Here is a 68237-nt window from a genome sequence, read left to right on the forward strand (position 1 = left end):
TTCCTTGACAAAAAACCTTGCAGTTTTTCGAAGTTGTGTTCTAAAATGATATCTTGGTGCTATTTCAGCTTGTTTGAGCTGTGGATGTTTTTTGTTTGTGTTCCCTTTGCCATTCTTTTTCATTTTCTCTCTTTCGGTTGCCACTAGGGGTGAGTTGGTATCAAAATCTTTGTTTCATTTTGTTGGTGATAGTGGAATCTGGAGCATATGATTTTTTTGAAAACTAAAATGTTAATTTTAATGATTATACAGAGGACATATTGGTTTGATTTTGATATATTACATAACACATTAACATAAAACCTAAGAAGTTCTAGAACTCTAAACATGATTTTTTTAAATCCTTAATAGGTGAAATTTTACTTTTTAAATCCTTAATAGGTGGTGTTCATATGTTTTGTTTAAAAGTTTTTGACAATACATGTTTTCCTGGTAATTACCACAAATAGTTTGGTGCACGTTTCTTGTGTTACTGTTATTTACATTTAACCATCTACACTTTATGTTTTTACTATCAAAGATAAGAGGTAATATATCGTTGTAAGTATTGTAAGGATACAACAAAGACAAGATGCATAATTCATCCTCATAGCGTGTAGACCGTGTGTTTGAGTTATATATATATATTTTTTTTTTGGACCACTAGACACTTGTATAAGATGGCATATAGGACAACTTGTTCCCAAGTTAATTACTGGATGCACCCACACCGCTACAAAGATTGAAGCTATCTATATTATTGCTCTGCATTTGTTAGATTAGCGAAACATGTCAATTGTATTACTCAATAATCTAAAATATCTAAACTATAATATTCTTTCAACCAAATATCTGAAAAAGAAGAAGTTTCCCATGATTTATCCACTATGCATAGACTGTTCGCTAGAAACATCCATTTGGCACCCTACCGAGAGCAAATGTTTTCCATTGCTGTCATTCATGTCTTCAGGAATTCCAACTCCGGGTGATATCAACATTATTTTTTCCCTGAGTTGATTCCACTCAGTGGCGAAGGACGGAAAAAAATTGAGGTCAGGCGAAATTTTAAACTTAAAAAAATATCTCGACACATTAATAATTTATATGATGGTAAACATAGTTACTCGGTACTATGATAATAGCAACATATTCAAATATAAGTATAACCTACAAAAGTACCGATAATGAAGCTTTAATGTTGTCTAGAAATTCCAGGTAATGGTCAAGCTTTATCTTCCTTTTGAAAATATTTTTTAATTTCACGAAGATCAAGACTTTTGAATTTTCCCTCGTTCGATGTTGCACACTATTAAATCATTAAGCCAACTATCAAACATCTTGTCGCGCAACTCCATCTTGATAATGAAAAGCATTAGTACTTTGTTCATGTTACCGAGCTCACAATTCATAAATTTAAACTTCAGCAAATTGACAAAAAATTCTACAATTGTACCTCCCCCTTAGGCGTGTGATTTACAAGAGGGGTGTGCGGCTGGGCTGCCTGGCGGGGGGGGGGGGGGGAGTCAGAGGGATCTCGTCGGGAGGAAGCAGCCAGGGCACGAACAGCCGGCAGCGCAAACGATCAAAGACGAGTCCTGGTCTTCCGGGCGAAAGTCACATCTGGCGTGACTCGCCTCGAAGACGAAGAGATGAAACTGACTCACGATCACTTCTTTTTCCTTTTTTGGATCTGGAATCACGATCGAGGTTGGTCCTTATCACGAGCGAACGAATCGCATGGCATAGATAGTTCATTTTCGTTCACCAACTCATCTTTTTCTTTTGTTTTCTCTTCAAAAACTGTATAAAACTGATAGTGTATCCACATGTATATATATACTCGATTTTTTGCCAAAAATCAAGGTAGGGCAAGTGTCATACCTTGCCCAAAGGGAAGCTCCGCCCCTGATTCCACTGACACTGAGAATGACTCCGGTCGAACTCGAATACGTGCCAAAGCCGGCAGCGACCAACCTCACAACACGCTTTCTCCTTTTTCTTCGCACATTCAAATGCTTGCTCTGCCGAACGTTGCCGCCGCAAGCAAGCCTAGCATACAGAGCTGCCAGAGATGTTTCCTCTCCAGGCTCTCCTCCTCTGCCTTGCCGCCTCCGCCACGCCGCGCCACGCGTCGGCCGCCGACGTGCCGCCCTCCAACAAGCTCATCTTCATCCTGGCGGGGCAGTCAAACATGGCGGGCCGGGGCGGCATGACGGGCACGCACTGGGACGGCATCGTCCCGTCCCCGGACTGCTCGCCGTCCCCCTCCGTCCTTCGCCTCTCCCCCTCGCTGCGCTGGGAGCAGGCGCGGGAGCCGCTGCACCAGGGCATCGACGGCAACCGCACCTGTGGTGTCGGGCCCGGGATGGCCTTCGCCAACGCCGTGCTCCACTCCAGTTCTAGCTCCGTCGTCATCGGCTTCGTGCCCTGCGCTGCCGGCGGGACGCGGATCGCGGAGTGGGCCAAGCGGTCGGAGCTGTACGCGGCCATGGTACGGCGCGCCCGGGCGGCCTTGGCCACCGGCGGCCGGATCGGAGCCGTGCTATGGTACCAGGGGGAGAGCGACACTGTGAGGTGGGCGGACGCTAACGCGTATGGGCAACGGATGGGCTCGCTCGTCCGCGACCTCCGCGCCGACCTCGCCATGCCGGATCTCCTCGTCATCCAGGTTGGACTCGCGTCAGGGCTTGGGGAGTACACCCAAGTCGTGAGGGATGCTCAGAAAGGATTCGCACTTCCGAACGTGAGGTTTGTCGACGCCATGGGGTTGCCGCTCCAGTACTACGACCACCTGCATCTCACCACCCAGGCTCAGGTCCAGCTCGGGCATATGCTGGCTCAGTCCTATTTGGATCATGGTACTACCAAGCCGTTAGATACTGCATCCACACACTAGTTCTTGATGTACTACTGATCAGTTCATACATTTGGCATCATATTTACTTATCTGAGTTCTCTCTCATTCCAGGGGTGCTAGGGCTTGCACATTGTGAACACCAACGACATGGTGGCTGCAAATCATGCTGGCTTGTTGCTTCATTTTCCTTTGAAGTGAAGCATACGTACAGGATTGGGATGGGGTTTTCTAACAGATCAAACAGATCGAGGAGGTGAAGAAGAAGAAATCCACCAAGCTTTGTGCACATATTACCACACTGACGTACCGCAACGTGATGCCGATAGAAAATTCGTTACTATGTCAGGTCTATAGATCCAAATTCTTTCCCGGCAATACCATAGAAGGTTTTATGCATTATACATAGAATTTGCACGTTGCATAAGTTAATCAGCTGACTGGTTATAGTCTGACGTAAAGAAGTGTAGAGAGTACTCAACAGTCTTCAACGTTGCTGCTACCTGTCGACATCTGGAATTTTTGTCCGATGTTCCTTATGCTGCAACGGTTCGTGATACAGGTTTGTCGTGGTGTCCTTGGAATGCACGAGTTCTCTGCGCCTTTGCACCCGTGTTACTGATTAAGCTTTTTTTTAGAAGTGTTACTGATTAAGCTGGTTATGACTTATGATATTTGCTCCTGTGTACAAGCCTCTTCATCACTCGATTATAGATCTAGGTTTTCATCCTGGAAAAACCCCGCTCTCTGAAAACAATGCCTATAAGGGCGAGTACAACGCGGGCGCTAAGCCCTGAGCGCTAGGATTGTTTTCCTGGGAAATCGGCAGTTGAGGATTCTATTCCTAGCGTCTGTCCGGCATCGACGCAAGATAGAGCGGCGGCAGCTTAAGGCAAAGCGCCGAAGCAACTTGATTAGGGGCCTGCCAGTTTAGCACCCGCGCTTAGCGTCCGCCGTTGGGAACTAGGGCGCTAGCAGATAAATCTGATTTCTTTCTATTTTTCTTTTTGCCTTAAGCGCGCATAAAAGCGTCGAGCAGTGTACATGCCCTAACAAGGCTATTGCCAATCATAACCAATTAAGGTTAGACTTTAGATTTTCACCCTGAAATATAAGGCATCGTACTCCTCATATGCTACAACCCCCCTTGCCGATGCGGATTCGATTGCTACAAGTTAAGAAACACCAAGCAAAGTCCTCATCGCCTCGAAGACTCGGTCCGCCCTTACCAGAACTCAGTTGCCCTGACATTCTTCTCCACTATCATCACCATAGGAATCGAAACACCGACATGTCTAATGGTGACAACAGACCAACACGCTTTCCTGAAGCCGCACAGTCAAAAATATGGTGCACACAACCGAATCCCAACTGACCCATCAATCATCTACATGCATCAACGTCCAATGAAGATCTCCAACGGATCCTTCGGAACTCATCACTTGGCAGATCAATGAGGGAAGTCATCAAGCGAAACACCATCTTGGCACACATAGAAGCATCCACGAAATCCATCCATGGCAGTTGGCCAACCCAGATCAGGCCCTAAGGCTCAAATCCTTGACCCGCCACTAAGGCTGGCATTGGGTCGGGTTTGGTCAGGTCATCCTTCACCAGACCCATGCCCAAACCCTCTATCGGACGAGCCTCTAACCCATGACCACACTACTTCATGTATCAACCAAGAAAAGATTCATGGCCACAAAAAGAGTAAGCAAAGATGTTTGCATCATTATGCAATATGATGGCGTATATGTTAGGAAAGGATCCACATCTCATGTAATATTTAGTATATATTTAATTAAAAATATTAATCGGGTGACCCGTGGGTAGCCCATGGCACACTCTCATGCCCATACCCTACCCATGAATAATCGGGTCGCCTATGGTACCACCCATGGGTGAAAAAGACAACCCATACCCTGTCCATTTGGGTCGGGTACCCATGGGTGACGAAACCCATGGGTCAAATTGCCGGCCTAACCTTCCACCGGAGGATCTTGATGGAGCTTCGCGCCATCCGCCGCCAACTCACCGCCCTGGTTTCAGGCCCCGGCCATCAAGGCCGTGCCGCCTAGTACTGCAGCAGCCATCCCACTAGCTCCCATGGAGCCTCCACCACGATACCCTCTCCTCCCCTCCGTCCTTTGCTGAGAGAGGGGGCCGCCACTCTCTTTTATATTTGCTATCTTACATTCTAGTCACCACTCTGTTTTACCAACCATGATATTCATAAGCCTAATTAGTAACTACCCGTGTTGTAGTCTAATGATATAAACGGATGTTTGCATTTGGTAAGCAACCAAACACTTACCAAATATTTCAATGTTTTGCTGGCCATATTTCTTCAAATCAAATGGAACCAAATGATTTTGCCAAAACTTTGTAGCTGGCGCTTTTCCCAGTTCATTCACGTTCATGGTGATGCTGACGTTAAGGTAATATACCTGTTTACCAATAATGGCCACAACTAAATAATAATATTAATTTTCCTTTTCAAGCAAGTACTAGGAATAAACTATATAAACTATAATACATTAATACTAGAGGTCAAGGAAATAATTGAGCAGCAAATATTTCCCTGTTGAGTTTCTTTTATTTCTACCAAGGAGCGCTCATGAATAGTAAGAAAAATATCAAGAAACTATAGTGCTAAGCAATGAAATCAATTTTCCAGTGGTCCAATCACAGGTCAGTTAGATTTGCTCTTCTATGTTAATCATCACTTCAACTCTTCTTCACGTTCACTTGTGCTCTGCTCATGCTCCATGCCCTGAGCTGTGGCACCCTGACCGTGGTACTGCCATTGTTGAAGGCGTACATGTGGGCCCCTCCATCATCGACAAGAACCATCGGATAAACTCTGGCCATGATGCAGACCCTGCCGCCGCCTCCAAAGCTCTCCACCGCCGACCGATCAATCTGCACGGCAGCGTCCATTTTCAATTCTGGCATGAAGAGCATAAAGTGAATGACAGAAGAAATGACAAAGCCTCCCAACTCACCAGAGTTCTCAGAGATATCTTTCTTTCCTTCTGAAGGTCAAATTCAAAGAAGCCTCCATAGGCTGGTGTGTACAGGCCTGATCTCAGGGAAGACCTGTGCAAAGAAAGGAAGTGTTTCTTTTTTGTTTTCAGACATCTATATATATTTGGACATTTTTGAGATAAAAAGATCAAAACAAAAACCATATGAACTGACCTTCTTAGATCAGAACACATGAGGATCATGTAGCTTTGCTGCGATTTGTAGACTCTGAAGTGTACAGCAGTGTGCTCCTCCATGTTGTCAGAGGCCAAGACAACAAGTCCAAATGGCCCTATGCCACCTTGAACCGATGCACCTGCTTCTCGGCAATGCTTCTCGACATCCAAAAGCCAGGAGGGATCAAAAGGGTCGGCATTATCAATGGATGTCAGCTCAAAATCTACCTCCACATCAGCCTGTTTGAAGAAAATGATGTGACAGATAAGCTACAGTTTCCCTAAAAAAACATGGACCACCTAAGATGAAGAATAAGTACATACAAGTCTGCCAAATATATACAATTTATATTATATATAGCTAACAGAAGATCTTGCAGCATTTACTGACTTGAAACTTCTTGAAGAAAACTATTTCTTTGGATGACCAAAGCAAAGCATGTTTGCGTAAAGGGAACTACCTGCGAAGTGTCGGTTCCTTTAATCTCAAATAGGTCTCCTTTCTTCAGCTCTAGTCCCTGATGGCTGATTTCATTTCTTCGAAGGGACTCGATCTCTTCAACTGGCCATTGCAGCAACTGCTTGCCATAACTGTCTAACCATATTGTCCTGGGAATTGCCTAAATGTAATAACAGAAAATGTTAGAGGTGTTACACTGAATTTTTAAATATGTTAAATGGTAACTCCAGTATTCTAATGTGAAGCAATTGCATCCAGTTAGGGGCAGATTTTCTTACATGGATTCCAGCCCAACCTTTTGCAACATCATCTGAAGAGCTATCTGTCTCATTAGTCCAACCCCATATGATCCTCCTTCCCTTTTTCGAGTCGAAGAATGACTTTGAAGCATAGAAATTGCCATGATCGATCCTCGACCACAGTCGACGGTCATCTAACACACTATCTGGCATAAAGGTATCACGTTTCAGATCATAAACTCCGATCATGTACTTGTCACAGGAATCTAGGCTCATTTTGAGGACATGCTTGGCGCCATTTGGGATTTCTGCAGATAGGTCCAGTCTGTTAGAGTATATATCTGTATATTGTAGTTTCCCCATATGTTAGGGGGCTTCCTGCATATTTGCACCTGTACATGTACTATATATTGTGGCCTTTGGCCCTCTGGTAATACAACACGCATATTCTTCTAACATGGTATCAGAGCAAAACTTGATCCTAGTTCGTACGTTGTTCCGGCCGTAGTTGCCGCTCTTCGTCCGCCGCCGGCCGCCGCTCTCCGTCCGGCCATCCTCGCCGGCCGATTCGCTCCGCGCTGGCCTTCTCTTCTTTCCGGGCGTGCGCGCGTTCTCTTCCCTGGCCGCCCGCCCCGCCCGATCTCTGCTTCGCCGGCCGATCCGCTCCGCTCCGTGCTCCGCTCCGTGCTTCGCCTGCTGTTCTCCCCGATCCGCCGGCTGGCTGCTGATCGATTTGGCCGACCCGCTCGGCCGATCTCCTCCCGGCTGCTGATTTCGCGTCGCCAGGCACCAAAACCCATCTCCCCTGGTTGATCTCCTCCCGGCTGCTGATTTCCCGTCGCCAGGCACCACATCACATCTCCCCTGGTCGTTCTTTCTAAGTTGACTTGGATCTAAAAAAAAAAAAAAAAAAAAAAAAAGCAAAAAAAAAAAAGAGCTATGTCTTCCGCTGATCCCGTCCCTTCTTTGGGCCCACCTTCGGTACTTGGTATTTGTCCGCTGCCTCCATGCATGACTGCTAGCTATTCTTCGTCGCCTTTTGCAGCCTCTTCACGCGGTTCTGTCCGCGCTTCGCCGACTTCGTCTATGTCGGCCTGCCGCTCTACATCGACTTTTGCGGTCTCTTCACGCGGCTCTGCCCGCGCTTCACCGACTCCGTCTACGTCGGCTCGCCGCTCTTCACCGACTTTCGCGGCCTCTTCACGCGGCTCTGCCCGCGCTTCACCGACTCCGTCTACATCGGCTCGCCGCTCTTCACCGACTTTTGCGGCCTCTTCACGTGGCTCTGCCCGCGCTTCGCCGACTTCCTCTATATCGGCCTGCCGCTCTACATCGACTTTCGCGGCCTCTTCCCGCGGTTATGGCCGCGCTTCGTCGACTCCGTCTGCGTCGGCATGCCGCTCTACATCGACTTTCGCGGCCTCTTCACGTGGTTATGACCGCGCTTTGCCGACTCTGTCTTCATCGGCGTGTTGCTCTCCGTCACCCCCTTTGGTGGCCTCTGTGCGTGTGGATGATAGCTCCTCGTCGGCACTCGACTATACTTCGACCTCTCCGGCCGCGCCCCTCTCGCGCATGAGATAGCGCAGCTTCACCGCTCTGCTTGATGCTTGGGATTCCAGCTTACGTCGGCAGCCTCGCGGTCCGAGTCTCCGCCCTCGTCCTCATTGCACCTACCGTGGCAAAGTTGGCCACACTTCCTCCACTCGCTCGGACGCGGGATCCCGGTTTACGTCGGCCAGTTCCGGGATCGTCGCCGGGCTAGCTCTTCAGGATCTTCTGCAGTTGCACTCTCCGATCGGGACATTCTCGGGGTCTTCGTGGTCCGCTCGCTACTCCAGATTGTTCCTCGCCGGGCGCCGCTGGTTCCGTGATCGGCTCTTACGGCACTCGCGCGACCACCACTTTCTACACGGTCGAGTACGTCCCCGTGGTATCTGGATTCCGGAGCTTCCTTTCATATGACCTCTCGGTCTTCTATCCCGTCCGCTCTTCGGTCTCTTATTTCTCCTGTCCGTGTTGTCACGGCCGATGGTACCTCTATTCCCGTTTCTAGTACAGGCACCCTTTCTACTCCCTCTTTCTCTCGTCCCCGATGTTTCTTATGTTCCTCGCCTTCGCATGAACCTTTTCTCCGCTAGCCAGCTCACCGATTCCGGTTGTCGCGTCATTCTTGACGCCGAGTCTTGTGTGGTTCGGGATCGTCGCACACGAGGCCCCGGTTGGAGCTGGCCCTCGTAGCCGTCGGCCTCCGGGGCTTTGGGAGTTAGACGGCTTCGTGTTTCTTCCACTGCCACTTCATCTGCGCGGTTCTCCTCCGGTTGTTGCCTCTCGTCACCGGCTCTTTTCAGCAGTGGCATCATCGTCTTGGTCACCTTTGTGACTCTCGCCTGTCGTCTTTGGTTCATCGTGGCCTTCGGGGTCTGTCTCTCGGAGATGGGTCGTTACATTCGTCGGGGTTGTAGGTTAGGCAAACGGATTCAGCTTCCCTATCCTACTAGTGTGTCTATCTCTCGGCGACCGTTTGATTTAGTCCATTCGGATGTTTGGGGTCCGGCTCCTTCGCTTCGAAAGGGGGCCATCGATACTATATCTTATTCATTGATGATTTTTCACGGTACACCTGGGTGTTTTTCATGCACTCTCGCAGGTGAGGTGCTATCTATTTATAAGCGTTTTGCGGCCATGGTCCGCACTCGCGTATTCCTCACCCATTCGCGTGTTCCGTGGCCGGATTCCGCTCGGTGAGTATATCTCTCGAGCACCTTCGTGGTGTCCTTGCCGAGGAGGGCACCCTCGCTCGCTTTTCTTGTCCGGCGCGCATGCTCAAAATGGCGTCGCCGAGCGTAAGCATCGTCATCTTCTTGAGACCACCCGTGCTATGATGATTGCCTCTTCTCTTCCGCCACATTTACGGGCTGAGGTCTGTCGCTACATCGGCCCACCTTATTAACATTCAGCCTTCCGCTGCTCTACGGGGTGGCATTCCTCTCGAGCGTCTCTCCGGTGTTTCTCCGGACTACTCGACTCTTCGTTCATTTGGTTGCGTCTCGCTATGTCCTTCCGCCTCCTCGCGAACGCACCAAACCGACCGCTCGATCCGTTGAGTGTGTTTTTCTCGGATACGATGATGAGCATAAGGGCTATCGCTGTTGGGACCCCGTTGGTCGTCGGATGCGCATCTCTCGTGATGTCACATTTGATGAGACGCGTCCCTTCTATCCTCGCCCCACCTCGGGTACTTACCCGGTGGATGATATCTCTTTTCTTCTTTTTCCGGATGCACCCCCTGCTGTCCCTCCTCCCCTCCCTCCTACTTCTGATGCGCCCCCTTCGACACCATCCTCTCGTTCGTCTAGTCCACCTAGTACTCCTCGTTCTCCGGCTTCGGCTCCTTCCGATTCTGTCCCTTCTTCCTCTTCTTCCGATGACTTGTCTTCTGCAGATGACCTTCCCCCTTCTCGGCCTGTTCGTCGGCGTCGTGCTCCGGTTCGTTACTCTCCTAGTCGGTATGGTCTCTCCGTCGTTTCCGAGCCGACTTCTTATCGGGATGCCGAGCGTCATCCTGAATGGCAGCTTGCCATGGCCGAGGAGATCGCTGCGCTTGAGCGCACCGGCACTTGGGATCTTGTTTCTCCCCCTTCGGTGTTCGTCCCATCACGTGTAAGTGGGTCTATAAAATTAAGACTCGCTCGATGGATCTCTTGAGCGCTATAAAGCGCGTCTTGTGGCTCGTGGTTTTCAGCAGGAGCACGGCCGTGACTATGATGAGACTTTTGCCCCTGTGGCTCATATGACTACCGTGCGTACCCTTCTTGCTCGTTGCCTCCGTTCGCCGCCGGTCCGTCTCCCGGCCTTGATGTTCAAAATGCTTTTCTTAATGGCGAGTTGAGTGAGGAGGTTTACATGCAGCCTCCTCCTCGGGTATTCCGTTCCCGATGGGATGGTTTGTCGTCTTCGACGTTCTCTCTATGGTCTCAAACAGGCCCCTCGTGCCCGGTTTGAGCGCTTTGCCTCTCGTGGTGACTCGCTGCTGGTTTCTCTCCTAGTCTTCATGATCCGAGCACTTTTCGTTCACACTTCTCCTCGTGGACGCACCCTTCTCCTTCTCTATGTTGATGATATGATCATTACCGGTGATGATCCCGAGTATATTGCCTTTGTAAAGGCTCGTCTTCGTGATCAGTTTCTCATGACCGATCTTGGTCCTCTTCGCTATTTTCTTGGGATTGAGGTTTCCTCCACTTCGATGGCTTTTCTATCTCTCGGGAGAAGTACATTCAGGATCTTCTTGCTCGTGCCTGCTCTTGGGGATGAGCGCACGGTTGATACTCCTATGGAGCTTAATGTTAAGCTTCGTCCTACCGATGGTGATCCCTTCCCGATCCCACACGTTATCGTCATCTTGTTGGGAGTCTTGTTTATCTTGCTCGTCACTCGTCCCGATATTTCTTATCCTGTTCATATTCTCGAGTCGGTTTGTCTCGGCTCCTACCACCGTTCACTACGGTCATCTCCTCCGTGTTCTTCGTTACCTTCGTGGCACGATCACTCGTCGCCTTTTCTTTCCTCGTTCTAGCTCTCTCCGGCTCCAGTGCTACTCGGATGCTACGTGGGCGAGTGATCCTACGGATCGTCGTTCACTTTCTCGCTTACTCGTGTGTTTCTTGGTGGTTCGCTTGTTGCTTGGAAGACGAAGAAACAGGTAGCGGTTTCTCGTTCGAGTGTTGAGGCCGAGCCGCGGGCTATGGCTTTGTTGATTGCTGAGGTGACCTGGTTACGGTGGTTGCTTGCGGATTTTGGGGTCTCCGTTACGACACCCACTCCACTTTTGTCCGACAGTACGAGTGCTATCAGTATTGCACGTGATCCGGTCAAGCATGAGCTGACCAAGCATATTGGTGTTGATGCTTTTTATACACGTGCTCAGGTGCAGGATGAGGTTGTTGCGGTTCATTATGTGCCTTCAGATTTGCGGTTGGCGGATTTCTTTACAAAGGCACAAACTCGAGCGCAGCATGTCTTTTTACTCTCCAAACTCGGTGTTGTGGATCCACCATGAGTTTGCGGGGGGTGTTAGAGTATATATCTGTATATTGTAGTTTCCCCATATGTTAGGGGGCTTCCTGCATATTTGCACCTGTACATGTACTATATATTGTGGCCTTTGGCCCTCTGGTAATACAACACGCATATTCTTCTAACACAGTCCACCACTATTTCCTGGCAATACCGCGAAAAAATCTGGGCACTCCCACATTGAGGAGACATTGGATGAATACAACGGGTGATCAACTCTAGTCCAATTCAGAAAGTCTTGACTCTTGTACAAAAGTGCAGCACCGTAGCCATTAAGCTCAGCACCAACTGCTATCCTCCACAGTCCATCCGGTCCAATCCAACCGGTTGTCGGATCCCTGAACTGGCTCGCGTTCAAGCCTGGCCCGACTGGTTGGATCACCGGGTTATTACCTGCTTTTGTCCACTCCCTCAGATACGGGTCAGACTTGTTTTTGGGAAGCACAATGTTCTGGAGCTGACGGTTCTCCTTGTCGGCTCCGGTGTATATGATAATTGGTTGATCACCAGAAATAATTGTGGCTGAGCCGGTCCAGCAACCGTTTATGTCACTTGGGATATCCCGTTCGATCGCGGGTTCTACTGGGATCCAGTTGATGAGGTCTGTCGATACTGAATGGCCCCAAATTATGTTACCCCAGAGGGATCCATTGGGGTTGTACTGGTAGAACTCATGGTAGATACCATTGTAGTACATCGGTCCTGAATTGTTTTATAAAGGCCGTATAAGTTGTAGGATGCGTCTTCTAATTTTGTTTGTAAAAGTGAGATATGCATACCATTTGGATCTTTTGTGTTGCCGTAGAATTCCAAGGGTCACCAATCCATCGGATATTTGAAAAAGTGAGAGAATGTCAGTGACTTGAGAACAGAAAAACATGTCAATCACTTATAACAGATGTACACTTGATAGGATTTTACAATCGGTAAACAAGGGCAACGATTCTAGATCTCAAAAACAGGTTAGTGCATTATTACTTTTGGATCTGTCGAATCACTTTTTACAGACATGATTTGTGGTGTTGTAATTAAGCCTGTCATGGAAGATGAATAAAAAAAATCAATGTTTTGCGTAACAAAAGTAATACTAACAGTGGAGCAAATTGCACATTTCCGGAGAACACAGGGAATTGGCATGCACCTTGTTGACAAGATGCATACTACTACATAAGTCGATTTTTAGGAAATTAATTCACTGAACGAGTATACTTCAGATTTGCGCAAGCATCTACAAAACAGAACTGAAAATAGTAGTATATCAGTGCTACTGAAATCTAACTGCAGTGCCTCACAGTGAGCATCTATCGTGTGCAGAGCTGCACGATTAATGAGTTGGCCACCTACCTCCCCTCACCTCTAATTACTACTTCAAGAAAGCACAAACAGTATGCAGCGATACTTGTACTGATATAAGTACTATGGATATTTTAACAAATAAGTATATTATTCAGTATTAGCAGAAAATTTTAAGCCAGCTATACTTTGTTTAACTTAGCTCCTCCAATTGGACAAAACACTAACGAACCAATCAGATCACATGCTTTTTCTTGGAGCAAGAACAAGAAAAGCATACCGAATCACCGAGTTCTCATTGGCCACAACTAAAAGTCAACAGGAAAAGCAAGAAAGCAGAGAGGAAGAGAGAGACGTGAACATACCATTGATCCAGTTCTTGGGGGGCTGGAAGTGGTAGGCAGTCCTATACCTCTTGCTGACAATGGAGGAGACCTTGTGAGACTGGGGGAATAGGAAGACCCTCTCTCCATTGACGAGGTGGTTGGATACACAGGAGGAGGAGAAGAGGACAAGGAGGAAGAAGGGCCAACCTTGGGCCATGGGGACAGAAGGAGGGAGGAACCGGGGATTAGTTCAGATGGGGATGTGATGTGGATGAGAAGACTTTGCTAACTTGTTGTTTACGACCGGAGGTAGCCCAGTCATGACACTTGCTTAGGATGGTCCAGAGAGCGTTTCAAAAGTCACTTTCGGAGATTTTTTGCTGGAAGAAATGTGTTTCAGAGGGATGAACTTTTTTTATTACAACTTGGTGTTCATTTTTCACTCTGAACCTTGCTCTGTGGTAGTATCATGGAGAACACAGCCACTGCCAGTCCAAAGTGAAGAAGGGGTTAAAAATGGTGGTGTTCCCTAGGCTATAAGACAAACTAGAGAGAACTGCAGAAGAGGATTGTACTTAACGTGATTAGTTTATTTATTGAAAATGTGATTTTTTATGAGATGGTAGAATGTAAAAGAAGTTGGCACAAATGCCAGGTTATTAATCGAAGAATTTCCTTGATCCAATCTGAGAGTGGTTGCGTGGATTTATGAGAGACTGCTGCATCGACTTACAGTAGAGAAAAAAAATCATGAACTAACAAAACAAGAGTTAATTAAAGGAAACCAATTCAGCATCCCTTATATCAATTTATCATTTTTTCGATAAAATAAATATATTAATATCGTGAAGATACCAATTACATCTTAGCATTTGCACCAACTAGATGTTCAAATACTTAAAGGATGCATACATCCAAGAAAAAATGGGAGAAAAACAAAAACAAAGACCCCGTCGTGATGATGATACACTCGCCACAACAGCACTCTAACCACCGCCAAAGACACCACCCGAATTGTCAAAGAGATTCTCCAAAAACAACGCCTCTAAGAATGAAACAATACACCAATGTTGCTATCGCCTGATCGAAAATCTTGGGTTTCACACTAAGATTCGTCCAAACTTACATAGATTCGAACGAAATTTGACTAAATTTAAACTAAACGTAATCTAGAACCACTTGCGGCGGCCGGAGGCGTCGTAGTACTGCTGGAAGTTGTACATCTCGTCTGTGACGACCTCCTGCTTGACGCGCTCGTCGACGGGCTCGTCAACGGGCTCGTCCTTCACCAAGCCGCTTGGTCCTGGCTCGCCGTCGTCGGTGAGGTCCACCAGCGGCTTGCCGGAGTCGCGGATGGACAAGGCGATCGCCGCGTCGAGGTCGCCCCTCCAGGCGTCCTTGTCCTTCATGGACGCCAAGAACGCCGCCCGCAGACTCGGGCGGTCCTCGGGGTCGTCGCCGCTGGCGATGAGCCGCTGCTGCCGCTCATACTCCGCCCGACGGCGCCGCCTGCGACGCTTCCTCCGGCTCCTCCTTCACCTCCGGCTTCGGGATGAGGGGGGCGCCGCCGCCCCTCCCTTGCTGCCGCTGCCGCCACGCCTCGTGTTGGCGGGCGTCGCCGGCTCCTCCTTCACCTCCCGTTTGGGGACGGTGTACGTCGTCCTCCTCGGCTGCCATTGAGGAGACGGCGGCGGCGACGACGGCATCTCCAGCCTTGGAGCGCCGTTGCGGATGCCGCGGATGACGTTCTCGAGGATGCGCCCCGGAACACCCCAGAATAGGGCGCAGCCGTCCTTGTTCCAGCTATTGGGGCCGCCGACGAGCCCCTCGTTGCTGTCCATCTCGATGTCGTACTTCGCCTTGAAGTACGGCGTCCACCGACGTCGTTGTTGTCGACCGCCCACGTCGGATCCAACCGCTCCCGGGCGGTGAGTTGAGGCCGACGGGCCTTGACGGCGTCCCGCCATTGGTCCGTGCGCGGCTGCGGCGCGGCGGAACGCCAATGCCGTTCACGGCCATCTTCCGACCACCGGCCGCTAGCGGCCGCATGTCCGGCGGGGCTGGATACCGGCGTGGTGCAGCGCCCACGCCTCCCGGCACGGTGAGGCTACCGCGGCCAAAGCCGTTCGCCGCGGCGATCTTGCGGGAGGACGAGCTCGATATTTTTGGAGCGACGAGGAGAAGATCCGAGAGGGAGGCGGCGGCGACGAGAAGGTTTGTGAGCGGTGAGAACTGCGAGGCGTCTTTAAACAGCGGCGGCAGCGGGTGGTTGCACGCAATAACGCCGGCGCGGACGGCCACGCGGCCATGCACGACGAGACGCGTCCCTGCGTCGCCTTGGAAAATAGGGACGCCATTAACGTCGCTTGACCAAAGGTAGGCGACGGGGTTTTAGGCTTCCGAGCCGCTCACGCGTCAGGCCCGCGTCGGTTCGCCTCGCTTTTCGTTGTGTCCGGCGTGCCCGGAGCGTCCCCTATGGGACGGGGACGGGCTCGGGGCGCCGGACAAAAATGGGCTTTGGGGAACGCGGCTAGAACGGTTTTTTTGTCCGGCGCGTCCCAAATCCCTTTGGGGGACGCGGCTGGAGACGCTCTAATACTCGTCCATGGAGTCTACAAGTGAATGCGGCCGGGGTGGTAGCTGAAGAGGTTGCCGTGGTCGCCGCGGCCACCCCGCCCGGCGTTAGATCCCGCGGGGGCATGGACGTTCATCATGGCTGCGTACTCGTCCATGGCGTCGGACTTGGTTGCGCGGCAGAAGCCGGTCCTACTCCTAGCGGCTTCTATATATATCTCGTCCCCACGCGAGTGTTCGACGTGAACTCGGAAGTATCTTGGAGCGAATCTCGGCAGCAAGAAAAAAACTTCGCACTACGAGTCGGGAGAAGAAAAATAACGTGAAACAAAAAAAGAAATGACAGCTGTGGGATTTGAACCCACGCCCTTTCGGACCAGAGCCTAAATCTGGCGCCTTAGACCACTCGGCCAAACTGTCTTAGTGTTCGTTCTTGTGTCTTGTCGTTTATTAACATGAACCAAAGGTCTAGCTCTGTCTTACTGCTCTTCCTTCTACTGTCTACGTACTTGTCATGCCAATCAGTAAATCCTCAACTATCGCAACGATCTGATCAGTGGATCTATGGATGATCCGGAGATGTAATCCAGTCAGTGACCTGTAGTCTTCTGTAAGAAAATAAATGGAAACAAAACAAGCCTCTGAATCTAGAGAAGTATTTTATCTTCGGAAGACCTCAACCTTGAGGGATGGTGGTCCAAGTTGTTGAATGAGGCTTCGGACAATCGCAAGGTCTTGTCCTCCATTATCATGCTTGTTAGTTTGACCATTTGGAAGGAGCGGAATGCTAGAATTTTCAACCATAAGTCCACACCAACCGTCGCCCTCCTCAACATCATCAAAACCGAAGTGAAGCTTTAGGTTGCCGCGGGTGCGAAGTGTTTGAGTTTTGTAACAACGGGAGAGTAATCCCTTAGTTTTCCCATCGAGTTTTCTTTGTTTTCTTTGGTGAACCTTTGGTCTTGTCTAAACTCTTCCCCTTAATTAATGAATAGTGGCAAATCTTTTGCCACTCGTTTCAAAAAAAAAAACAGGGTTTACCATTCATAAATTAAAGAGATGCATGAGCAACGACAAACTCCTCAAGTAATGACAACGGGGGTGCCAAGCAAAATAGTTTTGAATGATCCAAGCACGCAACATACTAAAAGTGGCCACGCGACAAAAAGAAATATATTCAAATTTGACATAGTACGCCCAAGAAACATAAGATAGTTGTGCGCACGTGGGTTCTGATCGACAAGACATGTGTGTTTTCTAAACAAACGATCTGATGCACAATACTTGATTAGTTGGGTTGTTTCGATCATCATAATTTCCAAAACCGAGTTGCTTAGTTATATGCAGATTTAAAATCATAGAAAAAATTAAATCCACAATCATATGTTGCTTTCGGCTCCCCATGGTGTGTGCTTTGATGTAGCTGAATCATGTGAATTGCAAATAACACTTGTGTTGCATGTTGATTATTGAACACATGAAAATATTGACAATATATGCCGAACAAAGTGCAAAACCGACAATTTGAAGATAAACACCTCATACTCTATAGAGTTTCATACTTTACCTACACCTAAAATAGACATACACTCTAGAAACATCGATCCATGTATTTGTTAGGTTAGATCTCTGCCTATAAATTTAAGGATACTAACTGAACATGAACACATACTCCATTAGTCCAAATAAGTGGCACGAATTAACGTAAGTAAGGCGTGATTTTTTTTTTGTCATCTAGTTCACTCCGACCTAGGGGTATTTATAGAGCCATGTCTAAAGTACAAATTAAAAATAAGTTTCGTTGCAAAATACAAATTTGATTAGATTTTTTTATAGCAATAGACATAATGTTTTTCTAAGAATGTTTCCTAGAAATTAGCATGATATTTTTTTTATTTTATGTAATTAATATGTATATGTATTTATATGTTAATTGGATGAGTGATAAAGTAAAAAAAGTTAATATAAATAATTGAGTGTCAGTTACCCTCGTTGAGAAGACGAGCTTGGGATTGGTAAAAAATCTAGATGATTTCGCTGGACAAGTTTTAATGATGGGATGGTTGAAGACACGATCAAAAATGTTATGTTTAATCCCTACAACGCTTAAAGGCTAATCTGGAAAACTTAGGTGCCTCCATGCGTCAAGTTCTTTCATTGGCTCACATTCAAGGACATGTGCTGGACTGTCGAATGTCTGCAACGGCGCGGCCTGCAACATCACCCTAGGTGACTTCTTTGTGACTTAATCCATGAAGCACTTGATCATGTCATGTCCCTTCTCGAAGCAAGTCTGATTTGACACCATGTCTTTGCTTTGGCTCACATGTATACCTCTCGACGGTGAACCCTCCCTCAATAACTGGTGGCTCGCCACGAGGCAGAAGATGCCAAAGCTAATACGCAAAGGCCTGGCTACTACGACGCTCCTTGTCCCCTAGCTGATCTGGAAACACCGCAACTCCTACGTCTTCGATGGAGAACGACATTCGGTCCAGCTAGTGAATGATCAAATCAGGGTACGGAGGATGCTTTGGGCCAGAGCTGGGGCACTTGGCCTTCGTGCCACCTTGCCCACTGGGATGTCCATTGATCTCTTGTACTGATAAGTTGTAGCCCTCATCGGTGGCTTGTATATGTAACAAACTCTTCTTTGCAATGAAAAAAATGCAATGTCATTGTGTTTTCTTGGAAAAAAATGCTATGATTAACGCAGGGACAGATTAATAGGCCATGGTTGTTTGATTGTTACCAAATAAGAGATTTGTGCATTATTAATTAACTCAAAATATGTGGTTTTGGAACAATTTGTTCTAAAGTTGAGGAAAGATGTTATAAGTTCCCCTAAAAGTGGAGGTTTGCAAAATTCTCTCTAAATTATTATTTATGTGGAGTTTGTGAAAATAAGCTGAAACTATAATTTAAAATGTCTTTTATATGCAGCATAACAATGGCAAAACAAATGTATATGATCCATTGTTCCCAAAAACTATTTAACACAAAAATATGTCGATAAAACTAGAGCTCCACCTGGTTGCGGCCACTGCACATCAACCACATGAAGGGTCTTTTGCCATCGCTAAACACAAGAGTGGCAGAACAACAACAATAAAAATAAAAATAAGCATATCGATTTTATTTATTTTTGTGCAGATAATAGTAATTATAGTATATGAATAACTGAGATCAAGGAAACAATCAATTACGCTTGCCTGCTAAATTTCAGTTTATTTCTACGAACGAGTGCTCATGAATAAGAGAAAGAATCAATAAAACGAATTTGCACTTCTGTGTTAATCATCACTTAAGCCTTCTTTAAATTCACTTGTGCTGTCATCATGCTCCATGCCCTGAGATGTGGCACCCTGACCGTGGTACTTCCATTGTTGAAGGCATACATTTGGGCCTTCCCGTCATCGACAATCGCCACTGGATAAACTCTAGCTATGATACAGACCCTGCCACCGCCGCCAAAGCTCTCCACCGCCGACCGATCAATCTACACGGCAGCATCCAACCATCCCTTTTCAGTTCTGAATGAAGTGCATGGCATGAATATCAGGAGAAATGTCAAAGTATCCCGACTTACTAGAGTTCTCAGAGATATCTTCCTTTCCTTTTCAAGATCAAATTCAAAGAAGCCTCCATAGGCTGGTGTGTACAGTCCTTGTCTTAGGGAAGACCTGGGCAACGAAATACATATTAGCTTTCATGGACATATTATGGAGAGGACTAACCAAAATTAAGGCAAAAAAAGTTCTAACCTTCTTATATCAGAGCACATGAGTATCATGTACTCTTTCTGTGATTTGTAGACTCTGAAGTGCACAACAGTGTGCTCCTCCATGTCGCTGGAGGCCAGAATAACAAGTCCAAATGGCCCTATACCACCATGAAGCGATGCACCCGCTTCCCGGCAATGCTTTTCGGGGTCCAAAAGCCAAGAAGGATCAAAAGAGTCGGCATCATCAATGGAGGTGAGCTCAAAATCTATCTCCACATCAGCCTGTTTCAAGATTATTTTTTGCCTCATTAAGTACTGTTGCTCTATAAAAATACATGAAACACCTAAGCGTACTATATATACACCTATTTTTTGTTCCAAAAACTATTCAGTACTATATAATTAGCAATTCTCAGAACACCCAACCACTTTTATTGGCACAACATTCTGAAGAAAAAAAAGATATCTTTTGAAGACCAAGTAAGCACGCTTGTGAAAAGGAAAGTACCTGCAAAGTGTCAACTCCCTTAATCTCATAAAGATCTCCCTCCTCCAGATCTAGTCCTTGATAGCTGATTTCATTTCTTCGAAGGGACTCAATCTCTTCAACTGGCCATTGCAGCAACTGCTTGCCATCACGGTCTAGCCAAATTGTCCTGGGAATTGCCTATGTGTGATGAAACGTCAAGTTAAAGATGATACGCTGTTCAATTTAAGCACAGCCAATTAGGGGCTGATTTCCTTACATAGATACCTGCCCAGCCTTTTGCGACGTCATCTGAAGAACTATCTGACTCGTTAGTCCAACCCCATATGATCCTCCTCCTATTTTTCGAGTCGAAGAACGATTTTGAAGCATAGTAATTGCCGTAATCGATCCTCGGCAGCAACCGACGGTCATCGAGGACAGTATCAGGCACAAAAGTATCAGATTCGAGATCATAAACCCCGATCATGTACTTATCACATTGATCCACACTGACTTTGAGGACATGTTTGGCACCTTTCGGAATGGCTGCGGAAAGGTCCAGTCCACCGTTACTGCCCGGTAATACCGCGAAGAAGTCCAGGCACTCCCACATAGTGGAGGCACTGGATGAATACAATGGGTGATCAACTCTACTCCAATTCAGAAAGTCTTCACTCTTGTACAAAAGTGCTGCACTGTAACCATTCACCTCAGCTCCAATTCCTATTCTCCATAGTCCATCCGGTCCGATCCAACCCGTCGTCGGATCCCTGAACTCGCCCGGGTTCATTCCTGGTCCAACCGGTTGGAGCACGGGGTTATTGCCTGCCTTGGACCATTCTCTAAGGTACGGGTCAGACCGGTTATTAGGAAGCGCAATGTTTTGGACCTGATGATTTTCTGCGTCGCCACCAGTGTACATGATGACCGGTTGACCACCGGAAAGAATTGTGGCTGAGCCGGACCAGCAACCTTTTATGTCACCTGGCGTATCCGGTTCTATTGCGGGTTCAAGTATGATCCAGTTGACAAGGTCAGTCGAAACCGAATGGCCCCAGACAATGTCACCCCATTGGGGTCCATTGGGGTTATGCTGGAAGAATAAATGGTAGATGCCATTGTAGTACATCGGTCCTGAAATTTTTATAAAGGCAGAATAAGTTCTAGAATCCTGCAATTTCTTTTCCTTCTTACTTGAAAGTGTTTTGTGCCTGAAATAATCATACCATTTGGATCTTTTGTGTTGCCGTAGATTTCCATGTATCGCCAATCCATCAAATATGTGAAAAAGGTGAGAGAATGTCAGTGACTTGCAACAGATGTACAATTAATAGGATATAGCTGGTAAACAGAACCAAAGATATTCTAGATCTAAAAACTGTCCAGTACATCTTTACTTTCTTGTTTCTTCTTACTATAACAGATCTCTCCAACATTTTTCAGACACATGATTTCTGGTGTTGCAATTAGGCCTGTAAATGGAAGGATAGACGCCATGCTTCCTTAACTGAATGTTTCCTGACCAAAAGTAACAGTAGCAGTGGAGCAAATAATGGACATCTTCAGAAAACACTATGGAAGTACATAGCACTTTCTATGTAATTTTTTTTGAGGGAGCACTTTCTATGTAATTAATTCACCATTTCTGCAATGAATATTGTTTTTTGTGTCAGCAACCAAAGAATATTGCGATCATCTAAATCTAACCGCGGCGCCTTAAACTGAGTGTCTAATGTGTGCAGCATTCAGCAAGAAATATGCACAAGCAATGAGTTGGCTACCAACCTTTCCCCCTCCTATAGTTTACTTTTATACAAAAACAGTTTTCAATGAGAAAAGTACAGGGTATCTTTCAACAAGTATATTATCCAACATTAGCACACAAAGTTAAGATCTGCTACTAGATTCAACTTAGCTACTCCTGTTGGGCAAGGCAGCCAATCAGACCAGTTTTTCCCCCTTGGACCAAATCAGACAGTACACTCTGAGGCTCTCTGATTGGTCACAACCAGAAGCCAAAGCTAGAAAGCAGAGAGGAATCTTAAAAAAAAGAATCAGAGAGCAAACATACCATTCATCCAGTTCTTGGGCGGCTGGAAGTGGTAGGCGGTCCGGTACTTGTCGCTGACAATGGAGGGGACCTCTGGTGCCCGTGCACAGAGGAATAATCCCTCGCCATTCCTGCTGCAGAGGAAGATCCTGGATACATAGGAGGAGAAGGAGAAGAGGGCAAGGAGGAAGAAGGCCCAAGCTTGGGCCATGGCGACAGAAGGGGCTAGCACGAGGAGGGAGATAGGATGTGTGCGGATGCTCTGTGGCCTGTGGGATTAGAAGCTCTGCTTGCTGGCTAACTTATTGTTTAGTTAGGTGAACAGGGGTACAACAATCATGGTATTGGTAGTACCGTATTTGGCTTGTTCCAAAAATGATTCCAAATTGAAGTCCTTCTCACAGATATTTTCTGGAAGGTTGAAGATTTGACAGTGATGTTTTTTGCTTCTTTTCAGCTTGTGTCTATTTACCATACAAATGATTGCTTTGTGGCAATATCATGGAACACAACTAATTTGCCGTTTTACAAGAAAACAGTCGCGATTCTAGGTGAGCACGTGAATTATGGTTATACGTGTTCCAATTTTTAGGAAATTGGCAACAGACACACGCAAAAGCAAATGACCAAACGTAATGAGGGCAGACATGCCCGAGCAACTCTGACGTTCCATCAGTTTGGCGCCATGCTTCAAGTGCAGATTCTGAACGCACAAGTGGCAGCGGCACAAGTCCAGTTAACCACGATAGTTCCCAAAGAAGTTTTTTTTTTTCTGCCAACATTGCACTTTCGCCCAAAAAAAGAGAGAGATGGCGGTATAGACCAATAATATATACCAAATTATATAGTTGAGAATGTATAAATCATGCAGTTCTCCTTAATTTAGTTCCTTCTCCTTAATTTAACACATGCAGTTCTCCTGCATGGTTCGGAAAAGAGAATGCATAAATCATACTAGAGGAACATGGAAACAATCAGCTACTTTTTGGAATTTCCTTTTATTTGTACCAAGGAGAGTTCTTGAATGAGAGTACAAAAATGAAGAAAAAGAAATTGCTCTTCTCTGTTAATCATCACTTCAACCCTGAATTACATTCACTTGTGCTGTCATCATGCTCCATGCCCTGAGTTGTGGCACCCTGACCGTGGTACTTCCATTGTTAAAGGCATACATGTGGATCGTGTCGTTGTCGGCAAGTGCCACTGGATAAACTCTGGACGTTATGCAGACCCTGCCACCCCCGCCAAAGCTCTCCACCGCCGACCGGTCAATCTACACAGAAACATCGAGCCATCCATTTTCACTTTTGACATGAAGCGCATGAAATTAATAGAATGAGAAATGGCAAAACCTGCAACCTACCAGAGTTCTGAGAGATATCTTGCTTTCCCTTTCAAGGTCAACTTCAAAGAAGCCTCCATAGGCTGGTGTGTACAGTTCTGATCTTAGAGAAGACCTGTGCAAATTATTATTTTTAGTTTCAGACAAAAAAAGAAGATGGAGAATAATAAGAGAAATTGAGGCAAATACCATAAGCACTAACCTTCTTAGGTCAGAGCACATAAGAACCATGTAGCTTTGATGTGATTTGTAAACTCTGAAGTGCACAACAGTGTGCTCCTCCATGTTGTCAGAGGCAAGAACAACAAGTCCAAATGGCCCTATGCCGCCTTGAACCGATGCACCGGATTCACGACAATGCTTCTCGACATCCAAAAGCCAGGAAGGATCAAAAGGATCGGCACTGTCAATCGACGTCAGCTCAAAATCTACCTCAACATCAGCCTGTTTCAAGAAAATGACGTGCCAGATTAACTACAGTGGCCAATATTTTTGTTGCCAAATATGTACGGTTTTTACAATTAAAATTTATTATAAGACTCTGCAGCTACCACTCGCATGACACTTTTTTGTACTGAAACTTTTATCATTTGGATGATCAAGTAAGCATGTTGGTGTAAGGAAACTACCTGCAAAGTGTCAATTCCCTTAATCTCAAATAAATCACCCTTCTTCAGCTCTAGTTCTTGATGGTTGATTTCATTTCTTCGGAGGGACTCAATCTCATCAATTGGCCATTGCAGCAATTGTTTGCCATCGCTGTCCAACCAAATTGTCCTGGGGATTGCCTAAATGTAATAAAACTGGAGGTTAAACATGTTACACTGATTTGCTAAATACGTTAAATCATTATTTAAATACGAAGCAAAGCAATTAAGGTTAGGTTTTCTTACATGGATACCGGCCCAACCTTTGACAACATCATCTGCAGGACTATCTGTCTCGTTAGACCAACCCCATATGATCCTCCTTCCTTTTTTCGAGTCAAAGAATGATTTTGAAGCATAGAAAGAGCCGTAATCGATCCTCAACCACAGCCGACGGTCATCTAGGACAATATCCGGAACAAAAGCGTCACGTTTGAGGTCATAAACCCCAATCATGTACTTGTCAGACGAATCCAGGCTCATTTTGAGGACATGCTTGGCGCCTTTCGGGATGGCTGCGGACAGGTCCAGTCCACCATTATTGCCTGGCAATACCGGGAAGAAATCCGGGCACTCCCACATAGCAGAGGCATTGGATGTATACAGGGGGTGATCAACTCTAGTCCAACTTAGAAAGTCTTCACTCTTGTATAAAAGTGCAGCACCGTAGCCATACAGCTCAGCACCAACTGCTATTCTCCATAGTCCGTCAGGTCCAATCCAACCGGTTGTCGGATCCCTGAACTGGATCAAGTTCATCCCTGGTCCGTCCGGTAGAAGCACTGGGTTATTTCCTCCTTTGATCCATTCCCTCAGGTATGGGTCAGACCGATTTTTGGGAAGCGCAATGTTTTGGACCTGACGACCCTGCGAGTCGCCACCGGTGTATATGATCACTGGCTGATCACCATTTATAATTGTGGTTGAGCCTGTCCAGCAACCTTTTATGTCATTCGGGGTATCCCGTACCATTGCAGGTTCAAGCCGGAGCCAGTTGACGAGGTCGGTTGAAACTGAATGGCCCCAAACTATGTCAGTCCCAATGGTGCCACCCGGGTTATGCTGGTAGAATTCATGGTAGATGCCATTGTAGTACACTGGTCCTGAATATTAAATAATTTATAAAGACAGTATAAGTTGTAGGATGCTGCAATTTCTATCCATTTTATTTAGAAGTATTTGTGCTTGAGATATTCATACCACTTGGATCTTTTGTGTTGTCGTAGATGTCCAAGGATCGTCAATCCATCGGATATTTGAAAAAATACGAGAGAATGTCAATAACTTGCAACAGATGTACAATAAATAGGATAAGATTATAGCTAGAGCATGAAAAAATCTAGATTTTAAAACAGGCAGTACTTCATTGCTTGTGTCTGGGTATAACATATCTGTCATGTGTCTAACTAGTATATTTCAGGCACGTGATTTCTGATGTTCTAATTAGGCCTGCTGTAATGGAAGAGACAAAACGTCATGCTTTCCTTAACTGAATGTTTTCTGACCAAAAGTAACACTAACAGTGAAGCAAATATGGACATTTTCAGAGTACACTATGGAAGTGGCATATACACGATTTGGGAGGAGGTACACAACACTTTGTTTTGCGCAAGCATCTAAAGAATATGGCTAGTTGGCTACCATTGAGAATTCCTCAAGATCTAACTGCTGCGCCTTACAGGGAGTACCTACTGTGTGCAACATTCAGAAACAGAATCACAAAGTAATGAGTAGGCTACCAACCATTCCCATGCCTAAGATTACTTTTGACACGAAAGCAGTTTGCAATGATTACTATTGCACATTCTGTGTCCACAAACTATACCGAGAAATATGCACAGATAAAAATGATCCTACTGCAAAAATATAATGTATATTTTAACCAGTATGTGACTGAAAATTGGCACAAAAATATCTGCTACTAGGTTTAACTTAGCTCTCCAGCTGGGCAGAGCAAGAAAAGAACATCAGATCAGAGAGACTGTGACTGGCCACAAACACTAGCGAAAGCAGAGAGGAAACGTACCGTTCATCCAGTTCTTGAGAGGCTGGAAGTGGTAGGAGGTCCGGTACCTCTCGCTGGCAATGGATGGGAGCTCTGGCTCCGGAGACCGCGCACAAAGGAAGGATCCTCCCTCGCCATTCCTGCCGCAGATGAAGAGCCTGGACACATACGAGGAGAAGGAGAAGAGGGCGAGGAGGGCGAAGGCCCAAGCTTGGGCCATGGGGACTGGGGAGTGAAGGTAGAATGTCTTGTGAGATGAGAAGGCTTTGTATAGACTTTAAGCAGGCGACATAGGTCACGACACTGCTTAGGACGGCCCAAAGATGTTCACAAGTCCTTGTCACACACATTTTCTGGGAGAGGAAGATTCGATAGGGATGTCTAATCATTTATTTATTTCCACTTGGTGTCCATTTCCCGCTCAGATCCTTGCTTTGTTGTAGTATCATGGTAAACACAACCATTCTTCAGTTTTTCAGTTGAGAAATAACACCGTCGCAATTCAAGGTGAAGATGCTATAAAAAAGAATTATGTGTTCTTAGATTACACATTACATGATCCCATGGAACTTGCCTGAACTTTGTCAAAATTTGAACCTATCTAGGTGCTAAATAGTGTTTAGATACATCTAAATTTTAGTAAAGTTCAGACAAGTTTCATAAAATACTTCTTAAAAAATGTACTTCCTAATAAGCAAATTTTATGAGTGAATTTGCTGAAAGTAAAGTACTCCCTCCCTCCCAACAAAAATGTCAAAGATTTGTCTAAATTCAGACGCATCTAGACACGAAATAGTAGCTAAATACATCTAAAATTATATAAATCTTTGATACTTTTGATCGGACGAAGGGAGTAAGAACCAGTCGGGCGAAACCATGTGGTTCGTCATTGCCTGTATTGTTATTATTATTATTTAATAATGACAGATGTCAGAATTGGAGTAACTAGATGCGCCGAAACACCAGCTGTACCCTTTGTATACTACATCAAGAGAAAAAAATAGTTTTGTTTCTAGTGTCGACTAGAGATCAGGAAACAGATCACGCACATGATAAACAACCAAATGGAAGGGGGGCACACATGACTGGGCCACATGGAATTAAGTGCAGAATGTAAACAAACCTTCTCGCCTGGCTCCCAGTGCGCCACGCAAGTGGCGGAGCCAACCAAAGAGAAACAGTACATGTCAACAGCAGCAGATCTCATGTATGTTCCACACGGTCGGGTCGGCACGGATACATCCACAAGAAAAAAGCTAATTAAGACAGCATCGCCGCCACTAGATTACAGATCTCGAGAACGTGCACAATAATACACAAATAGAGTAGTCATGCACTTTGAACATGCTTCTTTGTACACAGATCCACGTTAGATCCCACAGAGGGAATTCTTTCTTCTTCTGGGGTTGGTACTCCTTGCAGTATCGGGCTTTACCATTCTTCCTCCAGGGTGGCCCTGTGGAAGCACAGCACCGTGCACACGAGGATGAAGAAGGACGTGAACTCGATGAACATGGCCCCGGTCTCGATCAGGCCAGCGTGCCTCAGGATCGCGGGGATGGCGAGGCTTCCCATGGCAGACGCGCCAGTCAGAAACTTTGCAGCGTTGATCCACCTGAAATATGAGACGTCCAGCCTGATTAACGCTGTTTTGATAGTAAATGCATGGATGGGTATCTGAAGTGATGGCTTGCCTATTATGCATATCTTTGTCAATACACATGATTTCACAGTTCACAGCCTTTGTGATAGCAAATGCATGGATGGGTATCCTAAGTGATGGCTTGCCTATTATGTGTATCTGTGACAACATGTTACAGTTTACTACTTTGAACGAAAGAACATCATCAAAATTACAACACTTACGCTCCACCCTCTCCGCTACTCAAGAACCGTGTGGATCCATCACCGAAGAACAGGCATGGCATGGGCACAATGATGTACATGAGTGCTACAGCAAATGTGTAAGAACGTCAGCAGAAAGGCCAGAGACCTGTCACGGTGATTGAGGATGACATAAAACTAAACAGTCACCTGCTAACATAGGCCACCAGTTGTTGTACAGAGCACATGCCTGCACCACGAAGATAAGAATCAGGGAATCCAGAAATAGTAACAACCTGGTCAGATAACAAGAGTGTGGCAATGCAATGCTGCTCTTTTATCTTAATGTAGAAATACTGTAGTAGGATTGCAGTTGTCAGAACAATATTTGTGTGCATCAACTAAGCCTAAACAGCATATGTAGCACCTAACTGAATATGATGCTTCTACTGTAAGTTTGATCCAGAAATAGTAATAACTTGGTCAGATAACAAGAGCATGGAAATCCTAAGCTGCTCTTTAATCTTCATACGAAAATACTATAGAAGGATCGCAGGTCATTACAATAAGTGATTGATCGTTCTTGAAAAATAGTAGGATCGAAGGTCAATACAATCAGAACAAACTTTTCATGCATCGACTATTCCTGACAAGCATGTGCAGCTCGTAACTGAATATTATGCTTCTACTGCAACCCTGACCAGTAACTATAGCACACTATTACTCTGCTTTTTACTAACGGGCATGATGAGTTGTAGAAACGAGATGTGAAATAAAACTGCCAGGTTCCCACTCCTCAAAATTACGGAAACAAGCATTGAGTACAACAATGTTAGCGATTGCTACTGTATAAGTTTCATAAACCTAACTCAGTTATAAGTGAGTGCAAGATAAAGCTATAGACAAGTGAACATAGCTTACCAGGATTTGCAAAAGAATGCTGGTGGAGAACATACACGCAAGTCCAGCGAGCCTGTAACAGCAGAAATTAATCAGGTGACACTTCTCCAAATGCCAAACAAATAGTTAGAAACATTTTAATCATGAACTTACACTGTAAAGACACGCGTCCAAGAGCAAGTTGACAACATCATCCAGCACAGTGGACGAAAGCAAAAGAAAGCGAGGAACATACACGTTAGTCAAGTACTTGAAGCAATTTGAATGAGCACAAAGATACATATTTCAAGCTACTCAGAGTGCAAGAGTGTAACAAATGCAAACGATGAAACTGGATTTTATCAGCAGATGGTTGGTCAATCATTACACAACATCAAGTCATTCAATGGATTAGGTTTGATATTTAATGGAACCCTCTCTTGCTATTTTCGGTAGAACCCCTCCTAAGCAATAATAGTTGCTTATTACACATGAGGTACAGAGGTAGACAGAAAACAAATATATAATTTTACTCATAATTTCCCGGGCCAGGAATCATCTATCCTTGGTTAATAGAATTTTGACTTTTCCCGCTAAGCAAAGTCATGTGTCCGCAGTATGGACTCAACATCAATTTCCAAGAAAGTGCGTACACCTATCAAATTTATTCATAAACATATCTCAAACTGTTTCATAAGCCGAGCATTGCATACTACCACAGAAAGATCTGTCCTCAACTAATTGCACGTGCGAAAGTACATATCCTAGAACTCCAAAATAAATTTCTAGAACCAGCATTTAGAGCTTACAAACAGCCTACTTACATTCTCAAGGTCAGAACTATTTATGTTATCTTAGGAGGAGCTCAGTAATGAGCGTACTGGCTAAAGAACAATCCATATGGCAAAGGTGAAAATTCCAGGTACGGCGTTGCTCTGTTGCCAAGCCGCAACCGAGCTGGAAGCAACCAATACTGAAGGATGCATATGCAGTATAGCCCTTGTTCTAGACATGTGGAAGTTTTTGGCAACACCCAAGACACAACAGCAGGACACAAGCACCATCCACATAACCCACTCTGTACTTCCACGAACGCGCCTGAGAAGAACACAGTTTCTCGGAGCAAATTATTCTCCCCGAGACTAGCTCCCAACACTTTCCCCTAACTATTTTCCCCATTGTCAGTCTCTCCCACACTATTATCTACCCAGCCATGGGCAGCGCAGCGGTACAGCACCAGAGCTCCAGACCATACAGCGCGCAATTCACAGCCAATCGGCGCTCCGCGCACCCTAATCCGCGAAACCCACCCGTCACTTCGTCACCCGCGGGAACCCTAGCGCGCTCGATCCCCTCACCGCAGCAACCCCCGAATTGGAGCTCAAACGAACGCTCGCGGAGATCACCCCAACAGCTGGGTCGAGCGGAGCGGAAGAGATCGCTCACCTTCCACGGTCATCGCCATCTCCGGCGAGGGGTGCGGCGGCGGCGCGAAATCTTCCCGGCGAACACCTCTCGTCGTCTCCTCTCGGGACCTTTCCGCACTCTCTGACTCCACTTTCCGACCGACGAAGTCACGAAGCCGAGTCGTGTTATCGATGCGACGCTGGCTCGTGGGCCCTGTCATGTTGGTGGGCCGGGCCCACCTGTAAGCGAGCAAGCAAAGGCCTCCTTCGATTTGGACTTTGGCTTGAAAGCCCTGTCGGCTCTGTTGTGGCGCTAGGGCATCTCAAGGCGGGCAGAGAGGGGTTTGGGCTTTGGAGCTCGGCGGCGGCGGCGGCGGCGGCGGCGGAGGAGGAGGGAGCCATGACGCGGCTGACGCTGGAGCAGACGGCGAGGGAGGCGGCGCCTGCCGGCTGCCTGGCCACGTTCCTAGACCTCTCCCACCGCTCCTTCTCCGACGTCAGTAGAGCGGGAGCTCAGCTCCTCCCTTTCTTCTCCCCTCCCGCATCCTCGGTTTAGCTTCCAGCTTTTCTCCCGGCCGCTTGCTCATCTAATCTTGTTGCTGTGCTGTGTCGTGGGCGTGCAGGTGTCGTGCCTAGGAAACTTCAAGAACCTGGAGCGCCTCGACCTCGGCCACAACTGCCTCGTCACGCTCGAGGTAGAGATTACATGTACTGGAGTATTATTATTATTGCTGCCACGCTGCTCAATGGACAGCAACACCATGTTCGTGAGAAATACCGCATCCTCGATGTAGATTGCTGACATGCCACCCCTTTGGATAGATGCAAGCTTCTTTTCTATTTATAGAAAAAATGGATATGTGCTAACACTGTTATTGTCCGAAAGTATATTCGCAACCAACAGTAGTCTAACAGCCAAGGTGCTGTAAAACGGTGCTGAAGTAAGCTAATTCCATCACGCGTTCGAATTAGGATTTAGCTAGTGACTCTGGCTTGTGGAAGATAGATATACTTGGTTAAGCTTGTTTTCTGCGACGGTACCTCCAGCGGTTGTTATCATTTGAGCCTCTCTGTGTCTTCCAATTGTCACTTACAACCATATCCTACATGTTGAAGGGCCTGTCCTCGTGCACCAACCTGAAGTGGCTTTCGGTTATCGAGAACAAGCTCGTGAGCTTGGAAGGCGTGGAAGCCCTCTCAAAGCTGCAGGCAAGATGCTTTCCTGAACCTTCGTTTTCATTAATCGTGAATCCAGCACCGAACCTTAGCTCACCGCTTGGCTTCTAATACTGAGGAGTTTTTCTTATCCCTTTATGTGCAGGTACTGAATGCTGGCAAAAATAAATTGACCAAAATCGACGAGGTCAGATCTTTGACAAGCCTCGGAGCGTTGATTCTGAACGGTACGGTAGTTCATGACTGCTATACACTCGCACCCACTCTTCTTCCCTGTGGGTAGTAGCTTGCTTCATTTGATCATGTTGGATCTTTGTAATCATTCATGCAGATAACAACATTTCTTCCATCTGCAAGCTTGATCCCCATCATCAGTTGAATACTCTTGGTACGCATTTTGATATAGTACTCCTTTATTAGAATAGGCCTCAGGTATGTTGTTGCGTACTTTCAGTTTTTTTTTTCAGAGTTGCTGATGAGATCGAACGATTCAGTGGCTGTTAAAGAAGAGTAACTTTTTTTTGTCAAATGCAATATATAACTCCATTTAACGTTCATGCTAGAACTAGAAGAAATTTTGCATTGGTAAAAATACACTAACTAATTTTTCTATAAGAAATTCATAATGCCCTAGTAAATTTCAAATCGGTTGAATACTAATTTATCTGTATATTACGATCCTGCTTTTCTGTCTTCCCTCAACTTAAATAATACTGAACGCTTGCTCTGCCACAGTTCTCTCGAAGAATCCAATCGTTACTATTGGTGATGCTTTGGTCAATGCAAAGTCTATCAAAAAGGTGCCCATTTTTTGTGTTGCAGCAGAAATCTGAACTATGTTCTGATGGCTTTATTATGTAGCATTTCTAATCGTACATGACTATTGTATTATTGTTTCAGATATCCATGTCTCACTGTCAGATAGAGAGTATTGGATCTTCTCTTGCTGCATGTGTGGAATTGAAGGAACTTAGGCTTGCTCACAATCAGATCACTGTATGTACATGGAGGGAAATTTTATTTCTTCGTCTTCTGTACAAATACTAGTTAACATGGTCTTGTTCCATTTCTGACTTGCAGACAATTCCAATGGACTTGGCCAAAAATACCAAACTCTTGAACCTTGACTTGGGAAATAACTTAATTGAGAGGGTGACAGATTTGAAGGTTTGCATCTGATTAGTTTCTTCCCAGATGTTTAACACCATGATTTTCTTAGATTGCTTCAATCGTTTGTTTGTTCGCTAGGTCCTTTCGGAACTACGCTACTTGAGGAACCTAAATCTGCAGGGAAATCCTATTGCAGAGAAAGATGGTCTAGCTAAAAAGGTGATTTCTCTGGCTTCTCTTCATTCCAGTTTGTATTGTCATTCTTGAGTAACTTTGGGTGTTTCTCTCAGGTCATGAAAATTGTGCCGACCGTACGCATATTCAACGCAAAGCCCATAGAAGCCAGCTCCCAGAATGATAACTCTAAGAAAGTGGGTATGCTGAACAAGGATGAAGATATGCTTGCTCATGATCCCAAAGATGTGAAAAAGAACGATAAAAGAAAACGGTCAAAACAACAAGTGCAGAGCCCTGAAAAACCTGCAGCCAAAGATACTCCTCCAGATGTCACCATTGCCACCCCAGTTAAATCTGGACTACTGGATAGTAAGAAAAAGAAAAAGGAGAAGGTAGTCCTAGAGCATGACAAGAACATTAAACCAAAAGGCAAGGATGATAAAGCTCCTTCCGATGATACTGACAGGAAGGCCAAGAAGGAATCCAAGAAGAAGAAACTTGTCAACAAAGATAAAGATGTGGACGGAATGGATGACACCGAAGTGTCATTTGCAGACTTTGTGTTTTCGAGAGAGGCTGCCCGTCCAGAGCCTGCGCTGGAGGAGAAAACCCAGGGAATTGCTCCCGGTGGGAAATTTGTCGGAGGCCTGGTGATTGATCACACCAAGAAGAGGAAGAAGTCGCAAGGGACGTTTCTTGATGCGTCGGATCTTAAGCTGCTTTCCTCTGTGCCTGAGGTGGGTGTGGGTGGACTGTCTGGGTGGGATTAGTCGTAATGCCTAGTGGGCTTGACAAGTGATCTATGCCTCGCCATTAGTGTTACTAAAACCCTGCTCTAGGGTCTCATTGCAATGTGCCCCATTGTCTGAATTTCTTTCTAAATTTCTTTGGCACCGGAAATATGTAACCAGACTTGAAAATGTTGTTTGTTACAGATCTATGAGACTTGAGATGGTTAGAAACAGATTCTCCAGTTTCCTCTGTATTCTAGTTATTAATTTTCAATCATTTTATAAGCTTCTAGTTAGCAAATTAAGGTGACTAAGACCAATAAAATACAGAGATAAACCTGAGATAGAACTTGGCAATTATCAAGTAACCGGTATTTGAAAAGTCACCATTGCTGTATATTATAGTCATGAAACTGACAGTACACGTACTGAACATTCAACATGGCAACAAGACCACATAGTTGGATCAGGCAAAATTTCCACACGAACTTAAAAAATGTCTACCTGATACATTTGATCTGCTATTTGAACATAGTCGCTACAAACCTAACCTCATTGATTCATATGGATAAAATGAAAAAAAATCCGAGTACAGCACTCAATATAGGGTGAACTCAGAATTGAGGACAGCTGCATCTCTTTGCAAGGAGAGCCCTTGTAGGCAGCATCCAAATTTATTTCTACAGTTCTTTGGCACCTGAAATATGTAACCGGACTTGAAAATGTTGTTTGTTACAATTATGTGAAACTTGAGATGGTTAGAAACAGATTCTTCAGTTTCTTGTGTTTTCACAGTTGCTAATTTTCAAACAGTTTATGCTAGTAGTAGTTAGCAAGGCTACAAATTATAACATACTAGTCACGGTTGCTTGGCAGCAAAATTAAGGTGACCAAGACCAATAAAATACAAAGATAAACCTGTGACAGAACTTGTCAATTATCCAGTAACAAGTGTTTGGAAAGTCGCCATTGCTGTATATTATCGTCATGAAACTGACAGTACAAGTACTGAACATTCAACATGTCAACGAGACCACATAGTCGGATCAGCAGGCAAAATTCCCATACGAACTTCAAAAAATTGTGTTCCTGACTACCTGATACATTTCATCTGCATGTGGTATTTGAACATAGTCGCTACAAACCTAACATCATTGGTTCATATGAGTAAAAACAAAGAAATTTCCGAGTACATCACGGGGAGAGCTGTAATTGAGGGGAAGCTGCATGTCTTTGTGTTAGGGTAGGGCACTATCTGAACGCTTGGAACCGCTTGCTAACAAATTCATATGGAGGGACTTTATCAACTGCACAAGGAGCCAGACAAGGAGGAATCCACATTAATTCATAAGCTGAATTTTGTGTTGCCAGAAATATTTGAAACCTAGAGGAAATTAAGGGGCATACCATCTCCATAGCTAGCCATTGTGGGTTGGGAAGATAACAACTTCTTAGCAAACACTGTAACATCGTCTAGGGTCAATTCATCCATACACTTCAGAAAAGAATCAATAGGCTTCCTGTGGTGATGCCAACAAACAAAAAGCAGGATCAGTGAGTTTCTGAGAGACTTTATCGTGAAATATGGTTCGAACTGATGAAAATTGACTTACCTGCAACCATAAGTCAGAAGCTGCCGCCCTATATCTTCTGCAACAATTACCTGCAGTACAAAGTTCAGAGAGGGATATAAACACTTTTTAAAAATATGTGATACCTGACAAGAAACAAGCTGGTTTTTGGCTCCAAACTTACTCTCGATTCAAGATTCATCAAAACTGATGAAATCGTTGAGTTTTTCGCGCGTGTCAGTTCAACCTCTGTCACTGAATACATGAAAATCAAATCATGTTTTAGAACACGTGGTTCAGTGAATCCTCTGACAAATTTACCAGACACGGAGTGGGTCATACCTTGTCCAGGCGTTGCGATAGCAATCAGTTCCTTTATCGCGACATCAACAGCCTTTGCAACAAAATCTGGTGGCTGGAATAATTAAAAATGGACAAGAAAGAACATTAAACATCATATCCAAAACGAAAAGGCAAAGCGACAAGAAAGAACATTAAACATCCTATCCAAAACGAAAAGGCAAAGCCAGCGACATTAAAATATTAAAATCCAAACCACCATGTTTCATGCTAGAATTAACCATTTTAAGATGGCATACATTGATAGTTTCCCTATGAGAAAGCAAAAAAACAAATAGAGTTCACAAGAAATATACAATCATCACAACTATTTTTTAGGTAAATCATCATGTAATTGTGTACAAACACTAATTCACATCTAAGTTCTCTTCAGCTTCTACTGGGTTGTTTCACAATCGTATATCACCAGTGGAAGTCATGTTGGGAGAAAAGCAGGCATGCTAACACGATAATAACAGTAGATGTAGGAAAAGGTCCTGATACACAAAACAGGAAAGCAATACTTAATAAGCCCACAAATTGACATCGAAGGATTAGCTCACTGTTGTCAAGTAGATGCCAAAGAGGCCACTGGTGTCATATACATTACTAAATGCTGAAAATGCTTGGACGTCGTGATATTTAGTCAGGACTCTCAAGTCTGCAAGGAAACAACAGTCAAACTTAGCCTTTTCCATAAAGCATTCACGCCCTTAAAAGATTAAATAACCAAACTGCAAAAGACAAACTAGATAGTTCAGTCATTGGCACTATGCTGAAATCTAAAAAACAGTTAGTGGAACAACCACAATCTATTTAGTTTACACTACGGCAAACCTACTGAAGATAAAACAATGCACTGTGTTCATGACTTACAAAGTCGTGAATGCATCCCTTTTCCAGGACCACCAGAAGAGAATGAGCCACCACCACCCATTAAGGTCTTCAAAATATGATTGTTGTTGCATTAGAATATTCAGGAATTAATTATTGGAACATGAAGACGCAGATGTCAATAGACCAGATCATTACTATCAAATACCCAATCCTTAGTTATACCTGAATGACGGTCATAGTTGTAACATCTCTCTCTTGAAGCCAGCCCCCAGGCACTTCAAAAGCCAACGCAACGTGCGTCATCTGCAGGCAAAGAGGTGAGCAGGTTTCAAGCTAGAACATAAGGGAACCTCAAAACTCAAAAGGGAACATTCGGTTAGAAAATATATTACATCTGACTCTGCCGCGTGTCTGAAATCACCACCTGTATACGTCGACTTTGGTGTTTCCATAGGGGATCCCTTGTGCCAATCAGATATCAAAGGTTCTGCAACATCCAACAAGTGTTGATGGTCAACACCTGACGCTGCTAGAACCAAACGATCAGCAGTGAAGTTTTCCTGTATAAAAATAGCAACTCTTCATGTTTTTTGGACGAAGCATATTCATCGAATTGCAGAGTATGTCAAAACAATCCTATGGTATCTAAGGTATTGCAAGACAGCAGCATACACTGTTTAGGCATGCTCCTACAAACAATCATGATTTGTATGTAGTCTGTACATAAAGTTGTAAAGTTAGCACAATTTCCTGTTTATTATTTTAAATTCTATCGCTGTGGCTGGCAGCCTGGCACTGGATCAGTTGTATACAAATCAGTTACTATAATTTATTATGTGATAACTAAAAAAATATAAAGAAACCTTCAGAACTACATCTACAGCATACTGAAAAATGTATAGAAGCAAAGTGACCAAATGATGTTCCATGGTCACGAGCATGTTGTTATCATACAGATATTCAGATACATGGTCATTCTACCAAAAACTATGTAAATGCGAGCAGCTAAGCAGTAAGGCATGTCCATGATACGAATGCAGAAGTAAAAAAATCAGAAGCATTACGTGATAGAACTTTTTAATAATATCGGCATTGATTGTCTCAAGAGCCTCCTCGGGGCATATAAGCGGGTTTGCAATAGCGCCCTCATATCCAACAAGGTTGAGCACTTCCTGGAGAAACCTCTCAGGGTTCTTCTGCATCTCCTGGACATCTTCTCGAGCGAGGGCCAGCTGACAAGCAAGCAGCACATCAACCACCATAATCAGCCAGTTACAGGTTGTGACAGAGACACTGTATCCATGAAAATGTTCAGTACCTGCCGGTCGACCTCCTCCTGGAGGAAGAGCGGGTTGCGGACCGAGTCGAGGAGCAGCTCGACGGCCTGGGGTATGTACGCCTTGAGCGTGTCGTAGTTGTACACCATCTGCTCCCGGGACGCGGAGGCGCCGACGTTTCCCCCCGAGGCCTCCACCTCCTGCACGATCCGCATGTGGCTCCGGTGCGCCGTGTCCTTGAACGCCAGCTTCTCCAGCAGGTGCGTGACGCCGGCGGATTCTGGGGATTCGTGGATGGAGCCCGACGCCACGAACACCCCCACGCACGCCGACGGGCCCTGCAGCGTCAGAGAGCGTCAGCGGAGCACGCGGTAGGAGAGATGGTGTGGGATTGGAAGGGGGAGGGTGGTGGTACCGGGAGGTCCTCGGAGGCGACGCGCACGCCGTTGGGGAGCGTGGTGACGCGGGTCGGGAGGCGCGTGAGCTTGTCGGGGAGGCTCTGCGGCAGGTCCAGCCCCGGCAGAGGGCGCAGCAGCGAGGTCGTCCGCGCGGCGGAGGCGGCCGCGCCGGAGAGCCGTCGCGTCGCCGCGCCTTGGACCTCGCGCCGCCCCAGCGGCCGCGACGCCTCGCATAGCTGCAACCCATCCGCGCACCTGTGAGACAAGCAGGCAAGGGGGCGAAGACGACTGAAGCGAGAGGAGGTTGGCTCACCTTCCTGAGCAGGCGAGCGGAGGAGCGCAGCCGGAGCATCGCGGCGGCGGGAGGAGGAGGAAGCCGCCGGCGAGGAGGGGGAGCAGCTGCTGCCGTGGAGGAGGGGAAGAAGGGGAAAAGAATTGTGCGGTTAACGGGTTTGGACTGCTGGGCCGTAGGGTTTTTGGCGCTCCGCTGGGCTCGTACCGGGCCGTGTGCGATGGAGGCCCGGTAGAAGGAGCCCAAGAGAGGTTCCCGGCTCTTCCTCGTTTTGTATTTTTTGAGCCTTATCCTTCCGAACACGAGCAAGTGAAGGACAGGAGCCGCTGCAGCTTCTCCTCTGTTTTTTTTCTTTCTCCTCTGGCTCTCATGGAGGCCTCCATGCTCGTGGCTCCCAAGCCTTCGCTGCTGTTGTCGCCGGCGACGGGAGCGTCGTCCACGAGGCGGTGTTTCGTTGCCGCCGCCGCCGGGGCCGGTTGCCGCAAGGTTGGTTTAACTGCTTCAATTGCACACTCTTCCTGCAAATTTTTACTAGAGACTCGAGCTCGATCTCACACACAGAGTTCAGTTTTAATTTTCCTTTATCGACCTAGCAGAGCCAGCAGGAGACGCGGCGGCCGGAAGGTAGCATAAGCGGCGTTGAACCGAGCAAGCTAACCGCCGGCATGGTCGCAGCGGCGGCGGCCATGAGCAGCAGCACCGCGGCCCTGCCGTGCCACGCCGCCCCGCTGCACTACGGGGCGGCGGTGTTTCTTGGAGACCTGGACCCGGCGACGGCGAAGGTGGTGATCGGGGTGGCGGGGCCGGCGCTGTCGGCGCTGGGGTTCCTGTTCATCGCGCGGATCGTCATGTCGTGGTACCCGAGGCTGCCGGTCACCAAGTTCCCCTACGTGCTGGCCTACGCGCCCACGGAGCCCATCCTCGCCGCCACCAGGAAGGTCATCCCGCCGCTCGGCGGCGTCGACGTCACGCCCGTCGTCTGGTTCGGCCTCGTCAGCTTCCTCAGCGAGATCCTCGTCGGGCCGCAGGGCCTCCTCGTCCTCCTCTCCCAGCAAGTCTCCAAATAGCTTTTAGCTTAGGAAATTAAGCACTGTATTTTTGTTTCTATACATTCTCTGGCTAATGTAAATGAGCTCCTCATGTGTGTACGATCGTTTCAACAGCGGGAAAAAAGATAGCAACAGTTCTGCAAAAACCTGCTAGTTCGAATTTGAGTTTGAACTTTTTCAGGACAACAAACAGTTCAGCTTAGTTCACTGAGAATGAGAACCTGTCCTGATTGCTGCAGGAGCTGAGCTGAACCGTTCATCGACTCATCCCCAGTCTGAGAGACTAGCAGCTGAAACATCCTTACTGGACTGTACTCGTCCCAGCTGAAACAAAATGGAAAGAGCTGCGTCTTGTTGCCAATAAGAAACATGCACAAGTTGCAACAAGTGGCCTTAAACCAGGAGCTGTGAAACCGATCCAGATTTACTTCGTATAATAATGATAGTAAATAATCAAAACAGCAAGCCCCAGAGTTGGTGCCAACGCGACAGTTTCAGAATCAGCAGGCAACTCTCGAAATAGAACAAGAACACAGTGCAAGGCAACTGACATCAGGAAGATGGATTTATACGAGCCACCCTTTACAAGGGCACACTTCGTGCCCGTGTGTATACAAATAATTGCTACACGCCACCAGACGTTTTTGGTGGCAAATGTCATCTCACAGTGTGTTCTGTATGAGAACAACAATATTATGTACCATGCTATCCTGCCGAAATAACAACATTTCCCTTTCTACGACCCATGTATATTTTTCCTGCTCTATCTCCAATCGGATGCTGCCGTCCTGGCTTTATAGGCAGCAGCTGATGACTATTTTACTGTATGTTAGTATACATTTGGGAGAGACTAAAGGCGCAGCCACCGACTACTGGTTGATTGCACACAGCTCCCACTTTCCTTCGCCGTCAATGAGTTTCAGCTCCAGTGAATGGAAGGGTATGAGAGCAGGCCTCTGTGAAACAGGTAGATGAGAGAAAACTTCAGCAACAAAACATCGATGGCCAAAACTAGGGAACTAGAAACAAAATCAAGCTGGACATGGAAATAAACCCCAATGCGCCGTTGTTGTCTCGACGACGAGAGGCTGGGGATAAATTGATGAATAGAGTACTTACTTGTGAGGAAGTAACCACAGTTATACCCATGTCAGTTGCTAGCCTGTACAAATGCTCCTCGACATCGACACTTGTGGCACTGCAGCGAGTATATGGTTTTAAGCACAGGGGTTCATAAACGAAATGTAGGTACAGCTAATATTGTCATACAAAACGTACTTGGTGCACTCGTCAAGGATACCGAATTTGGGACGGTGAAAGAACAAACGAGCCTGGAAAGAAAGTAGATATTATTACCAGTTAACACCCAGTTTAGTTCACGAGAAGGTATAGAGATTAGGTTGAAACAAACAGAAAGTGTTAACCACTGACCATGCCTAGCCGCTGCTGTTCTCCCAAGGACAAAATATCTTCCCAATTGGGGGTAGCATCCCAGCCTTCTCTTTCGAGAAGATAGACCAAGCGCACACTCTCTAGAATTGTCCTCAGGTGATCATCCAACGACCCGGAAGCAGCAGACCCGCCACCTGCATAACCGAGGTTTATAGTATCATGTTACTAGAAATAAATTTTAAACCTTGCTCATAGCAGTACAGGAGAAGGTCAGCGTACTAAAACTTTGTTTGAAATACCAATTTTACATCTGATGCATCTTTCAAATTTAGTATAGGAGGTTTATAAATGTCTGTTCCACAGGTTAAGATACATAATCTAAATGCGACACTTAGATGTTTGCCTTTTCAGAGTTAGGTCGCACTTACTTGTTTTGAATAATGTAACCATCTTCGCCTCTGCCTCCTTACGTGAGAGAGGATAGATGATTTGATCCCTCAAGGTTCCAAGACAAGTATATGGACGCTGAGGAACATGAAATATCCCTTCAGACGGCATGGTGAGTCTTCCAGAAGCTACAGGCCACAAGCCTTGAAGCACCCTAAAAATGGAACTCTTTCCACTGCCATTTGGACCTTCAGAACACATCATCGCAGATATTAGAAACACATTGTTATTTTAACTGATATTAGAAACACATTTTTGACGTGCTGCTAAATACAAGGTCAAACAGAAGCTGTCAGATGACATACCAGTAACAAGAAGGCTTTTTCCTTGAGACACATCACAAGACAATTGGCTAGCCAATAGCTTTTGCGATGGGGTCACAATATCAACATCACGGAATGAAATAGTTTCTTCAGATGCCACACTGATAACATTTGAAGGCATGACAGCATCTAGAAAAACAACAGTCATATTCAGGTGCAATTCATAGCCTCAAGATACCACAAGGCAAAAGCTTTAACTTTGATAAATTCATCAATTGAGTATTAACATAATAATTCAGCAGCTGATAAATTTGATGAACAGACTTCCAGGCAATGTCAAGGTGGTCAACAATACTTTTCGAGAAAACTCAAAGGAATCTTTGCGTTTAATTTCATTGAAAAGATAGAACTTGTTACACGCCTCCTAAGAGGTTGGGCAGGGTTAAATTAAGCGCTACTAAGTGCACGCTTAAGTACGCCTAGGCGCCGAGCGGAGGCAAAATGCCTATCACGTAATTGCGCTTAGCGCTTTAATCATTCAGAAAAGGAAAAGGCAGAGGCAAAACGCTCGCTCAGCGCTTAACAGAACCTTGATAATGAGTAATCACTGGAGTACCAGGGTTTCTACAATCAGTAATGCTGGTACTTCTTAGACAGTTATGGAACTTAATTGTTTTAAAGGAGCAGAGATGTTGCACTGAAGGATATCAAATAGCCAGCAAATGGTAGAAAAACTGACGGGTTTTTGCAGTGTCTAGAGAAATTCCATGTACATACACTGAATTTTAATTTCTTTTACCTCCAATCACGAATTTATCATATTGAAATCTACACTGACGATTTTTCATAGTTGGACAAAGTTTACAAATATAAGAACGTTAACTCTTATGATACTAGACTGAACATGCTCAAATGAAATTTATCGTATGGACGGTTAGTGCTCATAATTTCAGTTCAAGGGAATGTGGCAAAATACACAATGGTTAACCAAAATAGGAGTTATCCTGTTGATATGTAAGATCAGTTTATATTCAAATGGCATAGCTTACTGACCCAAACATATGCTGTGGGTATACAACAGGTTGGTAATAAATTAGAATATTGAAAATAAAAATTAGATCATTGGCATGACATCACACTGGCAATGAAGTTCAGTCCACTGAAACTTACTGCTTTGTGATGCCTGTAGAAGCTCCTCGAGTTCAAAGATCCTATTAATACCACCAGAAAGTTCAAGAAATTTCTTATGCAACTCGAGAATGTCACCAAAAGCTATGAAGCTTTGTGACACTACAGATGCCAAGAACCGCAGTGCATGTGCTAACTCTCCTGTAATTTCAAAATGAGATATTGTAAAATTATATATGCAAAATATCGAAAAAATGGATCCATTTCAAGATTTATCAACCTTGAGTTGAAGTCAAAGCTCGGTCCCCCTTGTGTTCCAAAGCATATAACATACTCAGTCCCCATGTCACATTGTGAGGCAACTGCTTCGTCACGAAATCATCAAAAATACCATAAAGCCATCTTTTCCTCAAAAGAATCTTCGAGTGGTTAAGCAATGTGTTGAATTTAGCTTCAACCATCTGATTTATAAGAAAATAATAACAAAGTGAGGGCATATAATTTTACTAACACATGCCAGATGTGGAGATGAAGCTACAGGGTTCAGTTTTTATTCACATCTATTTGCAGAAGATATTGGTGATTGAACTACATATGAGTCATTTAGAATAAAGATTCCAAGTTTCACAACAAATAAAAATAAACATAATATTTACAAGAATCAGAATACATTAAGTGCACAAATCTTAAGGAGCATGAATAACTCACAGCTCTTTCCCTTGATCCGCCACCAAAGAATGCAATTGACTCAGCATGTGTCCGCAGTCTTGCATGCATGAACCTTGTACACATATTACAAGGTCAATAATGGGAGCTCATCATGTCACAAGAAACCAAATTCGCAGATATCCAACGAACTATGAGACTAACCTGAAAGAACCTTCAAGCTCTTGTTCTTGGTTTGAAAGATCACCAAAGTCAGGGGAAACGGCTCTTAGAAAACCAAGCCCTAGCAACATGTATGCGTACAGAATTGCAACTCCTCTTCTCCCAGATAAAACCTTCATTCTCCATGTAAACCTGGCGAACAGCAGTAGCTTAACTATGAAAACCTGATTAACAGAAGAACACCTAAGCAACACAAAAGGCCACGAAGAACTCACCAAAGAATGTCAACTAGTGGTTTCACCATTCCAGTAACTAAGCCAGCAAGATCATTGGTCAATTTCTCCACATCACGTGTTATTCTTTGGTCTGCATCAATATCTATGCCTGTCATGTTAAATACCTGCAAAAGTGAGATCAAGCTACTCAGCTTTTACGCATCATGACAGAAATACTAGCATCAATTAAAGGGGAAACACTGCTACAAATTGGAACAAAATAACTTGTAAATTGTACATTCTGTTGGGGCAATTTACCTTGTAAAAAGCATTTCTTCTCAAATAATATGCAAGTAGGTGGTTGGTCATGCGAATTCGCCATCCAAGAGCAATCTTTGAAGTAAGGTTTCTGTAAGGAAATAATTAATCAGGCCATGTAATCAATTGTGTAAAAACAACTACCAATGTAAGAAAATGGTAAAATAAATGTGACCATGAAAGTGGTGCTGGTTCTTGTAGCAAAGACCACATGAGGTAACATACAATTATGCTTCAGAAAACATAATACTCCCATTGTCCACAAAAGGATGTCTCAACTTTGTTTAGATACGCATGTATCTAGACGTGTTTTAGTGTGTCGATACATGGGAATTTAGACAAATTTGAGACATCCTTTTTAGTACGGAGGGAGTATTATTGTCAAATGGATAGTAAATATAAAAATGTCTGGATGCTTAGTTAGAAGAAAACATTGTGACAGGCACATTATCATTATCAAAGTTCAAAGCTTCCTGGGAACAAACTTCAAAATCGTGAAACCAAAATTTACCTCAGTGATGGTGCCACAATTGAATTTGCAGCACTTTGCATTACACTGATCCCAATCAACCGAATGAAGGCAGCCTTGTCCTGCTCCAGGACATACTTAACACTAGTTCCTGTCAAGATGTGCACAATGTAAATTAATGGTACACTAGAAGTTCCAGCTCTTGAAGTAATGGAAGACACACAAAGAGCAAACCATTTAGTGAAGCTATACGATCTGATATCCAAGTCCGGGAGAGTACAAGTACTGCAACAGCAAGCAATTGACCCCCTTGCTTATCAATTATTTTAGGAACCTGACAAATAATCAAGAGTATCATTAGAATGAAATGTTAAATAAAAATCATCAATAGATTAGGAAATGTAACAGTGTACCAGTATTTTAGACATTGCGGCAACTCTGACAGGCAAAGGTCTCGGTGAGCACTGTAACTGTGGGATCAGATGTGGTTGTTCTGTGGATTCTATTTCCGTATTAGGGGAAGTAGCTATGACCTGTGTTGAATAAGAATGTTCCTTCGGACCCGATAAAGAATTTCCCTGGCAAATGAAATGCGTTAAAGAGTGACAAGTCAAAGAACAACAATAGCAGAACAGACAATATGAAATCATAACTACCTTCGAATTGGACCTAAAAGCCCTTTGAACAGCAACTGCATCAGATTTGCGCTCAGTTTCTGATGACTTCAATATATCAACCTCGGAATCAGTACGAAGGAATGAGCCATTTCTACAAAAACAAGAGGATCACAGAAAATTAAGATTTTTAAAACCATCATGTCAAAGAAACAAAAAGGAAATCAAACTTTCATGAATATAACCTGTTATGTTGAACTGTCCACCCTCCTTCACCATCCAAGGACAAAACGACGTCATGAAATGCAACTAATGCTGGACGATGAGATATTGTTATGCATGATGTGCCCATTGCTCGAACCCTTTTGCAGAATCGTTCTTCCATATCAGTTGTTACAGCACTAGTACACTCATCCAGGATGGCAAACTTGGGCTTATGGTAGAACAATCTGGCCATTCCCAATCTTTGCTGCTCACCGAGAGACAACTCATCACCCCAGTTAACTTCCTTGTCGAGAGGGTAGCGCTCTAGCAAGTATTCCAAATCAACCTGAGAAAGAAAAAGGCAACAGTAAGTCTCCAGAAAAGTTTATTAACTACTTACTCAGGATAAAGAAAGCACACAAACAAAATGAATGGGATATAGCTCGGCCAGCATATTAGTTTAAGTATGATTACATTCTTTAGAAGATCCACCATACCACTGTAGCTAAGTGGTTCGGTTTCCTGATCTGCTGTAAGTGGATAGATTAGCTGGTCACGAAGTGTTCCAACGGCTGTATATGGTCGCTGCGGGACATAAAAGATTTCCTTGTTAAGATTAGAACCAACACCAGGTTTGACAATGTGGCCAGACACAAGTGGCCACAGGCCACCAAGAACACGGAAAAGAGAGCTTTTTCCACTACCATTGGGGCCTGAAATAACAGCAGACACATAACAAGATTAAGTTCCCATTACAGCCATGATTCCAGAACAGATTTCGGGGGGCAAATATTTGACAGATAATTAGAGACGTTACCAGTGATCAAAAGATTAGAACCCGACTCCACCCGGAGAGTTAAATCGTCAACCAAGACATTCCCAGAGGGTGTCACCACCTGTAAGAAACATTTATTTATATCTTGGTATCAAACAGACATAAGAATCGGTATATGCTCCCAACATCATACTTACCTTAACACCTGAAAATTCTATATAGTTTGCCTCACTAATATAATTTTTGGCAGAAGAATTTTGACTCAACGATTTGTCGCGAACCCCAGATAGCTCACGTGAAACATCCAGTAACTCATGTATACGGTCTGCATAGCCACTGTCAAGCAGAGAGTTTATCAGCATGAACTTATATATACTAGAAATCAACGAAGCAATCATAGCAGGATGGAAGTCTAACTGAAGAGAAAACACAACCTTAAGTTGCCTAATGTTCTAATTTTTAACACTGTTGAGAAACATAAAAGCAAATTACCAATGTACTCCCTCCATCCTATAATACAAGATGTTATAATAACCAGTATAGTCCTATATGGGACGGAAGGAGTACTTAAAAGCCAGAAACTAATATTTTTATATTTAATTCCAGGAAAGTACCTAAGAGGGGCCTAGAGACCAATTCTGGATAGCAAAGTACTAGAGAGATTCTTACTGATGACGTGACTGGTGAATAGATAACTACTTTAAATAAACAAATATGGTCTCAAGTGTAAATAAAAGTTAAAGATACGAAATATGAGTTAAATGATGTCATAAGAATTATAAAATATTGTGCGCAAACAGTCAATGGAAGCCATGAACATGTATATGCAAACATTAATACATTAGATCATTCACAACAATGAAATTACAGCAATTTACAGCTACTAGCTTGGAAAAATATCAACCTTGACATAGGTGCTCAAAGGGATAGTACATTTACCTGAGAAGATTTAAACGCCTTGAACTGGTAGAAAGGGTACCAAGAGACTGAAATAATGATATTATCACACTTGTGTGATATCGAAGATTGCTCAACATCTCTGCCCGTCCTAAGGTAGATGAATCAGAAGGTTTAAGATGACCCGCAAAGAATGGTTCAACAATCAAGATAACTCCCACAGTGGCACCAAGATACTTCAGAAGAAAATCTTGAATCATGCCAAACCACCAGTTCTCATGAAGAACAATATTCAAGTGCCGCACAAGAGCCTGGAACCGCTGCATAATGTGTGATTCTTCTCTATTCTCACCACCATAAAATGCCACACTCTCAGCATGAGTTCTCAGTCGTGAATGAACCTGCCGATATTCCCCTTCTAGCTGTTGTTCCATGCCTTTCAATTTCCCAAAAGCAGGAGAAAACTTTCTAATTAAGCCACCCGCACCAAGTACATATGCCTGAAAGCAATTGGATATTAACACTGTATCTATTTAAGGAGTAGGCTAGTTGCCATAATATCACACTATACACTAACATTAAGGCAGCACATAGTGCCCTCTGAATAGATGAGCATTTTTCTTTAACCATAAGAATTTCCACATCATACTAAAATCAATAAGGCCAACAGCCATTCAAACTGAATTTATTTACCAGAATCCAGAGAACATATTTCGGACTTGCATAAGAACTGATGCGCCAGATGTATATTAACCCATCTGCAACTGCAATCAGATCATCCTGTACAAGTTCACTCAGTCCTGAGCAGAACTTTGGAATATCACTAGCAATCCTCTGTTCTGGGTTTGAGATCCGATGATCTACATGAGAGATCTTGTAGTAAACCATATTCTGGACAAAAGAAGGAAAATCAGTAAGTTATAGGAAATATGTGGTTCAAAGCAGGAAAAATCAGCAATTGAATAAACTATGAACTAATAAAGTTATCGAATTTCACATGATAATCTCTAGAATAAGAGGTAATGAACAGATACGATCATTGCATAGAACGCTTCATTCACTTTTTTCTGTGAATTGCAGAAAGACAAGTGACTTCACTTAACCCTTGAGTTACATAGCCTCCATATACTTTTCTTTTCCTTTCGAGAAAACGAAAAGGACCTTTGTGTTTCATTTCATTGAATAGAAAGAGTTTGTTACATTCCTCCTAGGAGGGAGAGTTTACAGAGCTAAAAAAGATGTCAATGTAAATCCCAGGTCCATATTCTTCAGCACTATATTATTTTTGCATGATCAGGTATATCATGGCCAATAGAAATATTAGTCCTTTCAGCTGTCATATGTGTAGCACTAGTTGCTGGTTGCAAGTCTATGATCTCATAATTCACCAATAATGCTCCACAAAGTCTACCAAACTGAATTATGTCGGCTCATCTCAGAGGGTAACAAAGGTTTGCAGTACATATGACAGTGCAAATAGTACAGATATTTCAACTTTATAAGCAATATACCTCAAAGTAATCAGCATGGATGAGATCTGTCAAAATTTTCTTGAAGCGCAAGCCCAAGGACCCTGTCAAATACTTTGAGGTCTGATATATCGTGGACTGAAGGAAGCATAATAGAAGATTTTCAATAATGAGGCGTGTGAAGGTCGGAACACGCCGAAGAAACGCGGATTTGAACAAATATCCTTGAACTTTTGCTAATCTGTGACCGATGGCTGTCCGCAACACCTGCAGAAAGTTCACTGGTTAAAAATGCTCTGCATGCAGTTGCACAAGCCTGGATACAGTATCACTTTATACAGATAAGCTCCGTAATGACTGAACTATGATACAACTTATTATAAATAGTCAGAGATCTAGTAAGCTACAAAAAAAATATTAAACTCTACCACATCGGTGATGATAGACTACAGTTGGGAATGCACTAAACATGAAAATACGCTAGGGGGAATCTTCAAATAGCACCTAAGGGACCATACAAATTCTGATACTCAAGAGAAGCACTATCGATATGTCAAAGGAAGGAAATGAGCAGACTGGAGAGATTTATAGAACTTACTGCTGTTAACATTAAGCCGAGAAGGTAATTCGTTCCACTTGGGCCAATCTTCTTGACTAAAATTGCAGCCAGGAAATGTAAGGATTTCAATAGATTTTTCTTTTTCCTTGGTTTCACCACTTTACCATCAACGCCATTTTGACTAGTGCTGGCTTTACTCCTAGTATGTCCATTTGCATCAGTACAAGACTTTTCTTCCTTATTATGTTTCCTCCGTCGACTTGACTGTGCATATGCTAAAGTCCCACCAGCAAGTAGTGCGCCAGAAACAACTGCAAGCGTTCTCCTGAATGTGGTTTGAGAGGAAGAAGCATAAGATAATAGGAACTAACAATTGGTTAACTAAATGCGAAGGAACTGTGTTGTGATCAGCACACCTTCTTGTAGACAAAAGGTTTCGCCCATGCTCTGTTAGTTGCAGTAACTGAAGCGATGACATTGTTGCGAGATTGCCTTGTCGAAGCAGAAATAGGCAGCGAAAAACAGAAGGCTAAGATGCTGTATGGATATCTTGACGATCAACAGAACACAAATATTTCCAAGCAAGGGCTCCGCCTGTCGCGATACAGTATCAATGCATCCAATTTGAACCTGTGAAATTGAGAAGATAACAGTTACACAGTGATTCTCAATGGATTGCATTGCAAACTTGTTAGTTAAGAAAATGTGAAGAACAGCTTGAGAACCGAATCCCGTAAAGATAGCTGAAGAAAACATTGTGGGCAAATTTTGGGAGGGGAAGAGCTGGTATCTTCAACAGGGTAGTCTGAGCTCTATGCCCTGTCCTCAATCATGAAGAACATTGCTAAGGAGCTGCATGCCGGCAGGACCTAGCCTGAATTGTATAACCTACTATGCAAACCGACTGCAGCAATTGAGCAGTGAGCACGTTGCAAATTCCCCTGCTTCTTAGCCCTTCTTAGCAACCCATACAATGCTGCAGTTAGCATCACCAGACTACAACCCCCACAAATAAACCGGTACGTAATAACAGTTGGTGCGACATCCACCTCGCCCAGCCCCAAATCTGCCCCCTGTCGCAGTAGAGGAAGCGGGGCAGCTGCAGAGGAGCAACAGCAGCATAATAATGTGACAATTGTGCTCTGCATCCCCTCCCCCACCCACCCTGCGCGTCCCAACAGCTACCTTCCATCTGACAACAAGACAATGGACCACGGCGGGGTCACCGCGGATTCACCTAGGGTTATTCGATCAGAGCAGCGTCAGGCATTAAATGATCCCAACTGCAGTAACAGCTCGGTTAATCCGCCCCTCGACCAAGTGTAGTACAGTACGTGATGGGCAATTTACTTACTGCCCCATCTCCGCCTCTGGGTCACCAAGTTCCTGGCGACTGACGCTGCAGAGTTTTTCGCTGACTGCAGAATCTAGTAGCTGGGGCGCAGCAATGGCGCCGCCCCCGCCGCCCAAGCTTAATCAATCGGGCCCGCCTTTCGTACTTAGCATCAGGAACGGCGCACACACAGAAAAGGCATGCAGGCAAGCAAGCGAGCGAGCAAGCGAAGCGCGGTACGCAAGAGGGGCGAGCGAGGGAGGAGCCCAGCACGAAACCACAACGTAGGCTAGGCCTGGGCCTGGGCAACTGGCGTGGCGGGGATCGGCGAGTTCGAGCGGCCGGAGCCGAGAACCGGGCCGCGGAGGAGGGCGCAGGCAGCTATGGAAGGTAGGTGGCCCCGGGGAGGGTTGGTCACTCACCTCGGTGTCGCCGGATCGTCGGCGCCGCCGGGCGCGCGCGCGCGCGTAGTCGGAGCGGGCAGCGGGGTCGCGGCGGGGACGGAACCGGAGAGACGCTCGGCGGCGGAGGGGCGGATAAATAAACGACGGCGACGAGGCGGGGTGGGGGAGATCGGTCGACGACGACGACGACGATGGTGTGGTGTGAACAAAATCGGCGGTCGTGGTCTCCGCCCGTCGCGCAGCCTCGGTCTGGTGGTCTGGTGTCGTGGCGAGCCAAGTTGCGTGTGGAGCTTGTTTATTCGGGAGCCGTGCCACGTGTGGTCAACGGCCAGGATATGCTGAGATGGGGCCAATCAACGGTGCGCGTGGGAGCTTTGGGGTCATCAAACTCCGCCAGGAGAAACCGATGGCACGGCGGCATTCGAACCGTGCCGGTGTGCATCTCCATCCCTCACCACCCACCCTGCCGCCTCTTCAACGATTTGTGCATGAAGCTGTCCGACAGCACCAACACGTTACAAATATATTTCTCCCTCTCTTCCACCCTCTCTATCCTCTCCCGTGCTAAGAGCCGCCACCACATTCCTTCAGGCTCCTCTCCTCGGGCCAGCGGCCACGTCGGCCGGAGCGGGAAGGGAGAGGGGAAGCTGGCCGGTCTCCCCTCGTTCGTAGTAGTAGTGGTAGGGTTTTTTTCTCCTTTTTGTTGTTTCCCTTAGTGGGGCCGACGTTATGCCTTAAGGAACACGTCGGCGGGGCCAAAATCAACAAAAATAATCCAAACACAATACAAATATTCCAAGAATGAACTCCCAGTGAAACTATTTATTGGAACTGGCCCTTTTGTGCCGAGGGCGCCGCACCCCTCCCTGTTGACACTGTACACCGTTGTCAGCGCATGTGGACCGATGGGTCCCGCGTGCGCTAGTGTGGCGCCCTGCATAGCAGCGTCGCAGGTTCTTATACTGTTGAAAGAAAAGTTGGTACTTCCCATGTTTTCCTCTAATTCGCATACTGAGATGCTCCTAGTCGGTTGTTGGAATGACACCGAGGTGTGGTGTCCATCTACATCCCTCACTGGTACCCTGCTGCCGCCCAACCCAGCCTATATAAGAGCATCACCACCGGTGCCCCCTAAGTAGGCGCCAGCACTGCCGTATGGGGGCACCGGCACAACATCCTTCATTTGGGGATGGTGTTCCCACACCGGCGTCCCCCATACGGCAGGCCCCAAAAAAAAATATAAAAACATTAAAAAAACAAAGTTCATACGAACTTAGACTAGTTTTATACAGTAGTGACTCGAATTTAAACTTAATGAAACTTGAACTTCAAATTAGACCGGACCCTAATCTACTGGCCGTCGGTTGGGGCGTGCGATGGGCCTACCTCATCATCGTTCTTCCCCTTTGCCGCCTACATCCATGCCCGCCTATCCGCCCTTGCTTTGCGCATCTGGCGGTGGAGCATCGCCGTCAGCGATGCTGGAACTTGCCGACGATGCTACCCCCTCAGAGACGGAAGCCACTGGCGAGACTCCTCGTTCTGGGCGAGCCTCGCTTGCTCGCGGGCGGTAGCCTCGGCCTAGCACTGAGAGATGAGCTCAAGGAGCTTTTGTCGCTTGGCCGCCATGAGGAAACGTCCCGCCTCCTCCATGGCTACACGCTGGCGCGAGATCTCGACGGCGTGGTCGAAGTCGGCATCATTGAAGAACTCCCGCTCTTCCTCCTTCAGCCTCCGGAAGCGTTACGCGTTGAAAGAGGTCAGGATCGCCGCATGCTACGGGTCACCGGGAACCTGCTGCTGCCTCCTCCGCCCCCTCAGCTTCTCCCCTTGTTCAAGAGTATATCCCATAGTTCCTCTGTGTTTCTTCAATACTTCCAATAATCTTTCCTCTTCCTGTCCTAAAAGTTTAGAACTAATAATAACAAGATATATTTTATTATCATCAATATAAGCATATTTAAGATCATCATGTAAAAGTTTTAAATCGAAAACGGGATCCTCTTGGGTGGTACTGTGGTACCCAAGTCTTCCACATGTAAATTATGCTTAAGCATCTCCGGTTGACGAAGAAGAATCTCGTCAATCTCATTTCTTTCCTCCATAAAGATATCACTTTCGTGGTCATCCATATATCGCTGCAAAGCATTGTTAGGAGCAAGAGAAATAGAAGCAAGTTGTTCTACTCTAAAATCTTCATTAGGCAATTCAGTTTCATAAGGAGCTTTAGCGAACTTAGAAAAATTAAACTCATAAGACTCTCCATCAAATTTAGTAAGAATTTTCTCTTTCTTAAAATCTATAATAGCACCACAAGTATTCAAGAAAGGTCTACCAAAAATTATAGGACAAGTCTTACTAGCAGCTGAACCTAGTACTAGAAAATCAGCAGGATATTTAATCTTACCACATAAAACTTCCACATCTCTAACAATATCAATTAGAGAGATGGTTTCTCTATTAGCAAGCTGAATAACCACATTAATTTCTTCAAGTCACAAGAACCAATTTCATGCATAATTTCCATGTAAAGCTCATAAGGAATAGCACTTGAATTTGCACCAATATCACATAAACCATAATAGGAATGATCACCTATTCTGACAGAAAGCACAGGAACACTAGTTTTCTTGGATTTACTAGGATGTGAAACAATATTAGAAGCATCTTCACAGAAATAATGCGTCCATCTTCTATATTTTCAGTAATAAGGTCCTTTACTATTACTATCGCAGGTTCAATAGTTATTTGTTCATCAGGTTTGATAGCTTTCTTTGTATTTTTGTTAACCACACTAGTTATAATAGAATATTCCTTTACCTTGGTAGGAGAAGGTACTTTCTCAACATAAGGTTCAGGCAAAACACGATCAACAGTACAAACTTCAATATTTCTAGAAGGAACACAACTAACAATGTCTTTATAAGGTGCATGGTACTTGTTCCACCCCTTTTTAGAAACATCAAGATAAGAGGCAAAAGCCTTAAACAATTTGCAAGAATTTGAGAATCAAGACCATAAACAGCACTAGTATTATGAAAGTCATCAGTTCTCATAAAAGATTCAATGCACTAGTATTTATGCGACCCTGGAAGGCTTTACCGCCGGCATCTTCAAATCGAACTCACCGGCGGTAAGAAGTGCAGCTATAGGCTAATTCGTAGTAGTGTTGATACTGTAAACGATCAAAACAACCATATTTTTTATGCTAAGATCGCTAGGAAAAGTCCAGTGTCGGGCCATCAGGTTGGGCCTCGGGCCGTTGGGCTTTTCGTCAGTCCGAGCTCAGGCCTAGAATCTCGTGAACCTTGTCAGGCCGGGCCTATGCCTGACCTTTAGGTGTCAGTGCTTTTTTTTTGTCTGGCTCGAATGGGTATATCACCAACAAAGTGGAAGCAACCTGTTGAACAAGCCGAGGTCAAGAACACCAAGTTCACCACCTGCTTAATTAGGCCCACTATACACTAGTTCACCAAACACACTCCCTTGTCCCTGACATACATAAATTTCCATAGAAAATCACCTTGGGTTTTACATGGCTGAAGCTTCACCACAACTACTTTTCTGAAGTGCGAGGGCGGTCCTACTAGTGTCATCACATTACTTAGAACTCAAGATACATATAGTACCAAGTATCAAATCTTTACACAAGTTTTAATTGATACAAAGATCACCATCTCTAGTTACAAATAGAAGAGAGCTGCAGTCATTACGAGCATCATCGCAATGAAAGTGGTCTTCATACGGTTCCTCCTCCGCTCCCTCCTCTCTCCCGCTAGGGTCGTTTGCACCACCCCCTAGTGTATTGACCAAACATTTTAATCACCAGCACTAAAATGAAAAAAAAGACTAAAGTAAGCGAAGAATCCCAACTCAAATACGAGCCAAGTAGTATCAACTAGATAGCATGTCTCATACTTTGTTTGTCGAAACAAATATTAATATTCAGGTACGGTGTAAACGAGGCCAAGTAGGATGCACAAGAGATTGATATTTCTGCCATGACACTAGGCTCGCTTGCACTGCCCCCGAGTGTAGTGACCAAACATTTAATCATCGGCACTAAAATGGAAGAAAAACCAAAGTAAACGAAGAATGCCAACTCAAATACGAACCAAGTAGTATAAACTAAATAGCATGCCTCCTACTTTGTTGGTCGAAACAAATATTAACATTCAGGGATGGAGTCAGCGAAGCCAAGTAGGATGCACAAGAGATTGATATTTGTGCAATCACACTAGGTTCACTGGCTCTAACCCAGAGTGTACGGGTGACCAAACATTCTAATCATCGGCGAACTCCAATACGAGCCAAGTAGTTTGCATGGACATATGAAATGGTCTTATGCTATCATTTTGCCATTAGATGGTGCTAGCTGTAATCATCGGCCAATGCAATTAATTAAGAAGTGCCAACACAAATAAGAGCCAACTATTATGAACTAAATGGCATGCCTCATACATTGTTGGTCGAAACAAATATTAACATTTCGGGACGGTGTTAGCGAGGCCAGGTAGGATGCACAAGAGATTGATATTTGTGCCATCACACTAGGCTCGCTAGCACCACCCCGGAGTGTAGTGACCAAACATTTTAATCATCGGCACTCTTGGAAAAAGACCAAAATAAACGAAGAAGTCCAACACAAATAAGAGCAAACTATGATCAACTAAATAAATTCTTCATACATTGTTGGCCGAAACAAATATTAACATATTCCGGGATGGTGTAAGTGAGGCCAAGTCCAGTGCACAGGAGATTGATATGTGTGCCATCACACCAGGCTCACTTACGCCACCCCAGAGTGTACGGTGACCGAGCATTCTAATCATCGACAATATCTCAAAGAAAGATCAAAATAAACGAAGATGGCCAACTCAAATACGAGCCAAGTAGGATCAACTAAATAAATGCCTCATACTTTGTTGGTTGAAACAAATATTAACATTTAGAGATGGGATCAGTGAGACCAAGTAGGATGCACACGAGATTGATATTTGTACCATCACACTAGGCTCACTGGCTCCACCTCTAAGTGTTGTGACAAAACATTCTAATCATCGGCAACTGCAAATAAAATTAAAGACCAAATCAAATGCGCAAAACGACTATCGAAACTAAAGAGCCATATTATAAGTTTACAAACAGATTCACAGTTTACATTTTAGTTAGTAACCAAGGTAGTTTGAATTTTAGTGGTAGTAGGTTCTAAATTTTAGTTTATGGTTAAATAACACTAACAATAAAAATAAATAAAATGAACAACTTGAATTCTTGGTTTTAAAATCACTTGCATTAGTTCCTAGCAGAAGTTAATGAAATTCTAGTTCTATTCAATTTTGCTTATGAACTAAGTTGCAAACAATAAAAAAGAAAGTGATGGCCAGGCTACTTGCAAGCATAAGAGGCGGCGTCGGTGGCGTCCGGCGGCGCTGGAGTGGCACGGCCACGGTGCCGTCACGGTTGCGGATGCGATCGGTGCCGTCACGGTCGGTGCCGTCCGTGATGCGTGATAACGTGTGAAGCACACGTCCGTTGGGAACCCCAAGGGGAAGGTGTGATGCGTACAGCAGCAAGTTTTCCCTCAGTAAGAAACCAAGGTTTATCGAACCAGTAGGAGATGAAGGCCGCGTGAAGGTTGTTGGCGGAGGAGTAGTGCGGCGCAACACCAGGGATTCCGGCGCCAACGTGGAACCTGCACAACACAATCAAAATACTTTGCCCCAACTTAACAGTGAGGTTGTCAATCTCACCGGCTTGCTGTAAACAAAGGATTAAACGTATGGTGTGGAGAATGATGTTTGCTTGTGAAGAACAACAGAGAATAGAGATTGCAGTAGATTGTATTTCAGATGTAAAAGAATGGACCGGGGTCCAAAGTTCACTAGTGGTGTCTCTCCAATAAGAAATAGCATGTTGGGTGAACAAATTACAGTTGGGCAATTGACAAATAGAGAGGGCATAACAATGCACATACATATCATGATGACTAATATGAGATTTACTTAGGGCATTACGACAAAGTACATAGACCGCTATCCATCATGCATCTATGCCTAAAAAGTCCACCTTCGGGTTAGCATCCGCACCCCTTCCAGTATTAAGTTGCAAACAACAGACAATTGCATTAAGTATGGTGCGTAATGTAATCAACACAAATATCCTTAGACAAAGCATTGATGTTTTATCCCTAGTGGCAACAAGCACATCCACAACCTTAGAACTTTCCGTCACCGTCCCGCATTCAATGGAGGCATAAACCCACTATCGAGCATAAATACCCCTCTTGGAGTCACAAGTATCAACTTGGCCGAGCCTCTACTAGCAACGGAGAGCATGCAAGATCATAAACAACACATATATGATAGATCAATAATCAACTTGACATAGTATTCCATATTCATCGGATCCCAACAAACACAACATGTAGCATTACAAATAGACGATCTTGATCATGATAGGCAGCTCACAAGATCTAACATGATAGCACATGAGGAGAAGACAACCATCTAGCTACTGCTATGGACCCATAGTCCAAGGATGAACTACTCACACATCAGTTCGGAGGCGATCGTGGTGATGTAGAGTCCTCCGGGTGATGATTCCCCTCCCCGGCAGGGTGCCGGAGGCGATCTCCTGAATCCCCCGAGATGGGATTGGCGGCGGCGGTGTCTCTGTAACTTTTTCTGTATCGTGGTTCTCGGTAATAGGGTTTTCGCGACGGAGAGTATAAGTAGGCGGAAGGGCAGAGTCAGAGGAGGCACGGGGGCCCCACACCATAGGCCTGCGCGGGCCCCATGCTGGCCGCGCCGCCCTATGGTTAGGGCGCCTCGTGGCCCCACTTCGTATCCTCTTCGGTCTTCTGGAAGCTCCGTGGAAAAATAAGACCCTGGGCTTTTGTTTCGTCCAATTCCGAGAATATTTCCGTGTAGGATTTCTGAAACCAAAAACAGCACAAAACAGGAACTGGCGCTTCGGCATCTCGTTAATAGGTTAGTGCCGGAAAATGCATATAAATGATGTAAAGTGTATATAAAACATGTGAGTATTGTCATAAAACTAGCATGGAACATAAGAAATTATAGATATGTTTGAGACGTATCAAGCATCCCCAAGCTTAGTTCCTACTCGCCCTCGAGTAGGTAAACGATAACAAGGATAATTTCGAAGTGACATGCTATCATAATCTTGATCAATACTATTGTAAAGCATATGAGATGAATGAAGTGATTCGAGGCAATGGTAAAGACAATGATTAAACAACTCGAATCATATAGCAAAGACTTTTCATGAATAGTACTTTCAAGACAAGCATCAATAAGACTTGCATAGGAGTTAACTCATAAAGCAATAAATTCTTAGTAGAAAGTTTTGAAGCAACACAAAGGAAGATATAAGTTTCAGCGGTTGCTTTCAACTTCAACATGTATATCTCATGGATAATTGTCAACACAAAGTAATATGATGAATGCAAATAAGCAAGTATGTAGGAATCAATGCACACAGTTGACACAAGTGTTTGCTACTAAGATAGAAGGAAGTAGGTAAACTGACTCAACATAAAGTAAAATAAAGGCCCTTCGCAGAGGGAAGCATGGATTACTATTTTTGTGCTAGAGCTTTTATTTTGAAAACATAGAAACAATTTTGTCAACGGTAGTAATAATTCATATGTGTTATGCATAAGACATCCTATAACTTGCAAGCCTCATGCATAGAATACCAATAGTGCTCGCACCTTGTCCTAATTAGCTTGGATTTACATGGATTATCATTGCATAACATATGTTTCAACCAAGTGTCACAAAGGGGTACCTCTATGCCGCTTGTACAAAGGTCCAAGGAGATAGATCGCATTTGATTTCTCGTTTTTGATAGATCTCAACTAAGGACATCCATACCGGGACAACATAGAAAACAGATAATGGACTCCTCTTTAATACATAAGCATTCAACAACAGATAATATTCTCATAAGAGATTGAGGATTAATGTCCAAACTGAAACTTCCACCATGATTCATGGCTTTAGTTAGCGGCCCAATGTTCTTCTCTAACAATATGCATACTCAAACCATTTGATCATGATCCCTTACTTCAGACAAGACGAACATGCATAGCAACTCACATGATATTCAACAAAGGTGTAATAGTTGATGGCGTCCCCAGAAACATGGTTACCGCTCAACAAGCAACTTATAAGAAATAAGATACATAAGCTACATATTCTTTACCACAATAGTTTTTAAGGCTATTTTCCCATGAGCTCTATATTGCAAAGACAAAGAATGAAATTTAAAAGGTAGCACTCAAGCAATTTACTTTGGAATGGCAGAGAAATACCACATAGTAGGTAGGTATGGTGGACACAAATGGCATAGTTTTTGGCTCAAGGATTTGGATGCACAAGAAGAATTCCCTCTCAGTACAAGGCTTTGGCTAGCAAGGTTGTTTGAAGCAAACACAAGTATGAACCGGTACAACACTTACATAAGAACATATTGCAAGCATTATAAGACTCTACACTGTCTTCCTTGTTGTTCAAACACTTCACCAGAAAATATCTAGACTTTAGAGAGACCAATCATGCAAACTAAATTTCAACAAGCTCTATGGTAGTTCTTCATTAATAGGTGCAAAGTACATGATGCAAGAGCTTAAACATGATCTATTTGAGCACAACAATTGCCAAGTATCAAATTATTCAAGACAATATACCAATTACCACATGAAGCATTTTCTGTTTCCAACCAAATAACAATGAACGAAGCAGTTTCAACCTTCGCCATGAACATTAAAAGTAAAGCTAAGAACACCAGTGTTCATATGAACGAGCGGAGCGTGTCTCTCTCCCACACAAGGAATGCTAGGATCCGATTTTATTCAAACACAAACAAAAACAAAAACATACAGACGCTCCAAGTAAAGCACATAAGATGTGACGGAATAAAAATATAGTTTCACTAGAGGTGACTCGATAAGTTGTCGATGAAGAAGGGGATGCCTTGGGCATCCCCAAGCTTAGCTGCTTGAGTCTTCTTGAAATATGCAGGGATGAACCACGGGGGCATCCCCAAGCTTAGACTTTTCACTCTTCTTGATCATATTGTATTATCCTCCTCTCTTGACCCTTGAAAACTTCCTCCACACCAAACTCAAAATAAACTCATTAGAGGGTTAGTGCATAATAAAAAATTCACATATTCAGAGGTGACACAATCATTCTTAACACTTCTGGACATTGCCCAAAGCTACTGAAAGTTAATGGAACAAAGAAATCCATTCAACATAGCAAAAGAGGCAATGCGAAATAAAAAGGCAGAATCTGTCAAAACAGAACAGTCCGTAAAGACGAATTTTTTAGGGGCACTTAACTTGCTCAGATGAAAGAGCTCAAATTTAATGAAAGTTGCGTACATATCTGAGGATCACACACGAAATTTGGCAGATTTTTATGAGTTACCTACAGAGAGGCCTACTCAAATTCGTGACAGCAAGAAATCTGTTTCTGCGCAGTAATCCAAATCTAGTATCACCCTTACTATCAAAGACTTTACTTGGCACAACAATGCAATAAAATAAATAAGGAGAGGTTGCTACAGTAGTAACAACTTCGAAGACTCAAATATAAAACAAAAGTGCAGAAGTAAAATAATGGGTTGTCTCCCATAAGCGCTTTTCTTTAACGCCTTTCAGCTAGGCGCAGAAAGTGTGAATCAAGTATTATCAAGAGATGAAGCATCAACATCATAATTTGTTCTAATAATAGAATCAAAAGGTAACTTCATTCTATTTCTAGGGAAGTGTCCCATACCTTTCTTGAGAGGAAATTGATACTTAATATTCCCTTCCTTCATATCAATAATAGCACCAACAGTTCGAAGAAAAGGTCTTCCCAAAATAATGGGACAAGATGCATTGCATTCAATATCCAAGACAACAAAATCAACGCGGACAAGGTTATTGTTAACCGTAATGCGGACATTATCAATCCTCCCCAAAGGTTTCTTTATAGAATTATCAGCGAGATTAACATCCAAATAACAATTTTTCAATGGTGGCAAGTCAAGCATATCATAGAGTTTCTTAGGCATAACAGAAATACTTGCACCAAGATCACATAAAGCATTACAATCAAAATCATTGACCTTCATTTTAATGATGGGCTCCCAACCATCTTCCAGTTAAACAACGTAAAGTGTTTTAGGGTTTGCGTGGGGCAATGCCTCTCCACGTATCTCTTTATATAGATCAGCAGTGTACATACAACGTACAATAATACATGACATGTATAATACATCTAGACCTACTTTAACATCCCCCCTCAATCTGAACTTCTACTCTGTACAAGATTCGGATTGGTACTAAATCGGTCTAGCATCCGTCGAGTAGCTGGTTTAGTGAACACATCAGCTAGCTGATCACCGGAAGAGATAAACCTGACCCGAAGAGCTCCGGACGCCACGCGCTCACGCACAAAATGGAAATCGATCTCAATGTGCTTGGTTCTTGCATGAAACACTGGATTAGCGGTCAGATAAGTCGCCCCTAAATTATCACACCACGATATGGGAATGCGCTGCCGAGATACTCCCAACTCTTTGAGGAGAGACTCTATCCAAATAGCTTCAGCAGCGCCATTTGCCAATGCTTTGTATTCTGCCTCAGTACTGGATCTTGAGACAGTGGGCTGTTTCTTCGAACTCCAAGAAATGAGATTCGGACCAACAAAGATGGCATAGCCTCATGTGGATCGACGATCATCCATACATCCTGCCCAATCCGCATCAGTGAAGACACTAATACCAGTCGAGGCCGACTTGCGAAACAGCGAGTCCCGTATTCAGCGTGCCCTTAACATAACGCAAGATGCGCTTGACCGATTCCCAATGAACATCGGTTGGCTGCGACAGAACCGACGGACTTTGTTTACCGCAAATGATATATCTGGTCGGGTGAGAGTCAAATACCGAAGGCCTCCAACAACACTGCGGTACCGGTGAGAATCCTCAATACCTAAGGGAGTACCAGACTCACGAGAAAGATGTTCCGTCACATTCAGCGGCGTAGAAGTGGGTCGACAATTCTCCATACTCACACGGTGCAAAAGATCCAATGCATACTTCCGTTGAGTGACAGTCATCCCCCCAGAATTGTAGGACGCTTCAAGACCCAAGAAATATTCCAGTGCACCAAGATCCTTGATAGGAAAACTGGCAGAAAGGGCACGCACAAGACTATTAACCGCCGCTGGAGTAGAACCAGCAATGACAATATCATCGACGTACACCAGCATGTATACCTGTACACCATCCCGAGAGAAAGTGAACAGCGAAGTATCAGCCTTCGAAGAGACAAAACCCAGATCTGCCAAGAGAGCACTCAGGCGAGCATACCAAGCACGCGGAGACTGCTTCAGACCATAGAGAGCCCGCTGTAACTTGCACACATGAGAGGGATATCGCTCATCCTCAAAACCGGGCGGCTGGTGCATATACACATCTTCGGACAGATAACCATGAAGGAAAGCATTGCCGACATCAATCCGACGGAGACTCCATCCACGAGACACCGCAAGGGAGAGAACCGGTCGTACTCGTGGCTGGCTTGACGACCGGACTGAACGTGTCACCATAGTCGATGCCATGCCGCTGAGTGAAGCCCCTAGCGACAAGTCTGGCCTTATGTTTATCAATAGAACCATCAGGCCGATGTTTGGTCTTGAAAATCCACTTGCATCCGACAATGTTAACGCCGGGCGGTCGAGGAACCAAGACCCATGTCTTGGTATGATGAAGTGCAGCCACCTCATCAGCCATGGCAGCCCACCATGCAGTCTCGCGAAGCGCATCGCGATGAGACACGGGGGCGGCAAAGAAAGCACGCCGGCCAATGTCATAACGGACAGTACCATCAGTGTATGTCTTCTCTCGACGAGTGTTGTCGCGGGCGCGGGTGACCATGGCGTGTCCTGGGGCAGCCGCAGGCGTCGCGGTCGAGGGAGCAGAGGAGCCCTCGACGGAAGGCGACGCGGGCTGATCAGTGCTGGATGTCGACTCAGGCGGAGAGGAGGCCGCAGGCGAGGGGCAGGCCAGCCCATCGCATGGTGCAGCAGACGCCGACGGATCGGCGGACGGGAGCGCTGAATGCGGCATCGGAGCCCGTGCCTCCGCATGCACGTCGATCACCGGGACGGGCACCGCCCCATGCACGTCGGTTTCCTGCACACAAGAACTACCAGGCACATTAAGCGGCAAATGAGATAAGTCATATTTGCGCATACAGTCACTCGTAACCGGTTCATCGGAGGGAAACGAAATCGCGTGTTTCAAGGTGGAGACATCGACGGTAACACCGGGAGTGGAGTACGGGAAGATGGATTCATCAAAAACGACATCACGGGAAATATAAATACGGCCCGTGGAGCGGTCGAGACACTTGTACCCCTTGTGCATCGGGCTATACCCCAAGAAGACACACATTGTGGATCGGAAAGACAACTTGCGAGTATTGTACGTCCGCAAGCTAGGCCAACAAGCGCATCCAAAAACACGGAGAAAGGTGTAGTTGGGCTGGACTTTGAGAAGCCGAAAAAGAGGGGTATCTTGCTGTAGCACAGGTGTTGGCATGCGATTAATGAGGTAGCAGGCGGTGAGAAAAGCTTCATCCCAATACCGAAGTGGAAGGGAGGAGTGCGCAAGCAATGCAAGACCGGTTTCCACCAGATGGCGATGCTTGCGTTCAGCAATCCCATTTTTCTGCGATGTGTGAGGACACGAGACGCGATGGGAGATGCCAAGACGCTGGAAGTAGCTGTGCAGCTTATGATACTCGCCACCCCAATCCGACTGAACGACTTTGATTTTGGTGTTCAACAGACGCTCCACATGCGCCTGGAAGGTGTAGAAGACATGCTCAACGTCAGACTTATGCTTGAGAAGATAAATCCAGCAAAAACGGGAATAGTCATCGACAAAGCTAACATAATATTTATACCCTCCCGAGGATGCAATAGCTGGACCCCATACATCCGAATGAATTAACTCAAGAGGTGCAGTAGAAATACGATGAGAATTATTATAAGACAATTGTCGACTTTTAGCACACTGACAAGCATCACAAACTGAAGTCTGATTATTGGAGGAACACACTAAATCATTTTGCCTAACAATAGCTTGAACGACATTATTGGCGGGATGACCAAGGCGATGATGCCAATGAGACGAAGAGGTCTTCACGCCGGAGAGTGCTCGGCGCGACGATGGAGGAAGAACTCGACCAAACGGGACGGGGTACAGTCCGTCTTTGCTTCTACCGTGGAGCAGAATTTTCTTCGTGACCTTGTCCTTTACAAGGAAAAAGAACTTATGAAACTCAACAAAAACATTATTGTCGGAGACAAGACGATAAACTGAAAGGAGGTGATTATGAATGTGCGGAACACGAAGGATATTATTCAGTTTCAACGATGAACCAGGTAAAGACGAATGACCAATATGCGAAATAGACAAACCTGCACCGTTGGCCACCTGAACTTGGTCCTTTCCGTGGTAGCGGTCATGCACGTGGAGACGCTCGAGATCACTTGTCAGGTGATCGGAGGCACCGGAGTCGAGGTGCCGCATCGCTCGTTGGAGGATGTCGATGCAGAGTTGCCGGTGCGCTCGCTTTGGATCATAGCGCCGGCGACGGTCACTCGCGTCATGCCCCCAGATGTCACAAATCTGGCACTGGGGGCGCCACCTGCGACGTCCTCCTCCATTGCGGCCATTGTTGCCGCCATTACCGTCGTTGCGTCGACGGTCTTGGCCACCTCCACCGTGACCGCCAGATCCCTGTCCGTTGCCTCCTTGGACAGGGCCATGCTGTCCCTGCGAGCCACCACCCGCGGGACGACCACCGCTAGGGCGAGACGAGTCGCCCACGCGCCCTGAGTTGTTGAAGTAAGGGCGAGACGCGGCGTTGGCCGAGGATGTCCAGTCCTCGGGATCTGCCTGCTGCTGTTTCTGAAGGCCCTCATAGTTGAGGACGGTCTTGTAGAACATGGCCAGCGTGACAGGCGTGGTCGCGAAGTCCATGTACGCCGCGATCGGGTTGAACGCAGTTCCCAACCCGGTGAGCATGTAGTCGATGATCTCGTCATCGCGGAGAGGGGAACCAGCGGCGGCCATGGCGTCGGCGAGGGCCTTCACCTTCTGCATGTACTCGCTGGCGGACTTGTCTCCCTTCTTCAGTCCTTGGATCTCACGCCGAAGGGCACGTATGCCGGCGCGGTTCTCGGTGGAGAACATGGCGTGGACGGCGCTCCAGGCCGCCTGAGCCGTTGCACAGCCGATGAGCTGGGCCGAGACTTCCTCATGCATCGACCCGAGGAGGTGGCCGAGGACGCGCTGGTCCAAGGTCCACCACTGCGCATGCGCTGGGTTGTCGACGTCGCGTGCGGCGTCGCCGGTGCCTTCCCGGATGGTGCGCGGCGATGCCGGAGCCGAGCCGTCGAGGAAGCCGTGGAGACGTGCACCGGCGAGGTTGGGAAGAGCGAGTGCCTTCCACAACATGAAGTTACTGCCATTCAAACGAACGGCGATGGCCGGGAGAACCGGGACGGCCGCTGTGTCAGACGGCGGCGGGATGACAGGGCCTGCGACGGCGGTGGACAGACTAGCGCTGGAGGTGGTCGTCAGCGCAAGGCTGGAGGAAGGCTGCAGGGCCATTGCGGCGGCGGCGGCGAGCGAGATCGCGGTGGCGGCGGCGGACTAGGCGCGGCGGCTAGCTAGGGTTTTTGCTAGCGGCGGCGGCGAAGGAGCCAGATGGCTCTGATACCAAGTTAAACAACGTAAAGTGTTTTAGGGTTTGCGTGGGGCAATGCCTCTCCACGTATCTCTTTATATAGATCAGCAGTGTACATACAACGTACAATAATACATGACATGTATAATACATCTAGACCTACTTTAACACTTCCAACTTCCTAGGAATAGAAGTTTCAAGTTTTAATTTCTCTTCTCTAGCTTTTATGAGAGCATTTGTAATATGTTTTGTAAAGGCCAAGTTTATAGAACTAGCATTAGGACTTCTAGCAAGTTTTTGCAAGAACTTAATAACTTCAGAGATATGACAATTATCAAAATCTAAACCATTATGATCTAAAGCAATGGGATCATTGTCCCCAATATTTTGAAAAATTTCAGCAGTTTTATCACAAACAGTTTCAGCAGTTTTAGCAGCTTCAGGCAGTTTTGCACGCTTTGCACTAGGAGTAGAAACATTGCCAACACCAATTATTTTACCATTGATAGTAGTAGGTTTAGCAACATGTGAAGAATCATCATTACTAGTGGTGGTAATAGTCCAAACTTTAGCTACATTATTCTATTTAGCTAGTTTTTCTTCTCTTTCCCACCTAGCATGAAATTCAGCCATCAATCTAATATTTTCATTAATTCGAACTTGGATAGCGTTTTCTGTAGCAAATGACTTAATATCTTTAGTTTCATTAGGCATAACTTTCAATTTTAAAAGATCAACATCAGCAACAAGACTATCAACCTTAGAAGCAAGAACATCAATTTTACCAAGCTTTTCTTCAACAGATTTGTTAAAAGCAGTTTGTGTACTAATAAATTCTTTAAGCATGGCTTCAATACCAGAGGGTACACTCCTATTATTGTTGTAAGAATTACCATAAGAATTACCATAACCATTACCATTATTAGAAGGATATGGCCTATAGTTGTTACCAGAATTATTCCTATAAGCATTGTTGTTGAAATTATTATTTTTAATGAAGTTCACATCAACATGCTCTTCTTGAGCAACCAATGAAGCTAAAGGAACATTATTAGGATCAACATTAGATCTACCATTCACAAGCATAGACATAATAGCATCAATCTTATCACTCAAGGAGGAGGTTTCTTCAACATAATTTACCTTCTTACCTTGTGGAGCCCTTTCAGTGTGCCATTCAGCGTAATTGATCATCATATTATCAAGAAGTTTTGTTGCGGCGCCTAAGGTGATGGACATAAAAGTACCTCCAGCAGCTGAATCCAATAGGTTCCGCGAAGAAAAATTCAATCCTGCATAAAAGGTTTGGATGATCATCCAAGTAGTTAGTCCATGGGTAGGGCATTTCTTTACCAAAGATTTCATTCTTTCCCATGCTTGGACAACATGTTCATTATCCAATTGCTTAAAATTCATTATGCTACTTCTCAAAGATATAATTTTAGCAGGAGGATAATATCTACCAATGAAAGCATCCTTACATTTAGTCCATGAATCAATACTATTTTTAGGCAAAGATAGCAACCAATCTTTAGCTCTTCCTCTTAGGAAGAAAGGAAACAATTTTAATTTTATAATGTCACCATCTACATCCTTATACTTTTGCATTTCACAAAGTTCAACAAAATTATTAAGATGGGCAGCAGCATCATCAGAACTAACACCAAAAAATTGCTCTCTCATAACAAGATTTAGTAAAGAAGGTTTAATTTCATAAAATTCTACTGCAGTAGCAGGTGGAGCAATAGGTGTGCATAGGAAATCATTATTATTTGTGCTAGTGAAGTCACACAACTTAGTATTCTCAGGAGTACCCATTTTAGCAGTAATAAAAATAAGTAAAGCAAACTAAATAAAGTAAATGCAAATAACTAATTTTTTTTGTATTTTTGATATAGAGGGAAGCAAACAAAGCAGTAAATAAAGTAAAGCAAGACAATAATAAAGTAAAGAGATTGGATGTGGGAGACTCCCCTTGCAGCGTGTCTTGATCTCCCCGGCAATGGCGCCAGAAAAAGAGCTTGATAACGCGTGAAGCACACGTCCGTTGGGAACCCCAAGAGGAAGGTGTGATGCGTGCAGCAGCAAGTTTTCCCTCAGTAAGAAACCAAGTTTTATCGAACCAGTAGGAGATGAAGGCCACGTGAAGGTTGTTGGCGGAGGAGTGTAGTGCAGCGCAACACCAGGGATTCCGGCGCCAACGTGGAACCTGCACAACACAATCAAAATACTTTGCCCCAACTTAACGAGTGAGGTTGTCAATCTCACCGGCTTACTCGTAAACAAAGGATTAAACGTATGGTGTGGAGAATGATGTTTGCTTGTGAAGAACAACGAGAGAACAGAGATTGCGGTAGATTGTATTTCAGATGTAAAAGAATGGACCGGGGTCCACAGTTCACTAGTGGTGTCTCTCCAATAAGAAATAGCATGTTGGGTGAACAAATTACAGTTGGGAAATTGACAAATAGAGAGGGCATAACAATGCACATACATATCATGATGACTAATATGAGATTTACTTAGGGCATTACGACAAAGTACATAGACCGCTATCCGAGCATGCATCTATGCCTAAAAAGTCCACCTTCGGGTTAGCATCCGCACCCCTTCCGGTATTAAGTTGCAAACAACGAGACAATTGCATTAAGTATGGTGCGTAATGTAATCAACACAAATATCCTTAGACAAAGCATTGATGTTTTATCCCTAGTGGCAACATCACATCCACAACCTTAGAACTTTCACGTCATCGTCCCAGATTCAATGGAGGCATGAACCCACTATCGAGCATAAATACTCCCTCTTGGAGTCACAAGTATCAACT

The 68237-nt window shown here is 44.9% G+C and overlaps 9 protein-coding genes and 1 non-coding gene across 10 annotated transcripts; 3 read left to right on the forward strand and 7 right to left on the reverse strand.

Moving 5' to 3' along the window:
- The first annotated feature begins 2074 nt into the window (after positions 1–2074).
- Positions 2075–2875, forward strand: LOC124662223 (probable carbohydrate esterase At4g34215). The gene has a single exon (XM_047200086.1). It carries the CDS (start codon positions 2171–2173, stop codon positions 2873–2875), a length of 705 nt encoding a protein of 234 aa, XP_047056042.1. The 5' UTR covers positions 2075–2170.
- Positions 2876–5469: 2594 nt separating this feature from the next.
- On the reverse strand, positions 5470–13708 carry LOC124666010 (beta-fructofuranosidase, insoluble isoenzyme 4-like). The gene is made up of 8 exons (XM_047203359.1): positions 13473–13708; positions 12594–12602; positions 11947–12516; positions 6775–7061; positions 6498–6656; positions 6035–6276; positions 5839–5932; positions 5470–5755 (listed from the first exon to the last, which is right to left on the reverse strand). Exons 1-8 carry the CDS (start codon positions 13648–13650, stop codon positions 5561–5563), a joined length of 1734 nt encoding a protein of 577 aa, XP_047059315.1. The 5' UTR covers positions 13651–13708; the 3' UTR covers positions 5470–5560.
- Positions 13709–16347: 2639 nt separating this feature from the next.
- Positions 16348–16427, reverse strand: TRNAL-UAG. Its single transcript has one exon. It is a non-coding gene; the product is annotated as a tRNA-Leu (tRNA).
- Positions 16428–19141: 2714 nt separating this feature from the next.
- On the reverse strand, positions 19142–22560 carry LOC124661812 (beta-fructofuranosidase, insoluble isoenzyme 4-like). The gene is made up of 7 exons (XM_047199697.1): positions 22272–22560; positions 21427–21435; positions 20478–21334; positions 20240–20398; positions 19772–20013; positions 19597–19690; positions 19142–19506 (listed from the first exon to the last, which is right to left on the reverse strand). Exons 1-7 carry the CDS (start codon positions 22459–22461, stop codon positions 19312–19314), a joined length of 1746 nt encoding a protein of 581 aa, XP_047055653.1. The 5' UTR covers positions 22462–22560; the 3' UTR covers positions 19142–19311.
- A 649-nt stretch (positions 22561–23209) lies between these two features.
- On the reverse strand, positions 23210–26485 carry LOC124665416 (fructan 1-exohydrolase-like). Its single transcript, XM_047202829.1, has 7 exons — positions 26266–26485; positions 25440–25448; positions 24486–25342; positions 24222–24380; positions 23795–24036; positions 23614–23707; positions 23210–23523 (listed from the first exon to the last, which is right to left on the reverse strand). Exons 1-7 carry the CDS (start codon positions 26462–26464, stop codon positions 23329–23331), a joined length of 1755 nt encoding a protein of 584 aa, XP_047058785.1. The 5' UTR covers positions 26465–26485; the 3' UTR covers positions 23210–23328.
- An 841-nt stretch (positions 26486–27326) lies between these two features.
- On the reverse strand, positions 27327–30499 carry LOC124665088 (vacuolar protein sorting-associated protein 55 homolog). Its single transcript, XM_047202489.1, has 5 exons — positions 30394–30499; positions 28990–29041; positions 28279–28318; positions 28111–28195; positions 27327–27859 (listed from the first exon to the last, which is right to left on the reverse strand). Exons 2-5 carry the CDS (start codon positions 29020–29022, stop codon positions 27676–27678), a joined length of 342 nt encoding a protein of 113 aa, XP_047058445.1. The 5' UTR covers positions 29023–29041; positions 30394–30499; the 3' UTR covers positions 27327–27675.
- Positions 30500–30747: 248 nt separating this feature from the next.
- LOC124665089 (leucine-rich repeat protein SHOC-2) lies at positions 30748–33780 on the forward strand. Its single transcript, XM_047202490.1, has 10 exons — positions 30748–30849; positions 30977–31048; positions 31470–31562; positions 31675–31756; positions 31861–31917; positions 32265–32329; positions 32430–32525; positions 32610–32696; positions 32778–32858; positions 32930–33780. The coding sequence occupies exons 1-10, from the start codon at positions 30754–30756 to the stop codon at positions 33584–33586; spliced, it is 1386 nt and encodes a 461-aa protein (XP_047058446.1). The 5' UTR covers positions 30748–30753; the 3' UTR covers positions 33587–33780.
- A 672-nt stretch (positions 33781–34452) lies between these two features.
- LOC124662224 (mitochondrial-processing peptidase subunit alpha-like) lies at positions 34453–38321 on the reverse strand. Its single transcript, XM_047200087.1, has 13 exons — positions 38283–38321; positions 37987–38205; positions 37613–37909; positions 37359–37526; positions 36687–36854; positions 36517–36597; positions 36334–36400; positions 36021–36118; positions 35461–35533; positions 35303–35373; positions 35161–35210; positions 34955–35067; positions 34453–34854 (listed from the first exon to the last, which is right to left on the reverse strand). The coding sequence occupies exons 1-13, from the start codon at positions 38319–38321 to the stop codon at positions 34799–34801; spliced, it is 1500 nt and encodes a 499-aa protein (XP_047056043.1). The 3' UTR covers positions 34453–34798.
- Positions 38322–38718: 397 nt separating this feature from the next.
- Positions 38719–39491, forward strand: LOC124659963 (protein COFACTOR ASSEMBLY OF COMPLEX C SUBUNIT B CCB3, chloroplastic). Its single transcript, XM_047197769.1, has 2 exons — positions 38719–38747; positions 38858–39491. The coding sequence occupies exon 2, from the start codon at positions 38927–38929 to the stop codon at positions 39326–39328; it is 402 nt and encodes a 133-aa protein (XP_047053725.1). The 5' UTR covers positions 38719–38747; positions 38858–38926; the 3' UTR covers positions 39329–39491.
- A 366-nt stretch (positions 39492–39857) lies between these two features.
- LOC124659962 (ABC transporter D family member 1-like) lies at positions 39858–49466 on the reverse strand. Its single transcript, XM_047197768.1, has 25 exons — positions 49305–49466; positions 48928–49213; positions 48372–48596; positions 47554–47751; positions 46903–47360; positions 46161–46299; positions 46006–46084; positions 45663–45901; positions 45230–45534; positions 45027–45138; positions 44784–44948; positions 44605–44704; positions 44413–44521; positions 43902–43992; positions 43644–43768; positions 43411–43560; positions 43249–43321; positions 42821–43001; positions 42583–42741; positions 41455–41601; positions 41131–41337; positions 40742–40896; positions 40589–40641; positions 40430–40508; positions 39858–40266 (listed from the first exon to the last, which is right to left on the reverse strand). Exons 1-25 carry the CDS (start codon positions 49364–49366, stop codon positions 40180–40182), a joined length of 3984 nt encoding a protein of 1327 aa, XP_047053724.1. The 5' UTR covers positions 49367–49466; the 3' UTR covers positions 39858–40179.
- Positions 49467–68237: the final 18771 nt, after the last annotated feature.

This window comes from Lolium rigidum, chromosome 6, assembly GCF_022539505.1.
Source record: "Lolium rigidum isolate FL_2022 chromosome 6, APGP_CSIRO_Lrig_0.1, whole genome shotgun sequence".
Taxonomy (NCBI): domain Eukaryota; kingdom Viridiplantae; phylum Streptophyta; class Magnoliopsida; order Poales; family Poaceae; genus Lolium; species Lolium rigidum.

Excerpts from the sequence above, each read along its gene's own strand:
- LOC124662223 (XM_047200086.1), top strand. The coding sequence starts at position 2,171 with ATGGCGGGCCGGGGCGGCATGACGGGCACGCACTGGGACGGCATCGTC.
- LOC124666010 (XM_047203359.1), bottom strand. The coding sequence starts at position 13,650 with ATGGCCCAAGGTTGGCCCTTCTTCCTCCTTGTCCTCTTCTCCTCCTCC. Across the intron at positions 6,277-6,497 it reads AAGGAACCGACACTTCGCAG|GCTGATGTGGAGGTAGATTT; the intron begins GTAGTTCCCTTT and ends TTCTTCAAACAG. Across the intron at positions 5,933-6,034 it reads ATGTGTTCTGATCTAAGAAG|GTCTTCCCTGAGATCAGGCC; the intron begins GTCAGTTCATAT and ends TTCTTTGCACAG.
- LOC124661812 (XM_047199697.1), bottom strand. The coding sequence starts at position 22,461 with ATGGCCCAAGCTTGGGCCTTCTTCCTCCTTGCCCTCTTCTCCTTCTCC. Across the intron at positions 20,399-20,477 it reads AAGGCTGGGCAGGTATCTAT|GCAATTCCCAGGACAATTTG; the intron begins GTAAGGAAATCA and ends CATCACACATAG. Across the intron at positions 19,507-19,596 it reads AGATATCTCTGAGAACTCTA|ATTGATCGGTCGGCGGTGGA; the intron begins GTAAGTCGGGAT and ends GCTGCCGTGTAG.
- LOC124665416 (XM_047202829.1), bottom strand. The coding sequence starts at position 26,464 with ATGGCCCAAGCTTGGGCCTTCGCCCTCCTCGCCCTCTTCTCCTTCTCC. Across the intron at positions 24,037-24,221 it reads AGGGAATTGACACTTTGCAG|GCTGATGTTGAGGTAGATTT; the intron begins GTAGTTTCCTTA and ends TTCTTGAAACAG. Across the intron at positions 23,708-23,794 it reads ATGTGCTCTGACCTAAGAAG|GTCTTCTCTAAGATCAGAAC; the intron begins GTTAGTGCTTAT and ends TAATTTGCACAG.
- LOC124665088 (XM_047202489.1), bottom strand. The coding sequence starts at position 29,022 with ATGTTCTCCACCAGCATTCTTTTGCAAATCCTG. Across the intron at positions 28,319-28,989 it reads GCATTCTTTTGCAAATCCTG|GCATGTGCTCTGTACAACAA; the intron begins GTAAGCTATGTT and ends TTCGTGGTGCAG. Across the intron at positions 27,860-28,110 it reads AGTAGCGGAGAGGGTGGAGC|GTGGATCAACGCTGCAAAGT; the intron begins GTAAGTGTTGTA and ends CTCATATTTCAG.
- LOC124665089 (XM_047202490.1), top strand. The coding sequence starts at position 30,754 with ATGACGCGGCTGACGCTGGAGCAGACGGCGAGGGAGGCGGCGCCTGCC. Across the intron at positions 31,049-31,469 it reads ACTGCCTCGTCACGCTCGAG|GGCCTGTCCTCGTGCACCAA; the intron begins GTAGAGATTACA and ends TACATGTTGAAG. Across the intron at positions 32,859-32,929 it reads AAGATGGTCTAGCTAAAAAG|GTCATGAAAATTGTGCCGAC; the intron begins GTGATTTCTCTG and ends TGTTTCTCTCAG.
- LOC124662224 (XM_047200087.1), bottom strand. The coding sequence starts at position 38,321 with ATGCTCCGGCTGCGCTCCTCCGCTCGCCTGCTCAGGAAG. Across the intron at positions 37,910-37,986 it reads TCGCCTCCGAGGACCTCCCG|GGCCCGTCGGCGTGCGTGGG; the intron begins GTACCACCACCC and ends CTGACGCTGCAG. Across the intron at positions 36,855-37,358 it reads TTATTAAAAAGTTCTATCAC|GAAAACTTCACTGCTGATCG; the intron begins GTAATGCTTCTG and ends ATTTTTATACAG.
- LOC124659963 (XM_047197769.1), top strand. The coding sequence starts at position 38,927 with ATGGTCGCAGCGGCGGCGGCCATGAGCAGCAGCACCGCGGCCCTGCCG.
- LOC124659962 (XM_047197768.1), bottom strand. The coding sequence starts at position 49,366 with ATGTCATCGCTTCAGTTACTGCAACTAACAGAGCATGGGCGAAACCTT. Across the intron at positions 43,993-44,412 it reads ATTGTGGCACCATCACTGAG|AAACCTTACTTCAAAGATTG; the intron begins GTAAATTTTGGT and ends ATTTCCTTACAG. Across the intron at positions 41,602-42,582 it reads TCTACAGGCATCACAAAGCA|ATGCTGTCATGCCTTCAAAT; the intron begins GTAAGTTTCAGT and ends TTGTTTTTCTAG.